Source organism: Natrix helvetica (assembly GCF_964273705.1).
Source record: "Natrix helvetica genome assembly, chromosome: 1".
NCBI lineage: Eukaryota > Metazoa > Chordata > Lepidosauria > Squamata > Natricidae > Natrix > Natrix helvetica.
The window spans coordinates 9508185-9574282 of record NC_138548.1 but is presented as its reverse complement, the minus strand read 5'-3'; the positions used below and the strand labels follow the sequence as shown (position 1 = coordinate 9574282).

Sequence of the window (66098 nt, the reverse complement as noted above, 5' to 3'; positions counted from 1 at the left end):
CTTAGAAACCCACGCGTGGACGGGGTCGGTCTCGCTTAGTTTCCCCCCTTCTACTCCACACACACACCCGCCAGTCTTTGCACCAGTGCGTAAACGAGGTCGATCCCGGATGTCCTCCCCCCCCACTCTTTCCACCGATGGGGTCGATCATGGATACCCTCCCCCCCCTATGCCCCGACGCGTGGACAGGGTCGATCCCGGATATATTCCCTCCCCCCCGGCCGGTCTTTGCATCAGCGGACGGGGTCGATCCCAGGCATCCCCTCCCCCACTCTTTCCACCGACGGGATCCATCCCGGATATCATATCGCTGCCGCCCCCGCCCTCCACGGGCGCACCCACGCGTAGACGGGGTCGCTCATAGACATCCCCTCCACTCTTTGCAACGGTGCGTGGAGGGGGTCGACCACGGATATCTTCCCCCCTACCTCCCGTTTGCACCAGTGCGTGGACGGGGTTGATCCCAGATATCCCCTCCTCCACTATCATGGATGTCACCCCATCCCCTTAGAAACCCACGCGTGGACGGGGTTGGTCCCAGGTAATTTCCCCCCTTCTGCCCCCCGGCCAGCCTTTGCATCAATGCGTGGACGGGGTCGATCGTAGTTACCCTCCCCCACTCCACAAATGCGTGGACGAGGTCGGTCCAGGGTTTCCCCTCCCCCAATCTTTGCACCGATGCGTGGACGGGGTCGATCACGGGTATCTGCCCCCCCTTCTGCCCTTCCCCCACTCCTTGCACCGATGCGTGGACGGGGTCGATCCCGCAAATCCCTCCCCCACTCTTTCCAATGCGTGGACGAGGTCGGTCTCAGGGAATTCCCCCCCCCTTCTGCCCCCACCCAACTTTTGCATCAGTGCGTGGACGGGGTCGATCGTAGTTACCCTCCCCCACATCACCGATGCGTGGACGGGGTCGATCCCGGATATCCCCTCCCCCACCCTTTCCACCGACGGGATCGATCCCGGATATATCACTCCCCCCCCCAACGCCGTACACGGACGCACCGATGCGTAGAGGGGGTCGGTCATGAATATACCCTCCCCCACTCTGCACCGACGCGTGGACGGAGGTCTGTCCCAGATAGTTCCCCCCCCCATTCTGCCTCCCTCCTCCCCAGACTTTGCACCGATGCGTGGACGAGGTCGGTCCAGGATATCCCCTCCCCCCCACACTCCTTGCACCGATGCGTGGACGGGGTCGATCCCGCAAATCCCTCCCCCACTCTTTCCAATGCGTGGACGAGGTCGGTCCAAGGTTTCCCCTCCCTCAGTCTTTGCACCAATGCGTGGACGGGATCGATCACAGATATTCCCCCCCTCCCCCACTCTGCCCTCCCCCCCGCTCTTTGTACCGATGCGTAGACGGGGTCGATCACGGATATCCCCCCACTCTGCCCCTCCCCCACCCCTTGCACCGATGCGTGGACGGGGTTGATCCCGGATCTTCCTTTCCTTCCCCGGGCAATGGTGCCAACTCGGTGGGTGAGGGGGAAGCGATGGCTTGGAGGTGGCTGCACGAACCCCCCCTTCCCCCCAACCTCTTTTTCAATCAAACTTCTGGGTGCGGCTGGCAGCTTGCAAGGGGGGGGGCAATCGGGTTGTGCAATTTGGGTTTTTGAATGGCAGGGAGATGGGAAAAGGAAGGGAGAACAGGTCTCCGAGCCTGCTGGGTGACGTCGAGCCTTATGTCACTGGGGGTGGTGGCAGTGACGTCATGGATGCCACCTTGATCCCCCCCCCCCCAAGCAAGCAGGCAGGGAAAATGTAAGACATACAATTGAGTGCAGCTCAATTGTATACATTGTAAAGCATGGATAAGCGGGCTGCAAATAAGGAGAGGTGGTCCTACGACCACAGTGGAGCCCAACATTTATGTCGTTAAGCGAGGCATTTGTTAAGTGAGTTTTGCCCCATTTTGCAACCACAATTGTTAAGTGAATCAGTGCAGTTGGTAAATTAGGAAACGCAGTTGTTAAGTGAGTCTGGCTTTCCCCATGGACTTTGCTTGCCAGGAGGTCGCGAAAGGGGGATTGCGTGACGCAGCAACTGTCGTAAATAGGAACCGGTTGCCCAGCTTCTGGATTTCGATCACGTGACTACGGGGAGGCCACAACAGTCGTGTGAAAAAGGGTCCTTAATCACTTTTTCCGCTTTTGCCGTGGTTACTTTGAACGGTCACTAAATGCGATCGGCTTTTCCAAACGTCTGACAAGCAATGGGGAAGCCAGATTCACTTAACAACCGTGTTACTAATTAACAACTGCAGTGTTTCACTTAACAACGGTATCACTTGGCAACAGAAAGTTTGGGCTCAGTTGAGGTTGTAAGTCGAGGACTACCTGTAATACATGCAAAAACATGGTTTTTATTATTGTTGTGAGCTGCCCAGTGTGATTGAGAGCTGGGCAGAACAGACGTTTAAGGCTAGAAATATAGGCAGGTAGTCCTCGACTTATGACCACAATTGAAACCGTTTATATTACTATTACTATATATCTTTTAACTCTCTGCCATCACTCTGCTAAACGACGACTTCCCCCAACACTGAAGGGGTATATTACTATTATATTTCCCATCTTCCTTAGTATCTATCTCCTTATCTCATGGCTATAACATTGTTGCTTGTATCTTATGATTTATATTGTTTTATTTAGTATCCTAGTATGATTTCTGTTGATTCCTTATTTAGTATCCTATGACTATCAGTGTTGTATCTGATGAGAGCTTATGCACCCACACTTGGCCAATAAAGAATTCTATTCTGTTCTATTCTATTCATTCTTTATTCCCTATTCTATTCTGTAATTCTATTCTATTCTATTCATTCTTTATTCTATCCCTTTATTCTCTATTCCATTCCTTCCCTTATCCTTTATCCTCTCCTCTCCTATCCCTTATCCTTTATCCTTTATTCTTCTATCCTATCCTATCCTATTTGTTCTATCCTATTCCTTATTCCTTATCCCATCCTATTTATTCTATCCTATTCCTTATCCCTTATCCCATCCGATTTATTCTATCCTATTCCTTATCCCTTATCCCATCCTATTTATTCTATCCTATTCCTTATCCCTTATCCCATCCCATCCTATTTATTCTATCCTATTCCTTATCCCTTATCCCATCCTATCCTATTTATTCTATCCTATTCCTTATCCCTTATCCCATCCCATCCTATTTATTCTATCCTATTCCTTATCCCTTATCCCAGCCTATCCTATTTATTCTATCCTATTCCTTATCCCTTATCCCATCCCATCCTATTTATTCTATCCTATTCCTTATCCCTTATCCCAGCCTATCCTATTTATTCTATCCTATTCCTTATCCCTTATCCCATCCTATCCTATTTATTCTATCCTATTCCTTATCCCTTATCCCATCCTATCCTATTTATTCTATCCTATTCCTTATCCCTTATCCCATCCTATCTATTCTATCCTGTTCCTTATCCCTTATCCTAGCCTATTCTAATTCCGCATTCCGTTCCCTGTTCCATCTTCTGTTCTGTTCTCTATCCTATCCTATCCCTATTCCATTCTATTCTTAATCCCTGGGAAAGATCCAATAGTCAAAAATATCCAGTCTAGACAGATGGAAATACAGTACAGATAATCGATTTACCACCACAATTGAGCCCAAAATTTCTGTTGCCAAGAGAGACATTTGTTAAGTGAGTTTTGCACCATTTTATGACCTTCCTTGCTATGCTTGTTAAGTGAATCACGGGGGAAGGGTTATGTTAGCTAACACAGCTGCGAGGGCGAATCTGGTTTCCCCACTGACTTTGCTTTGTCAGGAGGTCGCAAGAGGGGATCGCATGACCCCATGATGCTGTGACCGTCGTAAGTATGAGTCAGTCATCAAGGGTCTGAATGTTGATCACGTGACCCTGGGAAGGCCGCAAGGGTTGTAAGTGTGAAAAATGGTCGTTTTATGGGTGCCGTTGCAACTTTGAATGGTCATTAAATGAACTCTTGTAAATCCTCTTTGTTGCTCTTCTCTGCCCTCAATACAATACAATCGCAGAGTTGGAAGGGACCTTGGAGGTCTTCTAGTCCAACCCTCTGCCTAGGCAGGAAACCCTATACCGTTTCAGACAAATGGCTCTCCAACATCTTCTTAAAGGCTTCCAGTGTTGGGGCATTCAGAACTTCTGGAGGCAACTTCTGTTCCACTGATTAATTGTTCTCACTGTCAGGAAGTTTCTCCTCAGTTCTAAGTTGCTTCTCTCCTTGATTAGTTTCCACCCATTGCTTCTTGTTCTACCCTCAGATGCCCTGGAGAATAGCCTGACTCCCTCTTCTTTGTGGCAACCCCTGAGATATTGGAAGACTGCTATCATGTCTCCCCTGGTCCTTCTTCTCATTAAACTAGACATACCCAGTTTCTGCAACCGTTCTTCATATGTTTTAGTCTCCAGTCCCCTCATCATCTTTGTTGCTCTTCTCTGCACTCTTTCTAGAGTCTCCACATCTTTTCTACATCGTGGCGAGCAAAACTGAATGCCGTATTCCACGTGTGGCCTCACCAAGGCCTGATAACACTTCGCGTGATCTTGATTCTATCTTGATTCTATCAGAAATCTGGGAGTTGAAGTCCACACATCTTAAAACAGTTTCCAAAGTTGAAAGTCTGTAAAGATTCTCAGTCATTCAGGCCATGGTTGTTCCCAAAGGTGCTTTTTTCAGGACATTTTTTCTTTTGAAGACGTTTCACTTCTCATCCAAGACACTTCTTCAGCCTTGACCATGACCTGGATAACTGAGAATCTCTACAGACTTTTAGCCATACAATTTGGGATGGACACCCTTGGAATGGTGTGGGAGTAGGAATGGATTTCCAGAGGAAAAAATTTCCAGAACCAGGACCACTGCTCAGGTGACCCTGAAGATACAGATAAAATACTTCAATGACCCTCTAAAACAGTGTTTCTCAACCTTGGCGACTTTTAAGTCCTGTGGACTTCAACTCCCAGAATCCCCCAGCCGGCAGCTGGCTGGGGAATTCTGGGAGTTGAAGTCCACAGGACTTAAAGTTGCCAAGGTTGAGAAACACTGCTCTTAAAGGATGCAAATGACCAGCTGTCTGCCAGGAATATAAATCCTTCCATCCTCCACCATCCTGTCGGAGCTGAAGAAGCTTCTTGGATGAGAAGCGAAACGTCTTCAAGACCAGTTGCCTCCTGAAAAGAAAAAAAGCAACTTTGGGATTTCCAAAGTTGAGAAACGCCGCAGTCATCTATTCCAGCAGCTTCCTGTCCCACTTTCCCAAGGGAAGATGGCAGGGAGGACATCCTTTTGTGGGGAAGGAAGAGAGCGTAGCCTAGCAGAAAAAGTGTAAAGACATTTTTGCTCATGGGAAGGAGGGTGAGAGGGGGACAGACGTCACCTCACAACAGGAAGTGCTGAGAATAAGGGACAAAAAAACCTCTTTGCAGGAAATTGGCCAACCCACCGGAACTGTCTGGAAGAGATTTTTTTTCCCCTTGTAGCAAAGCTAGGGCAAATCTAGACAGCATCCTAAAAAGCAGAGATATCATCACCCTGCCAACAAAAGTGTGTATAGTTAAGGCTCTGGTTTTCCCAGTTGCAATGGATGGCTGTGAAGGTTGGACCACAAGGAAGGCTGAGCGCCAAAGAATGGAGGCCTTTGGACTCTGGTGCTGGAGAAGACTCCTGCACTGAGTCCCTTGGACTGCAAGGCCATCCAACCGGTCAGTCCTAGAGGAGGTCAACCCTGACTGCTCTTTAGAAGGTCCTAAACCCTGAAGAGGAAACTCAAATACCTTGGCCACCTAATGAGAAGGAAGGACTCCCTGGAGAAGAGCCTCATGCTGGGAAAGATGGAGGGCAAAAGAAGAAGGGGACGACAGAGAAGGAGGGGGATGGATGGAGTCACCGAAGCAGTCGGCGTTAGCTTAAATGGACTCCAGAGGATGGTAGAGGACAGGAAGGCCTGGAGGAACATTGTCCATGGGGGTCGCGATGGGTCAGACACAGCTTCACAACTAACAACAACAAAAGCAAAGCGAAATTGAAGTCACGGAAATGGGATTCCCGTCTTCCCCATATTGTGTGGATCTGGCTTGTGGTGTGAACGCCAGGGTGACTCACAGAGGCTGCGAGTGCGGCTTCGCGCACCGACAGCATCACACCTTTGCTCAGCTATTAACGTATCATTAACCCAGATTTCCGTGTATCGCATGAATTCAGCCTGGCTGATTTAATTTGCTTCATCACCCTACACAAACACACAAAACGGTATGTGCGTCTGTGCGGGCGACCGGATCGCTACCCTGCGTGACAAAAAACCGGAGAGTCGGCCCAGTGCCAGCCTATATACAATACAATGCAATACAATAGCAGAGTTGGAAGGGACCTTGGAGGTCTTCTAGTCCAACCCCCTGCCTAGGCAGGAAACCCTATACCGTTTCAGACAAATGGCTCTCCAACATCTTCTTAAAGACTTCCAGTGTTGGGGCATTCACAACTTCTGGAGGCAAGCCTAAAGTCGGCTACTGGTTAAAGACCAGGTTTATAAGGCCTAAAGTTATAGATTATAGCTTTATTGGTTAGCCTATTGGCCAATGATGGTGAACCTTTTCGGCACCGAGTGCCCAAATTGGAACGTGTGTGTGCTGGAGCACCAGAAACCCTAAGATCAGCTGGCTGGGACACGCATGCCTTTTGTTTGGTCATTTTGGGGGGCTGTTTTTAGGCCGTTTTTCGGGGCGTTTATGATCCGGAAAACGGCCTGTTTTGGGGGTTGTTTTTGGTCCAGAAAAACAGCCTGAAAATGGCCCGAAAGCAGCTACGTGCGTGCCGAAACCCAGAAGAGCAGCTGACGAAGGCACGCGTGCTCACAAAGAGGGCTCCGTGTGCTACTTCTGGCACGCGTGAGATAGGTTTGCCATCATGGCTCTAGGCCATTTCAAAGCACAAGGCCTAAAGCGAATGCATGGTTTTAACACCCCAGCAAAATTTCAAACAACTTTGTTGTCTTAATTCTTTTGCTTTTCAGCCAAGAAGCACATTCTCCCGCCCACCCACCCCCACACCCCCGGCTCAAGAGATTGAGGAAGGGGCTAGACTTTTAGGAATGAGGTAATTGGGCACAAACAAGAGATATCATGTCTGGCTCAACTTGTTAAACCAGTTTGGGCCTCTGACTGGAGTTCAAATCTTTGATCGGTTTGGCTTCCTTTTCACGCTTTGCAGATGCAAAAGAGAGGAAGGCGAATTCCTTTTCCTGTTGGGTCTCTGGTATACTGCTTCGGGATATGGAGGTTTCCTTTGGCATGCTGTTTGTTTTTGGCCGATTAGCTCCAGGATGGTATCTCTCATCATCCAGTGTTTTTCAGCTTTGCCAACTCTTTTTAAGACCGGTGGACTTCAGCTCCCAGAATTCCTCAAGCCCGCCTGCATTGGAAATCGTCTTAAGGTGGCTAAAGTGAGAAAACGCTCATCTAATTTGTCATTCTGTTTTTATCCAGCGTATAATGCCGGTGCCACTGTTATTGCTGCACTAATTAATATTAATAACTAATTCATATTAATAACAGGAGAGCCGTGGTGGCGCAGTGGTCAGGATGCAGTATTGCAGGCTGGCTCTTCCCACTGCCAGGAGTTCGATCCTGACTGGCTCAAGGTTGACTCAAGCTTCCATCCTTCTGAGGTCAGTAAAATGAGGACCCCAGATAGTTGGGGGGTCATAGGCTGACCCTGTAAACTGCTTAGAGAGTGCTGTAAAAGCACTGGGAAGTGGTATATAAGTCTAAGAGCTAAGGAGGGAGGAAGGAAGGACGGACCATGGTGGTGAAAATGCAACATTGCATGGTGACTCTGCTCACTGCCAGGAGTTTGATCCTGATCAGCTCAAGGTTGATTCAGCCTTCCATCTTTCCAAGGTCGGTAAAATGAGGACCCCAGATAGTTGGTGGCAAGAGGCTGACTCTGTAAGCTGCTGAGAGAGGGCTGTAAAAGCACTGTGAAACGGTATATAAGTCTAAGTGCTATTGCTATTAATAAATAATTTGCCCACTCACTCACCCATCCACCCTCCCTCCTCCCTTCCATCCATCCATCCATCCCTGTACCCATAAATCCATGTATCCATTCCCTTCCCTTCCATCCCTATAACTACAACATCTGTCTGTCTTTATCTCTATCTCTGCCACTCCTCCCTCCCTTCCTTCCTTCCTTCCTATCCATGTACCCATGAACCAATGCATCCATCCATTCACCCTCCCTCCCTCCTTCCTTCCTTCCTCCCTCCCTCCTCCTTCCTTCCTTCCTTCCTTCCTTCCTTCCTTCCTTCCTTCCTCCCTCCTTCCTTCCTATCCATCTATGTACCCATGAACCCATGCATCCATCCATCCATTCTCCCTCGTTCCCTCCCTCCCTCTTTCCTTCCTTCCTTCTTTCTATTTTCCCTCTCTCCCTTTCCATGTACCCATGCATCCATTCACCATCCCTTCCTTCCTTCCTTCTTTCCTTCTTTCCTTCTTTCCCTCCCTCCAATCTGTGCATGCACCCAAAATATCCAGTGCATTTCCTTGAAGTATCTGGACTACAAAAATCTGAGCACATCTGGCGACAACAAATTTGTGTACTTTGACGCCCCTGCATGCCAGGTGGTGATCCCGAGGATGCTGCGTGCAGCCGAGATTTGATACCTGCAAATGCAATCAATTCCTGCCTTATCCTGCCTCATCCGTTCTAGGAAAACCCCTCACTCTCCTCCCCACCTCCCCACCCCCACCCCCCGGCTCTTTCTCCAGCAGCCAGAAGGACTTTTCCGGGGTAATGAGGACAAGGCGGGGGTGAACTCGAACACGGAATCCCCTTCTCCCCCCCCCCCTCGAATTTCAGAGACCGAAGCCCAGCCTGGAAAAGGGTTTGATGCTTAGGGACTTCTAATGAAGCCCCTTCAGAGGTCTGTCTTCTTCCTTGCTAAAGAAAAGAAGGGGAAAAAAAACACGAAGGGAGCTGCCAAAAATATAGCCAATTTAATGAAGGGCCTTGGTAAATTATTCAGAGGTTTTTTTTCTCTCTCTCTCTCCTGGAGGCAGGTTGGGGAAAGAGAAAAAAAGAGCTTTGCTTTGCATAAAAGTGGGAAATCGTTCTTTCTTGCCCACGGGGAAGATAATAAAGCTTGTTGGGGGGTCTCTTGGCTCTCCCACCCCCACCCCATGGAGATTTCTGGGGAGAAAAATGGCCTACAAATTGAATGCCTCAGCAGGGAAGCTTTTGCCGCTGGCAAATTCCAGGGGACTGTCCAGACTGGGAATTAAAAAGAGAGAGGGGGGAGGGAATCCCAAAAGGAAACCCTTTTTAGGATTGCAACAAGCTGCATCCACGTTCAAAGAGACCTGGGAGGGGGGGGGAAGGTGTCCCCCCCTAAGGGCAGGGTGAAGATATTCCACCTGAGCTTCCCCTTGTCTTCAAAGGTCCATCCCTCCTTCCGTTTTTCAAGGTGCGTTAAGCACAAATGAGACATCGCCCAACCAGCGATGGGCGTAGAGACGCCCAACCCTGGGGTGGGATTGAAAAATGTTAGCAAACGGTTCTCTGCCCAGATGCTGGGTGGGCGTGGCCATGGTGGGGGTGCACCACGGTGGCAGGAGGGGGGCCTCTAGAGTTCGGAAACAGGCCTGTTTTGGGGCTTACGGGAGGCCCATTTATTGCCCTCCCCAGTCTCCGGAGGCTTTCCCCGAACCACCAGGAGGGTGACAACAGCCCCGTTTTGGGATTTCTAGTACTTCTGGTATGCCCATATTATGCCCTCCCCAGGTGCCGGAGGCTTTTCCCGAGTCTCCGGGAGGGCGAAAACGGCCTTCCCGTACTTTGGAGGCCCTCCGGAGGCTGGAAACGGGCCGATTTTCGGACTTCCGGTAGGCCTGCTTTTTTTGCCCTCCCCAGGCTCCAGAGGCTTTTCCCAAGCCTCCAGGAGGGCAGAAACGGGCTCCCCATACTTTGGAGGCCCTCCGGAGTCTGGAAACGGGCCCATTTCAGCAGGCCTGTTTTTTGCTCTCCCTAGGCTCCAGAGGCTTTCCCGGAGCCTCCAGGAGGGTGAAAACTGCCTCTCCCAGGCTCCAGAGGCCGGGAACAGGACTTCCGGTAGGCCCAGTTTTCCTCCTCCCCAGGCTCTGGAAGCTTTTCCTGAGCCTCCAAGGAGGATGAAAACGGCCCTCCCGTACTTTGGAAGCCCTCCGGAGGCTGGAAACGGGCCCATTTTTGGGCTTCCGGTACTTCTGATAGGCTTGTTTTTTGCTCTCCCCAGGCCCCAAAGGCTTTCCGCGAGCCTCCAGGAGGGTGAAAACTGCCCCTCCCGGGCTCCAGAGGCTGGAAACAGGCCCGTTTTCAGACTTCTGGTAATTCCAGTAGGCCCAGTTTCCGCTCTCCCCAGGCTCTGGAAGCTTTTCCTGAGCCTCCAGGAGGATGAAAACGGCCTCCCCGGGCTCTCTGGAGGGCCGGAAATGGGCCCATTTTCGGACTTCCGGGAGGCCCATTTTTCACCTGTACTTTCCTGACATAACAAACGGGCCGCATGGAGACTCCTGGGAGGGGAGCCGCCATCTTGACTTTTCTGCTCAGAGGATTCACAGTTACGTTTCTCACCTAGCTCAAGCCGAGGAGACTGAACCTTCTGCATTGACCCAGAATGCAATGGGGGGGGGCTATAGGGAGTCCTCGACTTACGAACCACAATTTGCGTTGCAAAGCGAGACCATCGCCAAGTGGGTTTTGCCCCATTTTACAGTGGTTAAGTGAATTGCTGCAGTTGCTAAGCTAGTAACCCAGTTGTTAAGTGAATCTGAACTCCCGATCGACTTTGCTCATGGGAAGGTCGCAAAGGGGATCACAAGACCGGGGATATTGCAGCCGTCATAATTATGAGTCAGTGGCCAAGCATCTGAATTTTGATCACGTGGCCATGGGGGTTTTACAACAGTGGTGTGAAAAACAGTCCTAAGTCACTTTTTTCACCTTTGTAACTTTGAACGGTCACTAAAGAAAGTGTAAGTGAAGGATTAGCTGTATTTATTTCATGTGTACAAGAAATACATCGGTTTCAATGTCTGCTGCCCCCTGGTGGACAATGACAATACAATCCTAGGCATAGCCAACACAATAACAACAATCAATAAACAATAACAGCCCAATAATAATAATAAAGCTCCCAAACCCCAATATTCCCCCAAAATACTGATTTGAGGAAAGAAAATCCAAATTAGATATTCCTTTATATTCAAATAACACATCTTTTCAATAACCATCTTAGTACTAAACGTTTTCCCTCTTTTAAAGGTGAACAGATTCTAATCTCTCCATTCTTCATTAATAATTTCTGGGGAAAATATTCCTTTATTCTAATAAAGAGAATCCTCAGTTTACAGCCATTTACTTAATCGTCATCGTCTTTTAAAGACCCCCGTAATCCCTTGCGGGATGGAGTTTTGGGCAACTGAATGGAGTTTACTGTTTACTAGCCGGATGCCCTTCCTGTCGCCAATGTGGAGATTGTTTCAGCAGATATATTCTCATAGTGCCCAGAGAGAGAAATATCTGCTTCTACCTAGCGGGGACATGATAGCAGTATGCCAGGATTTGAAAGGTTGCCACAAAGAGGAGGGAGTCAAATTATTTTCCAAAGCCCCAGAGGCAAGATAAGAAACAATGGATGGAAACTAATTAAGGAGAGAAGCCTCCAAAAATTGTAAATGCTCCAACACTGGAAGTTTTGAAGAAGAGATTGGATAACCGCTTGTCTGAAATGGTATAGGGTTGCCTGCCTAAGCATGGGGTTAGACTAGAAGACCTCTGGGGTGCCTTCCAACTCTGTTATTCTAACACAGGATCGTTCCTTTAGAAGCAACCTAGAATTAAGGAGAAATTTCCAAACAGTGAGGACAATTAACCAGTGGAACAGCTTGCCTCCAGAGGTTGTTGGTGCCTCCATCACTGGAGAGGTCTAAGAAGAAACAGTCACTTGTCTTAAATGATATTGAGATGTTGAGACTCTGGATGAAAAGAAGGACTAGGGGAGACATGATAGCAGTCTTCTAATATATCAGCGGCTGCCACAAAGAAGAGGGAGCCAAGCTATTCTCCAGAGCACCTGAAGGCAGGAGAAGCAGCAATGGCTGGAAACTAATCAAGGATTAGTGCAGAGTGCAGAGAAGAGCAACAAAGAGGATTAGGGGACTGGAGACTAAAACATATGAAGAACGGTTGCAGGAACTGGGTATGTTTAGCTTAAGAGAAAGAAGGACTAGGGGAGACATGATAGCAGTCTTCCAATATCTCAGAGGTTGCCACAAAGAAGAGGGAGTCAAACTATTCTCCAGGGCACCTGAGGGTAGAACAAGAAGCAATGGGTGGAAACTAATCAAGGAGAGAAGCAACTTAGAACTGAGGAGAAATTTCCTGACAGTGAGAACAATTAATCAGTGGAACAGAAGTTGCCTCCAGAAGTTGTGAATGCCCCAACACTGGAAGTCTTTAAGAAGATGTTGGATAGCCATTTGTCTGAAATGGTATAGGGTTTCCTGCCTAAGCAGGGGGTTGGACTAGAAGACCTCCCAGGTCCCTTCCAACTCTATTATTCTATTCTATTCTGCTCTGTTCTGTTCTATTCTATATAGGGGCTCCTGCTTGGGCACGGGATTGGACAAGAAGACCTCCAAGGTCCCTTCCAGCTCTATTCTGATTGAAATTGATCTGCTTGGCTTCAAAACCCAGACCTGGCCTAAAAGAGATACAGAAGAATAAAAGCAAGATTTTCTGGCGAAGAGATTCTTGTGAGAGGAGCGGAGGGAGAGAAGGATGCAACATCACAAATCATTTCTACCAACACACACACACATACACCCTTCTCCCTGCCATCCCTCCTTTCTACATTTCCGGCTTTATCACTTGACTCCGACTAATTAAACCCCATAAGTCTTGTGCTGGCGGCCGGGAATTGCCCCCCCCTCCCTCTGCCCCTCTTCCATTTTTCTCCATTCCTTTCACCGCCTCCAAAGTATTTGCATTACAGGCTGATTAAGTTGTAATTATCGCCGTTTAACGCCTCGGATGCGAGACTCATCCCTCACGCCTGCCTGTCACCAAGAGCTGAGAGGCCTCCCTCGGCATCTCCCGCTATTTTCTCTCCCAGGGGCCAGAGTTGAGCTGACCCCGCGGGGATTAATTTTGTTCACCACCGTGCTGAAAAGCTGGAGAAAAAAGCCAACGCTCGTCTCTTAGGCCGCGGCTCCCAGTTCCTGAGACTGGGGTGCCTTATGAGAACGACCTTACGATTGGGAAAGCAGGAGAAGGGGACTCCAACTGTACACAGATTAACCGAGTTGGAAGGGGATTTTGCAGGTCTTATAGTCCAGGGGTCACCAACCTTTCGGACCATAGAGTGTCCTCCTAGTGCGGCATCCTTTTTCCTTTGCCAACCAGAAGTCCAGTTCCCCCACCATAGAGTCTCCTAGAGCAGCATCCTTTTTCCTCTACCTGTCCTAACCGAAGGCCCTATCAATTGTGGAGCCAACTGGCAACAGGGAGCCGCAGCAGAGGGAGGAAAGAGCCACATGCGGCTCCAGAGCCACAGATTGCTGACCCCAGCCCTATACCATTTCAGAAAGGTGAATAGAATCCTTAGTTCTAGGTTGCTTCTCTCCTTGATTAGTTTCAAGGGTGGGCAGAACCTACCGCCACCGCCACTAGCGGTTAGGCTCTACCGGGTCGAACCCGCTGCAACCCACCTCTGCCGCAACGGTTGTCAATGTGAAGAACAGTCATAAGCCACCTTTTTCAGTGCCGTCGTAACTTTTGAGCAGTCCCTAACCAAATGGTTGTAAGACAAGGACTACCTGTAGAAGGGAGATACGGGTAGCCCTCAACCTACAACCTTCCATTTAGTGACCGTTCGAACTGAAAAAAAGTGAATTATGAGCATTTTTCACACTTAATGACCCTTGCAGCATCCCCACGACCACCTGATCTTAATTCAGGCGGTTCATATGACGGTTGCAGCATCTCAGGGGGGGGGTCACGCGATCCCCTTTTGGGACCTTCTGACCAGCAAAGTCAACGGGGGAGCCCGATTCGCTGAACAACCGTGTTACTCACTTAACAACTGCAGCGACTCCCTTAAAAACCGTAGCAAGAAAAGCCGTAAAATTCAGCCGGTGAGCTTGTGGGAATGAAGAGAAAAGCTTGTAAAAATGGATCAAAAAACCTCACTTAACACCTGTCTCGGTTAGCAACAGAAAGTTGGAGATGAATCGTGACAGTAGATCGAGGACTCCCTGCGTATCCAAGGAGTGGCGATCAAACCCCTCAAGAGGCCTGGAATGGAAGAGCACGCTTCCAGACAGAGGTCTGGCTCAGCTCCCAGACGCAAACCATGAGTAGCCCTCAGATCATACGTCTGGTTCCCGGGCTCTCCTCTTTCCTGCCCGCTGGCATTTTGAAAGCTCTGTGTGGAGGTCCAGAGGGCAGGCTGCCTGCCGTCAGAGACTGGTGGCCCTATCCATCGCCTTAATAAAATAAAAATCAAATAAATGGTGGCTTGTCAGCCTGCCAGGAGCAACTGGGAGGAATTTTATGGGGGAATCTGAGGAAGAAGAAAAAATAAAACTGCACGAAATGGGTTACGGAGCTGCCTAGCGTTGTGGTTTTTTCACTTTCCACACAGCCCCTCTGTGGGTTGTGAAAATAAATGTCAGGTTGGCTCTGTGCCGCTTCCTAAGACACGAGTGTGTGGAAATTTGGGAAGGGGGCGGGGCGGTGACTGTGATAGAAGAGTCCCAGGTTTTAGGACAAATAGGGTGAAAATGAAAAACGGAGTGCGATGGCCCAGCCGGCTTTAGGATGGTTGTCTTCAAAGACCAATCAATAGTGGTTAGGCGATCCAACGGCTTCACTGGAACTCGCAGATTTAAATGGTGATAAAGGAGGAGACTCTATGGTGGGGGAACTGGACTTCTGGTTGGCAAAGGAAAAAGGACGCCGCACTAGGAGAAGATTCTATGGTGGGGGAACTGGAGTTCTGGTTGGCAAAGGAAAAAGGATGCCGCACTAGGAGAAGACTCTATGGTGGGGGAACTGGACTTCTGGTTGGCAAAGGAAAAAGGACGCCGCACTAGGAGAAGATTCTATGGTGGGGGAACTGGACTTCTGGTTGGCAAAGGAAAAAGGACGCCGCACTAGGAGAAGACTCTATGGTGGGGGAACTGGACTTCTGGTTGGCAAAGGAAAAAGGACGCCGCACTAGGAGAAGATTCTATGGTGGGGGAACTGGAGTTCTGGTTGGCAAAGGAAAAAGGAGGCCGCACTAGGAGAAGACTCTATGGTGGGGGAACTGGAGTTCTGGTTGGCAAAGGAAAAAGGAGGCCGCACTAGGAGAAGACTCTATGGTGGGGGAACTGGAGTTCTGGTTGGCAAAGGAAAAAGGATGCCGCACTAGGAGAAGACTCTATGGTGGGGGAACTGGAGTTCTGGTTGGCAAAGGACTCCCTATTGCACGGTGCCTTAAGGTTAGCAACTGTACATGGGTGGACTTCAACTCCCAGAATTCCCCAGTCAACCTGCCTTAAGATGTGTGGACTTCAACTCCCAGGATTCTCCAGCCAGTTTGCTTAGGGTTTCATGCCTTCAATTGGAGTGGGGAATTATGGCCCTTTAATGGCTAGGGAATTCTGGGAGTTGAAGTCCACAGTTCACAAAGGGGCCATCGTGGCCATAAATAAAAAAAGGGTGAATCTGGAAGGGGATCACTGGCCTTCTGATGATACAAGAGGATCAACTGCAGGAAAGTCTGTAGAGTTATTGAGGTGCTGGGAAGTTGTAGCCGCTGATAACAGAATAACAGAGTTGGAAGGGGCCTTGTGGGTCATCTAGTCCAACCCCCTACTCAAGCAGGAGACCCTATACCATGTCTGACAAATGGCAGTCCAGTCTCTTCTTGAAAGCCTCCAGCGATGAAGTGACTGCTATCATGTCACCTTGGTCCTTCTCTTCACTAGATTAGCCATGCCTGGTTCCTGTAACCATTCTTCATATGTTTTAGCCTCCGGCCCCCTAATGGTCATCTGACATCCGTATAGTTTTAACAGAAGAACAGAGTTGGAAGGGACCTTGGAGGTCTTCTAGTCCAACCCCCTGCTCAAGCAGGAAGCCTCATATCAACCATCCCTTTTAACTCCAGCTTCTCCTCCTCCTCCGAGAACTTGTGAAGTGTATTGCACTTATGGCAAATGTGGTCGCCCCTCATCACCAATGTTTCTCCCAGCTTTCCCACAATGCCTCAGGGCAGTGTTTCTCAACCTTGGCGACTTTAAGTCCTGTGGACTTCAACTCCCAGAATCCCCCAGCCAGCACAGCTGGCTGGGGAATTCTAGGAGTTGAAGTCCACAGGACTTAAAGTCGCCAAGGTTGAGAAAAACTGCTTCAGAGAAACCCCGGTCCCATGGCATTATGGGAAGACCCCAATGGCTGCCCAAAATCTCCCACTGGTCAGTGAGACCCATAAGGTCACCGCCTCCTGATCCTCCCTCCCGTTCATGATGGCACCAGGTTGCCTGCGGAGAATTACAGGTAGTCCTTGACTTACAACCATTTGTTCAGTGACCGTTTGAAGTTACAATGCGGACTTACGACCGTCACATGGCGTTCCCATGGGTGCATGATCAAAATTTGGGCGCTTGGCAACCGACATGGTTGCAGTATCCCAGGGTCACATGACCATCCCAGGTGGCTTCTGGCAAGCAAAGTCATTGAGGGAAGACTGATTCGCTTAACAACCACAAGATTCACTTAACAACTGCGGATTCACTTAACAACCGCCCTGCTGAGCACTGGAAATCCTGGCACCGACTGTGGTCATAAAGTCTCTCTGTAAGATTGATCACAACAGCACTTTAAGGACGGCTGGGGGGTAGGTTGGGATGCAGGTTTGAATTGCAGCTGGTGGCAAATTGTATGCACTTTTAAGACTTTTAAGAACAGCTGTGTAAAATCTTGTTATGTTTTTCTCCCTAAAAGCACAGTAAAAATACATATACAGGCAGTCCTCGACGTATGACCACAACTGAGCGCAAAATTTCAAAAGACTGTTGTTAAGTGAGTTTTGCCCCATTTTACGACCTTTCCTGCCACAGTTGTTAAGTGAATCATCACAGTTCTGAAGTTAATAACTGTTGTGGCCTGCCAGTGACCAGAGGAGAGGGCACCAGATTCGGACAGTGAGGAGGTTGGGGAGGAAGATGGGCCAGTCCTGGAGTCTGGGGAAGGCTCTGTTGAGGGATCTGTGTCAGAGGTAGAGACGGGGCCACGGCCGTCTGACAGTTATCAGCTGCCTTCGGAGTTGGAGATCAGTGAGGCAGATGAGCAGCTGGAGCCTGTTCCCAGTGTGGGCATGCGCAGAGTTGCCAGATGAAGGGAACAGCTAAAGAACAGGGGTTGACTTGGGAGTAAGGCCACAGGTGGATGATGAATGGCCCCTCCCAGAGGAAATAAAAGAGGAGCGACAGGGGAGTGGAGTTTGCAGGAGACAATTAGTTCATCCCTGCATTCTTTCCAAGTATTGCGGAGGCGTCTGAACGATATGGGCCTGGCCACTCTCCAATTATTGCTGGAGAGGAATTCACTATAAATTAAATAAAAGGGGCTTATTCGGAGGAGGACCTGGCTTCGTGCTGCTGGGGAAGCCTAGGTCAGAACAGTAACACAGCTGTTAAATTCTTCTTTCCTCTGGATCGCTTGTGAGGCTTGTGGAGCAGAAAGGGGGGGGGATGCAATACTTTTTTGAGTGGCAGGCTTCCCTCCCGGCAGGGAAGAGACCAAATCCCACAGTGGTGCTTCAGACAGATTGTTGTGTGTTCAACCCTTTTCTCGGCTTCCTCTTCGGCTTTTTAAGATGCAGATCCATCGACAGGAGCGTGAGAATTGTGTCTTATCAAAGGGGGGGGGGAAATAAAACCTTTCCTTTGCTTCTCAGCATCAATGCTCAGGACTGAGAAGGGAGTTTCCCGGAGGGATTGAGATCAACACTTTTTGAAGCTTGTTCATCCCCCAGAAGGCGGACTGGCTCTGCTTTGATGGGACAAGGGTGGTTACCAGCATGTCCGAATGGGCCCTCTTTTGCTATTGCCTTATTCCTCTTGTGAATAGAAGAGAAGAGAATGCAGAATAGAATAGAATATAGAAAATAATTACAATAGAATAGAATAATAGAGTAGAATAGAGTGGAGTGAAGTGGAGTGGAATAAATAGAATAGAACAGAACATGGAATGGAATGGAATAGAACAGAAGAAGGAATGGAATGGAATAGAATAGAATAAAATAGAATAGAATAAGGAATAAAGAATAAAGAATGGAGTGGAATAGAATAGAATAGTGAATAAAGAATGGATTATTTATTATTTATTTATTCACATTTCTAAACCGCCCCCTCTCCCAAAAAGGGACTCAGAATAGAATAGAATAAGGAATAAAGAATGGAATGGAATAGAATAGAATAAGGAATAAAGAATGGAATGGAATGTAATAGAACAGAATAGATTAGAATAGAATAAGGAATAAAGAATGGAATGGAATAGAATAGAATAGAATGGAATGGAATAAAGAATGGAATAGAATAAAATAAGGAATAAAGAATTGAATCAATGGTGGAAACTAATCAAGGACAGAAGCAACCTAGAACTAAGGAGAAATTTCCTGACAGAAGAATTAATCAGTGGAACTGCTTGCCTCCAGAAGTTGTGAATGCCCCAACACTGGAAGTTTTTAAGAAGAGATTGGACAATCATTTGTCTGAAGTGGTGTAGAGTTTCCTGCCTAACCAGGGGGTTGGACTAGAAGACCTCCAAGGTCCCTTCCAACTCTGTTATTCTTAGGCATGAAAGCTGGCTGGGTTACTTTGAGCCAGTTACTCTTTCTCAGCCCACCCCAAAGGATTGTTTATTGTTGTTGTGGGGGAGGAGGAGGGTATGGTGGATATGCTCACTTCCTTGAGTTATTCATACAAACAATAAAAAGTGGGATAGAAATAAAATAAAAATTAATCAGTGGAGCAGCTTGCCTTCGGATATTGTGGGTATTCCATCACTGGACGTTTTTAAGAAGAGACTAGACGGTCATCTGTCTGAAATAGTATAGGGCAGGGAGGGCTAGCCTTTTTGGTGCTGAGTGCCCAAAGCGCGTGTGAGTGCAACCCAAAATGCAATGCGAGCGCCCCCCACGCATGCGCTCCATCCCCGTGCATGCGCTCCGCCCCCCACGCATGTGCGCATTCCCTCCCATGCATGCTCGCCATCTCCCCACACCCATTTTTGGCTTCCAGGTTGGTGCAGGCAGCTTTCCAGGCCCAAAAGTGGCCGCGGACATACACCCCCCCCCCCACACACACACCATGTGTGTGCCCCGCATCCCATTTTGGCTTCTAGGTTGCTGCAAGCGGCCTTCCAGATCCAAAATGGGGCACACGCGCGAACCCCCAAAATGCAATGCGTGCATCCTTCGCATGCGCCCCAACCCCCACACCTGCACGGCAGCGACCTGAAGACCAGCTGGCTGATGGGAGGCACGCACTCATGCGCAGTGGGCTGGGCTGATGGCTGGCGTGCCCCCAGAGAGGGCTGTGCGTGCCACCTGTGCCCTGCGTGCCACCTGTGCCCCGCATGCCAGAGGTTCGCCATCACGGGTATAGGGTCTGCTGCTTGAGCAGGGGGTTGGACTAGAAGACCTCCAAGGTCCCTTCCATCTCTAGCCTGATTCTGAAAAAGGTAAGGTGACCAACTTTTTTACAATGAAAAGGAGGACAAAACACGTTCTATTATCCAAAATGCTAAGTTGACCAACTTTTTTACAATGAAAAGGAGGACAAATAAATTGGAAAAAATATATCGTAAATAAAAAATATTTTATTCATTGCAACAATAATACACTAAAATATGATATATGCATAATAAAAACATTTGCAACATTTTATATTGTAATTATGCTTACATGCCTGTTAATTATTATTTAAATGAGTACTTTTCTATTGAATTAATATTTTTTGTCAATGTATCATTTTCTAACAATATATTGGAAATATCTGAACAAGAAATATCCTTCATATTGAATTTTACGGCAAGTGCTGCAGCTAGAGTATCAACATTCAATCTCGATTTCTCACTTGTCGAAAAATCATTGGCAATTGAAAAAAACTCTTTCAACTGCTGCATTAGTTCCAGGGCAGCACAACGTAAATTGAACAAGTATAAAGAAATGTTCACATGGAATATGTTCATTTTTGAAATGGCTGAAAATATCCACCCATCTTTTATCAATTTCAACATGTTGATTTTCCCATTGTATTAAATTTTCAGAATTTAAATATACATTCAGTCTTCTAATTTCTTCAAAGAGACAATTGTCGTCTATTTTAATGTCTAGCATTTCTTTAGATAAAAATTCAACACAAGATTCAATATCTGTCCAATATACTTGCGATGAAGTAAAAAAAACACCATTAAAAACTGTTTAATAAAATACGTTACATAATGTGCAACAGATTAGCCTTCAAATATCAAAAAGGAGGACATGTAGGAGGACACTTTTCGAGGGAGGACAGAACTTACAAAAGGAGGACTGTCCTCCCTAAAGGAGGACGGTTGGTCACCTTAGAAAAAGGCCACATTTGAGACACACTGCGGAAGACCAAAGGACCAATGACTCGGAGGGGGTGGGCTCTCTTCTTCTGGGGAATTGATTGAACCAGAGCCTGGGTTTTTCAAAATCTTTCTGCCACAGAGCAGGATGTTGGGAAATGGTGTATCTGGTGCATTCTTCGGAAAAGCTGAAACAAACCCTGGTTTATTAAGGGCTGCTTTTGCAGAAGAACCACAGCGCCCTCTGCTGAGAAGAAAAAGCAATGGAGGGGGGGGGAGCCAAGAGAGGGAATTGAGAACGTGGTGGTGGTGGGGATTGCTAAAGAAATGGGGGTCTTTGGGGGTGGTGTGAACCTATTGGGAAGACCATCTCTTTGCTTTACTTCCTACCTGGGCTATGCAAAATACAATTCAATACAATAGCACAGTTGGAAGGGACCTTGGAGGTCTTCTAGTCCAACCCCCTGCCTAGGCAGGAAACCCTATACTGTTTCAGACAAATGGCTATCCAACATCTTCATCAAGACTTCCAGTGTTGGAGCCTTCACAACTTCTGGAGGCAAGCTGTTCCACTGATCAATTGTTCTGACTGTCAGGAAATTTCTCCCCAGTTCTAAGTTGCTTCTCTCCTTGATTAGTTTCCACCCATTGCTTCTTGTTCTACCCTCAGGTGCCTTGGAGAATAGCTTGACTCCCTCTTCTTTGTGGCAACCCCTGAGATATTGGAACAATGCTATCATGTCTCCCCTAGTCCTTCTTTCTATTAAACTAGACATACCCAGTTCCTGCAACCGTTCTTCATGTTTTAGTCTCCAGTCCCCTAATCATCTTTGTTGCTCTTCTCTGCACTCTTTCTAGAGTCTCCACATCTTTTCTACATCGTGGCGACCAAAACTGAATGCAGTATTCCAAGTGTGGCCTTACCAAGGCATTATAAAGTGGTATTAACCCTTCACGTGATCTTGATTCTATCCCTCTGTTGATGCAGCCTAGAACTGTGTTGGCTTTTTTGGCAGCTGCTGCACACGGATGGCTCCTATTTAAATGGTTGTCCACTAGGACTCCAAGATCCCTCTCACAGTTAATACAAATAGGAACAGGAATGTGATAGGAACAGGAAGGGGGGGGGAAGATGTGGTTTTAAGGAAAGAAAAATACTTTTTTGCAGCCAAATGATACTGATCTGTCCCCATTCATGCATAAATAGCTCAAATAAAGATAGTGCTTTAAACAATCATGCCCCCTCTGGATTGATTGACTGATTCTGTACCATCAGGTTGGTGGCGATTCTTAGCGACAGAGGTGATCAATTCCCAAACTGGTCTTCCACCCATCACTGCTGTAACGGAGTCCATCTCCCTGGATGCTGATCCTCCACTTCTTCGCTTTTCTTCCACATTTCCCAGCATTACAAACTTCTCAACAGACTGAGATATTCTTATTGATGGATAATGCGCTGTCCAGTTGGTGCTGGTTCTTAGAAGCCACCTAGGTAGACCTTCTCCAGGAAGATCCGTCCCAACATTCCTTCAGGTCTTGCTCTAAGTGACCGGATCCATCTTGAGCTGGGTTTTTGCATTACATGCCAACCAGTCACTGTCAACCCTTAGAGACCACATAGATAGATTTTCTCTACGGCAATCTGTCTCCAACCTGATCCTTCCGTTCTTACATTGGTACCCATTACGGTGGTAACAGAGTCCATCCACCTTGCTTGTTGTGGCCTGCCAGCGGCCAGCAAAGCTGATGGCAGACTCAGACAGTGAGGAGGTTGGGGAGGAACCTGGGCCAGTCCTGGAGTCTGGGGAAGGCTCTGATGAGGGCTCTGTGTCGGAGGCAGAGAGGGGGCCAGGGCCGTCTGACAGTTATCAGCTGCCTTCGGAGTCAGACATCAGTGAGGCAGAACAGCTGGAGCCTGTTCCAGTGTGCATGTGCACAGAGCTGCCAGGAGAAGGGAACAGCTAAAGAACAAGGGCCGACTTGGGAGTAAAGGCACAGGTGGACGGTGAATGTGCCCTCACATAGGGAATAAAGAGGAGCAAATGGGGAGTGGAGTTTGCAGGAGACAATTAGTTCAATTCAATTAGGGGATAGATCTATTCCTGACTTCTGGCCAAGTATCGTCTGCTACTGAGTGGCGTTTGGAAGATATCCGCCTGGCTGCTCTCCAAGCCTGATCAAGGTCTGTAGTTGTGAAATCTCTTGAGAGACTATTGGCCGGGACTTTGCTGGAGAGGAATTCCCTTTGAACTAAATAAAAGGGGTTTTATTGGGACAAGGAGTCGGCTTCATGCTTTTGGGAAACCTAGGTCAGCCATCTACCTTGCTGTGTTAGTCCTCCCTCTTCTTCTCTTTCCTTCCACCATTCCCAGCATAAGAACCCCCTCAAGAGATGTTGGTCTTCACATCAACTATTAGAAGTAAGATAATTTGAGCTTGGTCACCAGCGCCTTGAACAAGAACTTCGGGTTGACTTGTTTGAGGATCCATTTGTTCGTTTTTGTGGCTGTCCGTGGTAGTCTCAGGAGTCCCTCCAAGTTCAGAGATATCTAGAGTCTTCCTCGAATGCTTCTTCAAAGTCCAAAGTAGGCTAATTTGAGGCTGGATATTGGTGCCTCAAATGAAAAAGTTGGACTGATCAGTTTTGCTTTCTTCACTGTCCACTACAACATCAGATTTCCATTTCAAATATCTTCTCTTGTGTTACACAAATCCAGCCCGTGGGGCTTAGTTTATCCTTCAGGATGTGAGGTAGACCCTGAGCTGCTATGATAGCAGTGTTCCAATATCTCAGGAGCTGCCCCAAAGAAAAGGGAGTCAATTTATTCTCTACAGCCCCTGAAGGCGGGACAAGAAGCAATGGATGGAAACTAATCAAGCAGAGAAGCAATCTGCTCTCTACATGGGGCTCCCCTTGAGATGCACCCGAAGGCTGCAGTTGGTTGAGAATGCGGCCGCACGGACAATTGCGGGAGTCACTAGATACTCCCACGTAACACCTCTCCTGCGCGGGCTGCACTGGCTACCTGTGGCTTTTCGGGTGTGTTTCATGGTATTGGTTATCATCTTTAAAGCGCTCCATGGCACAGGACCTAGGTATTTGCGGGATCGTATCCTGCCCCATACATCCCTTCGGCCGATCCGCTCTCACAGGGAGGGACTCCTCCAGGTGCCGTCCACTAGGCAGTGCCAGCAGGCGACGCCCAGGAGTAGGGCCTTCTCTGTGATGGGCCCGACCCTCTGGAATGACCTCCCCCCTGATATCAGAACCACCACCGATCTCCACTCCTTCCGTAAGAAGCTTAAAACCCACCTGTTCAATTTAGCCGGCCTGGCCTAATCCCAGTTTAATCCCTCAAGTCTGCATTTTTAAATTTTTAGGGGTTAGTTTTAGGTTGATTTTTAACTTTTATTATCTTGTACAGCTGTTAGGTTTAATTCGATTTTAAGGGTATTTAAGGGTATTTATTTTTTGTATCTGGTTTTTAATGAGATGCCTGTACACCGCCCCAAGTCCCTTCGGGGAGAGGGGGCGGTCTATAAATCTTGAAAATAAAATAGAAATAAATAAAAATAGAACTAAGGAAAAACTTCCTGACAGTGAGAACAATTATCCAGTGGAACAAAACACCCATGCCAGAAGTTGTAGGTGCTCCATCACTGGAAGCTTTTAAGAAGATATTGCTTGAGCAAGGGGTTGGACTAGAAGACCTCCAAGGTCCCCTCCAACTCTGTTATTCTGTTAGCTGAATAACCAGGGCTCAGCACCTCTGTGCATGAATTCAGCTTTGGCTACTTCTGTCTCCACTTTGGTTGGAAAATGATGAAAACTTTCAGATTTACACAGCATCCTCTGGCAGGTCCAGGTCCAGGTCCAGATCAGTGGTGGGTTGCAGGCGGTATGCCCCGGTTAACAGAATCTTCCTGGAGCACCGGATACCATTCCGGTACGGTGCTCCGGAGGGCTCACCCGCCTGCCCGAGCTCCTTACCGGTCTTTTAAGTCTTCAGTGCTTCCGCACATGCGCATGGCGCATACAATGCCTGCGCGACACTCCGCTGAGCAGCTGGAGCATCGTGGAGGCGCTAACACACGTGTGTGCTGCACGCATCCATGTGGACACCGCCGGGCCCGTTCCAACCGTACCGGAAACCATCACTGGTCCAGAATGAAGTTGCATTCCTACGATACATAAGGTCCTTCAGATGCAACCTTGGATACAGGTAATCCTCGACTTATTGATTCTCAAATTTCCATTGCTAAGCAAGATTGTTAGGTGAGTTTTGTCTTATTTTACCACTTTTTGGCCACGGTGAAGTGGATCCTCGCAGTTAAGCTAGTAAAACACAGTTAAGTGAACCTCGCTTCCACACTGACTTTGTTTGTCAGGGCGCCAAAGGGGGTTACATGACCCAGGGAATACCGTGACCGTCATAAGTGTGAGTCAGTTGCCAAGGATATGATTTTTTTAATCACATGACCATGAGGATGCTGCAATGGTTGTAAGTGTGAAAACGGACATAAATCACGTTTTTTAGTGGCGCTGGTAACTTTGAACGGTCACCAAACAAATAGTTGTAAGTCCAGGGCTACCTAAAGTCCATGATTTTCGCCTATTGTTTCCAAAGTTTTGTGAAAACCCAGAGTTTGGCTTAAATCAGGGACCCAGCCAAGGATGCGCCCTTGAATGGTACACGCGTCAAGAAAACTGGATTCACACAACCCCCTCAGGCACAAGTTAGGCCTTGTTGCAAAGGTGCATGTCAAAGCCTTGTTGGGGGGTTCTATTTAAATCTTGAATTATTTCCCCGTTTGCAGCTGCATACGTATATATCTTGGCAAATCGGACCGGGAAAAGTCAAGGAAGAGAGGGAACGTCACTCTGCACGTGCACAGAGGCACTATTTAAAAATACAAATAAAACAAAACGCTTGGGCTCCTCTAGCCCTTTCCACTCGATACCCCCAAGTCCTCCACCGGCCCATAATGCCGCGCGCCCTCATACTCGCCCCGCGCAGGCGCATCCCCTACTCTACCCAAGCGCTCAGTCCGTAAAGATATCCCCCCCCCCTCCAATCTCTTATCTAACAACCAACCTTGCTTTAAATAAATAAATAAATAAACCTAAGTAGAAAAAAAAGGGCGGGTCCCACATAATAATTAAAAAACCCTCTCTGCCTCCTCACACGCCAGCAAAACCTCTCGGGCTTCTTCCCACCCCTACAAAACCTCTCGGATTGGTCGTCGCGCGGCCAGCGGGGCCAATCTTTTCTTCGCTCAGCGGCGGCGGCCCGCCCATCCCCGCCTCCCGCCTGAGGGGGTTCGCTCGCCCATTGGCCGAGCCACGTCGCGTCTCTCTCGCTCCCGCGCGGCCAATCAGGCCCTCCCGGTGTTTTCTGTCAGTCACTGTGTGGTGGTTGGAAGGGAGAGGCGGGGTGGGTAAAGGGGGGGGGGAGAGCCGTTACGCACTCGCCCGCCCTCGCGCGCGCCCGCCTTCCTATTGGGCGCGGCCGCCGTCCGTCCCCGCTGGTGCCCGCAGGAAGGTTCGGTTGACCGCGTGTTGTGAGGCGAGCTGGGAAGTTGGGTTGGCGTCGCGGGGCTGGGTCGCCGTCGCTGAGGGGGCGGCGGAGCAAAAGCAACAGCCGCCGTTGCGGCCGGGCGGCCGGGAGCGCGAAGCCGCCGCCGCCGCTGCCACCACCTGAGCAGGCCGAGCCTCCCTTCCCTTCCTCATCCATCGCCCCTTCTTCCTCCTCGTCCGCCGCCGCCTCTTGTGGCGGCGGCTGCGGCGGCTCCGCCCGTGCCGGTGGCAGCAGCAGCAGCAGCCATGACGCTGGAGTCCATGATGGCCTGTTGCCTCAGCGACGAGGTGAAAGAGTCGAAGCGCATCAACGCCGAGATCGAGAAGCAGCTGCGGAGGGACAAGCGCGACGCCCGCCGGGAGCTCAAGCTGCTCCTGCTCGGTCAGTCCGGTGGCGGGGAAGGGAGAGGCCGGGCGGGAGGGCCTGTCTCCCGGGGAGGAAAGGCGGAGGCGACGCTGCCTCGGCTGGGGAGGGGAGGCCCCATCCTTGCCCCCCCACCCCAGGCTCTCCGGAAAGGCCGGCTCCCCCCTCGGCTCTTCGGCCGGGCTTATTTCTGCTGCGCATTTCCCTGCCTCGAGCGACGCCCGGCCGGAGGGTCTTCCTCCCGGGGGCCTGCGGTGCCCGGTGCTCCTCCGTGGCGTCGGGGGGCGGCTTTTTGCTTTCCTCCGGGTGGGTCCCTCGGAGGGCTACGTCTGAACGTCTCCCCTGTGAATGGACACGTGTGTCGGTATGCACGGCTGGGTGACTTAAATGCGCCTGCAAGGGAAATAGGTGTGGGGTATGTTTGCAATCGTATGTATGGTCAGGTATGTGTGTGATATATACAGTTATGTGTATGCATGTATGTCTGTGACATGTGCACACAATTGTATGTATACATGTGTGCATGTCTGTAATATATATACACACAATTGTAAGTATTCCTGTGTGTAAGTGATCTATACAAACACAAGTATATATGTTTGCAATCATGTATATACAGGTGTGAGATATATATATATATACATACATACATACATACATACATACATACATACATACATATATATATATATATACACATACATACATACATACATACAGGTATGCATGTGTTATATACATGCCTTATATGTGCACACAATTATTTGTATACATGTGTATGTGACATACACACACAATTGTATGTATACATATTTACATGCCTGATATGTGCACACAATTATATGTACACTTGTGTGTATGATATACAAACAAGTATATATGTTTGCAATCATGTATATACAGGTGTGTTGTGTGTGATTATACAACTATGTATATGTATGCTTGTGGTATATGTATACATGTCTGATAGGTGCAAACAATTGTTTTTATATATGTGTATATGATATATACAATTGTATATGTGCAATCATGTATAGATATGTACAATCATGTATATGTGTGTGCAAATAGGTATATGACTTGTATACGTAATTTTATATATACACTTATATGTGTATTAAATATGCAATTGTTTATACATAGTTATAGATTAGTGTGATATGTGCAGTATTGTGTACATACAAAGACACGCATCTGCCATTGTTTGCATGTATCTCTGTGTGCCTTCTTCATTACTCTACTTACTATTTCCTTTCTGGTAGGTGTTTGTCTTCCTCACTTTCTCTGGGTCCTGCTGGTTTCAGGTGGCTTTTCTGCTTTTCTTATTGGTGTTTATGAGATGGATGCTTCTTTTTCTGTAGACCTGCCTGCCTTTCTCTTTGCTTCTATCAAATCCACCCTGCCCACCTCCCTACTCAGAGTATCTCAAGGGCCCTTTCCCATTCTCTGCTTTTTCATCCTCACAAGAAAGAGAGCTAGGACAGTCCTCAGAAGGGGTTCAAGGCTTCTTTGCTGTCCAGGTAGACAGTCCAGGTGCTCCTTTTCTTAAGGGGAACTTTTACATCCCTATTATATAGGGAGGGGAGGGTTTCTTTTAGGCAACATCCTTCATCGTCTTTGTGGGTCTTTAATATTCACAGCAGCCCTCTGAGGTAGGGTCAAAAAAAGAAAGGGAGAATTTCATTTCCTCCCCAAAACTTCCCCAGACATTTCTTGAAATGGAAATCTGTGCAAGGGCCTTTTTCTCTTCTTCCTGCATTTGTCATTCCTCCATCCTCTGAATCCCATGTGATATTAGGGTGGGATTTATTTGGCTTCTATTTCCATCTCTCCCTCGTTTCCTGACAGATCAGCTCAACATATTCTGAGCATATATCATTGCTGGGCCTGTCTGATCATCAATTGTGTGATGTTTTACTGAAGCGACTGTAATTGGCAGTGGGAATAGTTTTCTAGGATTTGTGTGCATTAAAATGTTGATTTTTATATCCTCATTTGCACTCATTTTCAGTCTTTAACTTTCACTCCCTGTCATCCAATTTCTTCTTATATTATTTGTGAGGCTTTACATCCTATTTCAACCACCCTTATTTCTGTCACTTTCCCAAGTGTTTTCTCTATTCCAATTCTGTGGTGAGTCAGTTTTAAAAAATAATAATATTATTGTCAGTTTGTTTTGCACTTTGCCTTGCCTGGCTGTTATTGGGTATACATACTCCAAAATATTGGAGTTTAGAAAAGAAGATTGAGAGGAGAGGGGAGGAGGTTACATTGATTAACATCAAACTCTTACAGGAAACTCTGCTTGTTCATTTGCACTCTGAGCAGGAGTTTTAGAATTTAAGGAACTGCAGTCAGTTTTGTAAAAAACAATTTTTTTTTTGCTGGAGTTTATTACCCATTAATTTGAGATTCATATTCCGCTATCCTCACACCTCTTAGAAATAATCCATGTATACACTTTTCTGGCCTTGTTCATTCTGTCTCTTCTTTCATAGAAGGGATGGTAAAAAGTTCAAACATGCATAATTTGATAAGGCACAGAGAACCGGTTGATAGGATTATATGCAGGTTGAGGATGGCATGTCTCAAGCAGGACCTTTAAGAAACAGGAAATAAGTTTTGAAGTAGCCATGGCAATAATTATTAGATGCATGGTTAAAGTAATGGGAATTGGCTAATCCCGGTGGGAGAGGAACCGGGTATCAAGAAGAGCAGGTACAATCAGAATCTTGATGGAGGCAGCTATAATTTCACTGAGGGACATTGTCTGATGTGGATGTGCTGGGATCCATATTCCCCAGCCAATAACCCTCTTGTTAGGGACTCTTCCTGACTACTAGCCAACTTCCTTTTATATAAGTGTTGCATTCCCCTTCTCTCTAGTAAAAAAAATAGCCCTTCCTATGTCAGACATAGAATATAAGATATCCGTCCTGTTGCCCATCCTCCTTTAGCCTTGTTTGCAACCCTTTAGATTTCTTCCGTGTTGTTTTTCTATAATTTATATCCTGCTTCCTAGCTAAGCGGATCTCACAGCGCCTTTTCTTTGCCCCCCCTCCCCCTGTTCCCAAGTCACCCCCTCCATAATTGTCTCCATCTGTAAGTGTGGAATGTTTGCCTTACTCTCAAAAGCATGACTATAAAGCCTCTGTCCTCTTCTCCTCTCCACCCTCTCTGGTGACTTTTCTCTTCCTTTGGTACGGTGTCTGCCAGTGCTGTTTAGATGCATTACTTCCTCATAGCAACCTTATTTTCAGTCTTCCATGCTTTCAAAGGAATTTGCTCTCCTTTCTTTTCTCTTGAGCTATTCCTTCTCCTCTATGTCATTTTTGACAGCTTTCATCACTGATGTTTGCAGTGATGCAGTGAGTCCTCCCATACAGCTTTATGCAGTCTTTCTTTTGCTTCTCTTCTACCTGCCTACCTTGTGTCCCAAATGAAACATACCCAGGTGAGGAAAATATTTATGAATTTTAAAGCCTTAGCAACATTTTTAAAGATTTGGTTTTAAACTTTAACTTTCAATCCTAAATAAGGCTGGAAATAGGTCTGAGGAGGGTTATGTTCTTGTTTTGGGGGCTTCTGCCTTGGAGGTTTGGTTTTTAAGTCTTTTAAGGCCTGCATTGGGCAGCAGGTGACTTGCTTAATTGTAAGCTTCAGACTTTGCATTCTGGATTCACAAAATGGTGAATTTTCTTTCAGTTGCACTATTAATCCATTTCTTAGTTCACATAACCTTTTGGGGGAAATAAATCTCTGTCACTTCAGATCTTATAGGACCAAGATGTTGGTGGTGTTAGTAGAACGTTTTTTTAAAAAAGTGAAGCACTGATTTGTAAATCTCTGGTGTTCCTAAGAGTCTTGGACTCAGATTTAACTCAGGCTGGTTTCCTGTTTTGAATTAGGGATGCAGTCCATCCCTCTCAGAATTAATTTTCAACTACACTGAAGTTCTGTTTATACAGCCCAGAGTTAAAGGGCAAAAACCTATCAGTAGATTCAATATTTTACACTTTTTCAAAATCTAATGAATATTTTTCCATGATAATTTTTCCTTATGAAAAGAGAAATTTTGAAATGCGGATCTTTGTTGCATCTTTGTTGTTATTATAGTTGTGGAACAGGAAATTTCCAGATATAATAACTATGTCTTTTTATATTAGTGTTTCTCAACCTTGGTGAATGGACTTCAGTTCCCAGAATTCCCTAGCCAGCTTCAGAGAGTTAGAAGTCCATAGCCTTCAACTTGCCAAGATTTAGAAACACTGTTTTATATCATTAACAATCAGTCTTCCCCATAATTAAGCTTTGCCTTCTCATGTTTTGGTTCCACACTGTGTTTCTTGCTAGACTTTAGCCCTCATCCAAATGATTGTGGTGTTTCTGTTACCTCTAGTAATAACTATTAAAACAAATCTTTTGCAATTAGTTATTGATGTGTAGCATGATATTAGTATTACTGTGTATTTTAAATGGGTGGATTCAGAGGAAACATTCATTAAAAAAATACCAATGATGACATTACTTTTGAAATATACCTACTTTGATAAGTATCTGATTCTGTGTTTGTGAGACAGTTTAAGTTACAGCCATAGTTATTCGTGTGCTGACTTCAACTCCTGGTTTTATGTCAAAGAGCATAAAAAGTGGAATATGAAATAGCAGGCAGTGAATAACTCTTCTCCATCTCCGGAAGACACAAGAATTTCAGCCTCCCTGGCAAGGGCACGTTATTAAAAATTTGGTCTCATATAATCAAGGCAGTTGGCTACAAAACAAATTTGCAGAGCAGTATTTTTTGAAATAGTTTATTAGATTATGGAAGAGGGCTAATTGAAAGCAAGTGAGCAAAAGGTTAATTGAATACACTGTTGTCTCCATAATGTAGACCTTTTATTCTATGATATTTGTTTGTATTCCTTAAAATTACATGACCATTGATGAATGGTTACTGTTAGGCATTTTTCTAAAATGTTGAAAGAAATCCGACATCTTTGTACTTTGTTACTATTGCCAGCCAGAATGATCATGGAAATCCCCTCAGATCTTGTCTCACGAGTGTACACAATTTCTTGCACCCATATTATGTTAGATTATTTTGTGTTCTTTGGCACTGTTGTTTTGCCCCTTATCCTTATGATTGCATTTGTTAGTAACCCTTAAGTGACAAGGTTGCTATCTTTGCTCAGTTGGGATAGAAAACATTGTGCTGTTTTGTCAGGAAATAATGACCATCTTTTAAAACACATTCTTTTTTTAGCTAATAGTGTGCTAGAAATATTATGATCTGACAATTGAAATGGATATAGGATTGAATCCTTGTAAATAAATTCACAGCAATTACTGACCTTAAGAAGTGTTTACTTGACTAGTCTGAGATAGTGACATGGGCTATTAGATTCTTAGCAAGTGAGCTAAGAGAATGCTTAGAACTATCCAGGCCAAATCTCCAAACTTGGCAACTTTAAGACTTGTGGACTTCAACTCCTAGAATTCCCTAGCCAGCATGGCCGGCTGAGGAATTCTGAGAGTTGAAGCCCAAAAGTCTTAAATTTTCCAAGTTTGGAGACCCCTGAATTAGAGCACTGGTGTGTTATGCTGCTCTGTATGGAATTTCTAAGGTTAACTGAGTGGAAGTTTTTCTTGTCAGAATGGTATTTCTCAAGTTTAATTTTTTTTAAGGTTTTATTTAGGTGACCTTCAGAAATACATTATCATGCACAGTTCTGAAGATAAGGCAAAACCTTTTTTTATTCATTTGCAGTATTTTACATAAAATAAAGGATGGCTAGGCAATGTAGCCCTTGTAAGACTTCTAGGGGATGGCTACACAAATTACCTTACAAATGGCTGAAGAGTTGCACAGTTTTCGTTTTCTTGTCTAAAATCTCACACATCACAACTTTGTAGTGTTGTGGAATCTTGGGAATGAAATTGCTACAGTCTTGGCAAGGTTGGGGCAATTTTAAAATTTTTGGACACCTACAAATTAATTGTAGGGGCTCCAATAGAAATAATTTACATTTTTTAAAAAAAAATCATTTTTGTATATAACACGTGTTACTATTTCTGATTATTTAAAGCATAATTACTTTTAACTATTGAGAATTGTTCAGATATACTACTACACTATTGGTTTTTGTTTACTGAATATAGGAAGTCAAGTAGCAGCTTATTATGATTATGAAGAACATTTAGAACTCCAATTGTTGGTCACTTTTATTAAATGTGCCCACATTTTATGCTTATGAGGAAAACTCTCAGCAGTGCCAATCTGTCACTGAGCAGTAGCATCATCTGGAGGAAGTTATGATGTGCATGGATTCCCTCCCAGTCCACTGGAGAATCCTTAAAATGTCATCATTTTAAAAAAGTTTTCCCCCTAAGTCGTCCAGACTTGTCAATGTTGATGTGTGTGCGTGAGAAGGAAAAGAAAGGCCTTTCTAATTGAGCTGTCCTTCATTTGCCAAAGCAAAAATCGGCTCCTTATTCTGTGAGCATTTTTTTTTAATGCAGCATAAGCTGCTAATTTTTACCACTCACTTTTGCCCTGCCAAAAAAAGTGTGAGTGCTCATATAAAGTACTGCTGGTGTGTTTCCTTTAGAAGCGTTATCTTCTATTTGCATAGGAAGAAAATTGGTGAAGTCATGTAAACATATCCCAAAGTTGTTGGCTTTAGTTTCTAGAGAGGAAGCAGGTTGGCAAGAGACAACCTGGTGTGGATCTTGTCCAGTCCCTGAATCACTGCAATCAGTTGCTGGCTGCTGTTTTGGTTGGGTGAGGCAGGAAGAATTACTCTATTAATCACACAGGGATTAAAAACTAGAGGTTCCTAGTATTTATACCAGATCTAGATAATCCACAAACCTCACATTTCCTGCCATTCAGAGGCCCAATGCTGGCCTCTGTGACTCCTCTATGTACCTGAGGAAAACTCTAAAAGACTGTGCATTCACAGGCCTTGTTTGTTATCAGTTACTTTGGACATATTTGTCCTGTCATAATGTAATTGAAATTTAGTAGTAGGAATTCTAGGTTTCTTGCCAGTTTAAAACTACCCTGGAGAGAACAGCCTTCGTACAGTCTGGTGGCAACTAGCAGTTATTCAAAATTATTCTATCTTACACAAGGATGCATAATTGTGAGGAGAAAGAGATATAAGAAAGAAGATACTGCCTCCTAAAATTTTAATATGGGATCGTGGGTTTTGAAAATATTTTCCAGAGCCACATACATACATACATACATATGGATTTATTGGCCCTTCAAAGTCTTGCCATTCCAGTAACGTTTGTGAACGTATTTATTAGCCAATCCAGGAGCTTTTCAATCAATCAGAGTAGAGCTGGAAGGGACCTTTGAGGTCTTCTAGTCCAACCCTCTGCTCAAGCAGGAAACCTGTACCATTTCAGACAAATGACTGTCCAGTTTCTTCTTAAAAGCCTCCAATGATGGATGAAGGGAATGAGATGGAATAGAAATATCTTTCTACATGAAAGGACACAGCTGCTTTCAAAGGGTTTCATTCAAATAACACAGAAACATATAATTTAATATTTTCTCAGTTTGCGTCGCTGCTGGACCACTAGAAAAGGGTTCTATTTTAAATAGGCCGTAATAGTCAACTCGAATTTGTATGGGATTGAAGGTTTGGGGAAGCACTGCTAAATTGGAAGAGCTAACGTTTGGTCAGGAAAGAGAAAAATCTTGAAAGAGTGGCCAGCAATGCAGAGCTTAAATAATGTCAAGGAGTGTAAGCTGGATGTTGAAGGAGTGTTTTAAATATTCAGAGTACTATTGAGAAGCAACATATAAATATCTAAAATAAAGGGAGAGCATATCATCTTCATTTAAATTACCGTACTCACTGTAGCATCTGAAAAATACATACCATACATCAGGGGTGTCCAAACTTGGGAACTTTAAGACTTGTGGACTTCAACTCCCAGAATTCCCCAGCCAGCTATGCTGGCTGGGGAATTCTGGGAGTTGAAGTCCACAAGTCTTAAAGTTCCCATGTTTGGACACCCCTGCCATACATACTCACACAATTCTTATAAGGGTAAACTATGGTTTGGAATTTCATCCCAAACCCCTACTTTTTGAATGAGAAAAAGAAAAAAAATCACATTGCCAAAAACGCCTTTGAGTAAAGAATTAGACCTACAAATCAACAGAATGTTGCAACCCCTCCTTTCTCACAACAAACAGTTAAAAGACTGACCAAAGGAGGCGAATTTTCAGGGTCTTAATAGGGAGACATGTCACCTGACTGCATCTGGGAATAAGGTGCGACTAGGAGGGAGCCAAACTATGCCAGAGTGACAAGAACGTATCAGGTGATGTTGATTTTTTTTGCAAATAGTCAGAGAAAAATAAAATATTCCAAAGGAGATTATTTTAGGCAAAAAGCTTAGAAGAGCCTCTTCATTTTTCTAGATGGCTAATTTCTGAGGTGTACAACAGCTTTTCGGAACAAAACTTTGAGATGAAATTAAAATTTGGGGTTGCGCAATTAGCCAGTATATCAGCTTCTGCATGCTGGCTTTTCTTTTTGATAGATACTGTAACAATGTTGGATAACAGTATTGTAATAATAACAATACTGCAACAATAACAATACTGTAACAGCATTGGATCATGTTAGAACAGGGGTGTCAAAGCAATTTCATTGAGGGCTGCATCTGGTTTGTGTTTGACCTTGGGGGGGCGTGGAGTGTGGCCAGCTCGACATCACTCGTGTTGGGGACACCTGTAGTGGCCTGGGCGGGGCTGAGGGGAAATCTTCCTGCATCCCTCTGCCAGTAAAAATGGAGCTCAGGAGGGCTGCATGCGGCAGAGGGCTGCAGGAGGCCATTGCAGCCAAAAATGGAGCTTGGGAGGGTTGCGCATGGTCCTCCCAAGTTCTGTTTTCTCTGGTAGGAGCACTGCGGGCTGGTCCTTCACTGTTTCTAGGATGGCCCAGGGGGCTAGATCTAAGCACCCCCTGGGCTGGATCCAGCCTTTGAGCCTTGAGTTTGATGCCCCTGTGCTAGAAGATGCAATAAGCATGTTTCTTAAAAGCTTCCAACACAGCATGTTTTAAATGTTCCACTGTATTAAAATTAAAATATGGTTTCCATCTTTGTGAAGAGTCAGCCAGGAAGAGTGGATTTTTGACAGTCAGATGGTTTGGGAGAAAGTTGTTTGAACTGAGCAACTGAGAAATTTGAATAGTTACCATATTACTAGATGGATACCTGTGCTTTGCTATGAAACTATGTGATCAGGCTTGGTTAATATAAAGCAATTGGCAGTTGGAACAGAGTTCTTTGCAGGTGGGGAGGGGGAGTAGAATGTCTAAACTCCCAACTCGCAGGCTGGATGAGTCATGCGCTGGTCACACCCACTCCCGGTTTAGCGGAGGGGTAAGCATCAGGGCATGTTAATATAAGGCACCTGGCAGTTGGAACAGAGTTCTTTTCAGGTCGAGAGGGGGAGTAGAACATCTAACTTCTTAGCATCAGAGTGTGTTAATATAATACTGTATAAAAAATACTAATGATCGGATGGTCATTTCGAAAAACCCTTTCTTAGCGAGCACCTAGAAGCCAAGAGAAACCTAGTACGTGCCACATTTCAAGTTTGTAGGATTTACGGTTCTGGAAATTTGCCGATGAGTGAGTGGTATCGATGGTATTTGGCTCTTATGTATGTATGTATGTATGTATGTATGTATGTATGTATGTATGTATGTATGTATGTGTGTTACAACCCCTGGTATGCCTAAATATGGGAGGAAGGTCACTACTCCCTCTTTCTGTCCTTCGGCTTATCACAGAAGACTATGCAGGCAGAAAACCATATTTTTATTTTTAATGTTGCCTTTTTATATTTGTGTTGTATTTGTACTGATAAATAAATAAAGGGAGACTAGTATAGATCTATTTCGAGCTAATTAGCTCTCATCAGCTAGCCATACCCTTACTGGGATTTGAACCTGGGATTTGAACCTGGGATATTTATCAGTACAAATACAAAACACACACACACACACACACACACACACACACACACACACACACATATATATATATATATATATGAGAGCTTGTAATTTACCCAACTTTATAAATGCGATCAGGAACCAAGCAAGATAAATGCCATTTCTAGGCTCCAGAACTAGTTTCCATGGCAATGCTTGATCTCGCCGATCCCACTGTGCCTCAGCGCATGTACAGAATGCTTTTCTCCTATCACAGAAGTAATACAAAATCTGTTCCTGTCTCCATGCTAAGCTTAGGTATGTTGTTCGTCTTTTTCATTCTGACTTTTTTCTTTCAGCGAAGACCATGCATAACAGAGCAGCTTTTCACTACAGGTTGGGGCGATTTGAAGTTTTTTAGTCGTTCCGCGGAAGGGTCGATGTGAGGCTCTTTTACCGCTAGGATTGCAACATAGAATTAACCTTCCTTCTGTTTCGAAAAGAAATGCCAGCTTCTATTATAAGCATACCATTTTATTTTACAAGGTTTTTTGTAGGCTGCTTTATCCCCGTGCTGCTCGGCTGGCTCTTAAAAACAAATTGTATCATAAAAATTCATGCCAGAAAATAAAGCAAGAGAAAATAAAACTTCCATTTAAAGTTGCTGTGTTTTAAAACCTATTTTATCCTATCCCGTCTTTTTCCAGGCACAGGAGAGAGTGGGAAAAGCACCTTCATTAAACAGATGCGGATAATCCATGGCTCGGGCTACTCTGAAGAGGATAAAAAAGGTTTCACCAAACTGGTGTACCAGAATATCTTCACTGCCATGCAGTCAATGATCAGGGCTATGGAGACCTTAAAGATCCTGTACAAATATGAGCAAAATAAGGTGAGGCTCATCGCTGTAGAGCAGTCTGCATTTCTCTGTCCTTTTCCCCCCTCCTCATTTAACTTTTTTTATTTGTTTATCAAAGTATAAAATACAAAGAAAAAAGAGCACGACAAAGTAAGAAGAGAGGGAGGGAAAAAGAAGGGATATAGTGTAATGGGAGAAAAAGAAAAAAAAAGAAAAAGGTACCGACTCCCGATTCTCTTCAGCACAATAGAAGGTAACAACATCACAACCACAACTTTTTGCTGCGGGTATTTTATGAGTATTCCTATAACAATAAGCCTGTCCAGTTTACAAAAACAACAGTCTGCGTTTCTTTGTCCTGTCCACTTTGCAGAGGTGGGCTGCGCAGGATTTATAAGTCATAAGGTTTCATAATTCAGAGGCCTCAAAGAGCAGTGCAAACTAGATTCAGAATTTGGCTTTTGTAAGAATCAAAGTGTGGGTAGTCCTCGATTTAACGACCACAATTAAGCCCAAAACGTATACATGAAACATTTGTTCAGTGACACTGCCCCATTTTATGACTTTTCTTGCCACAGCTGTTAAGCGAATCACTGCAGTTGTTAATTTAGTAACACGGTTAAGTGAATCTGGCTTCCTCATTGATTTTCCTTGTCAGAAGGTTGCAAAAGGGGATCATGTCACCCCGGGACACCGCCTTTAATATGAACCAGTTGCCAAGCTTTTGAATTTTGATCACGTGACTGTAGGGATACTGCAATGGTCGTTAAGTATGAAAAATGGTCATAAGTCACTTTTTTTACTGCCGTTGTAACTTTGAACGGTCACTAAATGAATGGTTGAAAGTCGAGGACTACTTGTATAATTGTCCCTGGGTAGTGAGACAGAAACATTTTAAAATCTCCTTTATCCCAGTTTATTGGGTGCCATATTATTGGAGGGTGCATGCCCGACGGGTCTAAACCAGGGCTGTTCAATCTTGGCAACTTTAAGACCTGTGGACTTCAATTCTCCAAATTCTTAGTTAGCTATGCTGGCTGAGGAATTCTGGAAATTGAAGTCCATGGGTCTTACAGTTGCCTAGCTTGGATACCCCTGGTCTAGAGGAAAAGGTGTTTTTTATAGGCGGAAATGCTCTGAGAATCAATACAATACAATAGTAGAGTTGGAAGGGACCTTGGAGGTCTTCTAGTCCAACCCCCTGCCTAGGCAGGAAACCCTATACCATTTCAGACAGATGGCTATCCAACATCTTCTTAAAGACTTCCAGTGTTGGGGCATTCACAACTTCTGGAGGCAACTTCTGTTCCACTGATTAATTGTTCTCACTGTCAGGAAGTTTCTCCTCAGTTCTAAGTTGCTTCTCTCCTTGATTAGTTTCCACCCATTGCTCCTTGTTCTACCCTCAGGTGCCTTGGAGAACAGTTTGACTCCCTCTTCTTTGTGGCAACCTCTGAGATATTGGAAGACTGCTATCATGTCTCCCCTAGTCCTTCTTTCTCTTAAGCTAAACATACCCAGTTCCTGCAACCGTTCTTCATATGTTTTAGTCTCCAGTCTAAAATCTAAAATCATCTGCGAATTGACCACCAGCTGAATTTTGCACTGGATCCTCCTCTTGTTGTTGTTGTTGTTGTTAACATGCAGCTCCAGTAGTAGGATAGGAAAAGGAAATGAATAAATAAAAGTCCCAAAGGTGCTTTCTCAAGAGCAACTGGGCTTTCTGGTTTTTCTTTGAAGACGTTTCACTTCTCATCCAAGAAGCTTCTTCAGTTCTGAAACACTGAAGTTCTGAGAACAGAATTGAAGAAGCTTCTTGGATGAGAAGCGAAACGCCTTCAAAGAAAAACCAGAAAGTCCAGTTGCCTATTGGGAAAAAAAACACACCTTTGGGACAACCGTGGGCTGGGTGATTGAGAATCTCCATAGAGTAAATGAAAGTCAATTCCTGCTGAAAGGGCTGGGATAAGATCCGAGTAAGCCATTAACACCAGATTTGTTCTATCCTCTCATCCTGAATGAAGGCCAATGCACTACTGATCCGAGAAGTGGATGTAGAAAAGGTTTCATCCTTTGAACAACCCTATATAAGTGCAATTAAGACATTGTGGAATGACCCAGGAATCCAAGAATGTTATGACCGGCGGCGAGAATACCAGCTCTCTGACTCCGCTAAATAGTAAGCCAACTTACTGTCACTTTTTTTTATGTCTTTCCTTCCTGAAAACTTAAAAGGAAGAGGAACTTCGGGAAGTTCCTCTTGTTGAGTAGCCTGAACTTTCTTCTGTGTACTTTTAATCCATTGGTTTGGTTCTTCCCTCTGGAACTACAGACACCCATTCCTAGTATGTAACAAGCTCCTACATTATTACAGTATTACGTATTTGAAGAGTCAGGGTGGCTCAGTGGCTAAGACACTGAGCTTGTCGATCAGAAAGGTCGGCAGTTCAGCGGTTCGAATCCTAATGGAGTGAGCTCCCATTACTTGTCCCGGCTTCTGCCAGCCTAGCAGTTCGAAAGCACGTAAAAATGCAAGTAGAAAAATAGTGACCACCTTTGGTGGGAAGGTAACAGCGTTCCGTGCGCCTTCAGTGTTTAGTCATGGCGGCCACATGACCATGGAGGCGTCTTTGGACAGCGCTAGCTCTTCGGCTTAGAAATAGTAATGAGCACCGCTCCCTAGAGTTGGGAACGACTAGCACATATGTGCTAGGGGAACCTTTACCTTTATCTTAAGTCTTTGACAATGTTATATCTGCTTTCAGTTGTGCCTTCTGCAGGCTAGGCATACCTGAATCATTCTGCATAGGGCTTGGTTTCCAGTCTCCTTTCCCTCTTGCTAGCTGTCCTCTGAATCTGTTCTAAATGTGTCCCTGCTCCTTTTGAATGGCGGTGCTCAGAATGAGAGAAATAGGGCAATATAGAATAGATTGTTGCTTCCCGTGTCTTGGGCATAGAATGCGTTCCCAGGATAATATTTGCCTTTTGAGCTCCTTGATCTTAGATTGGAGTTAAAGTGGTAAGGAAAAGTTGGTGTTGAGGCAACGTTGGTGGAGAGGAAGAAAATATTTGGATTTAAGATTTTGCAGTCTTAATCTGCTTGATATTGATAGTCACATTGAAGGAGCTACGTACCATACCTCTGGTGATGGTCCTTCCCTCTTGATCTTACGTTGTGACCCGAGTAAGGCCATAGTTTTGCTGTTTGTATTGATCAAGGTTTCTTTTGAAATCTGAGAAGCTTTAAGATCTCATGTTCATTTCTGCATTGGTGTTTTCATGTTGTGCCTCTGAGTAGCATCCAAGTTAGATTCCTTGGTCCATGCATCAAGTTGTGTAGATGGGAAGCCTAATTGTATGGAATTCTTAATATCTCTGGACTGGAGACATTTGGCAAAAAGAAAAATATGAAATGTACCACCGAACTCTTTCTGCACACCTAAAGAATAGCCACTGGAGGGAGGAAAGCTTTCTTATCATATAGAATTGCAACTCTCAGTTCTTTTTCAACAACTTCCACCCAATCTAGGGAACATTCATCCAGGTTAGTAACAGGAATAGGGGTGTTAAATCACCTCTGTCTCTTCAGAAGGAAGCAGCTGATACTGTAATTCAGGTCTCCAAAGCTTTAAGACATGTGAACTTCAATTCCCAGGATGCCCCAGTCATGTTGGCTGAGAAATCCTTTGCCTTGTTTTTCTGTCTTTAGGTGAATTGTAACCAGGAGAACGCCTATCTTTGTAGGTGATGGGAAGTTAGATAAAAGGTTTAGGAGTATTTGTGCCTTGCTACAAGCAGAGGGTATAAATTCTATATTCTTGGATGTGGGATATTGTTGGAAACCAGCCTTTAAAGTTTGAGGAACTGAGCAGCCTGTCTGTATCGGAGCTCTTTTATTATTCTCCGTTATAATCTTCTCTCTTCAAAGGCATTTAATGTGGCTGCCAAACTTAAGCCTCTTTAATCTTTCCCTCATGCATGCTTTTTGCAGCTACCTTACCGATGTGGATCGTATTGCCACCCCAGGGTACCTCCCAACCCAACAAGACGTCCTGCGGGTCAGAGTCCCAACAACTGGGATCATAGAATACCCCTTTGATCTCGAGAACATTATATTCAGGTAACTTTCTTTCATGGACATCTGATATTTACAGGGTGCTTTATATAAAAGCATAATACGATGACATGTGTCTATGGAGTTTGGGGAAACAAATGCCTTTCTCTTGCCATGTTTCTCTGTGTCTTGTTGATAAATGAAGCCTTCCCAAGAGATTGTCACTTTAATGTGGTGGAAGAGCGGTCTAGCTTTTATGACCCTGATCACAATGTCATCAGGAATATCCTTCATGACATTATCTCATGGGAGCCAGCTTGGTCTAGTGGTCAAGGCATTGGCCCAGAAACCAGGACAGGAAACTCCTCAAGAATAATTAAGGAAAGGACTTAATACAGGCCTATTAGAAGGAAGATGGAGAAACTATACAGAAACCTTTAGTGAGTAACAGGATTATAAAACCACATAAACATTTATAGAGAAATTAAATTTGACATCACCGGAAAGTGAGATATGACAGGCAGTAAAGTAAGATAATACAGGCACAACTGTAATGCCCATTTAAATGTTGGGAGAAGAGCGTAAGGACAAACAAATGTATTGTTAAATATGTTATCCAAAAATATGGAACAAAATGGAGTGACCATAGAGTTTGGGATATATATATATATATATGTTTTCGTAGATTTTCACGGGTGTAGGTATGCTGGTTTTGTTGTATTCGGGTCAACCTTACACGGGAAAAGACCCGAATACAACAAAACCAGAATATCTATCTATCTATCTATCTATCTATCTATCTATCTATCTATCTATCTATCTATCTATCTATCTATCTATCATCTATCTATCTATCATCTATCATCTATCTTACCTATCTGTCTATCTTATCTATCTTGTCTGTCTATCTATCTATCTATCTATCTATCTATCTATCTATCTATCTATCTATCTTATCTATCTTATCTATCATCTATCTATCTATATCTATCTATCTATCTATCTATCTATCTATCTATCTATCTATCTATCTATCATCTATCTTATCTATCTTATCTATCTGTCTATCTTATCTATCTTATCTATCTATCTATCTATCTATCTATCTATCTATCTATCTATCTATCTATCTATCTATCTATCTATCTATCATCTCACAGAAAGAGGGAGAAATGCCAAATGAGCCAAGACCAGCTTTCTAACAAAAGATACACAGCACAGGATGGCTTATTTTGTTTATTGATTATATGATTGCTTAATGTATGCTAGAATGTAGAAGATATTAAGGCTAATTGTGAATCAAAGCACTTGGTTGTTGTAGTACCATTAGGGCGGGATATCCAACTTTGACAGCTTTAGGACCTGTGGACTTCAACTCCCAGAATTCCCAGCTAGCTGGCTAGCTAAGTTGCCAAGGTTGGACACCCCTGCTTTAAGGGAACTAGAAGCTGCTGAATTTTGAGTACTTCAGAAGAGGAAAGGCAGAGATTCATGTAAATTACAGTGAGTTCTAAGAATGGCAGGATTAGAAAAGTGGGACTCAACCATTATTGTGGCAGCGTTGCTTAAGATACGCAGGTTACACTCGCAGAAAGTAAAGAAGAGCTAGAAAACCTAATTATAAACAATGGGAAGTGACTAATCTGAGTTCATGTTAAATATTAAAAAAGATAAAACCAACTTGAATTTGCTGTGGCAGAAAGGAAGGAAGATCGGGGGATGTATTTGTTTTCTTGGGCTCAGGAATAGATAAGCATGGTAGAGCTTGCTGGAGGCATAAATAGATCTACCTTAGGAGGGAAAGCAATGACAAACAGAGATAAGATTAGGAAGGATTTCTATGACAACAACGATCATAACAATAAAGCAGCAGTTTTCCCAATGGTAATATAGGGCTATTAAACCTAGAGCTTTAAAAAAGAACGAGGGAAAGGAAAAAAAAGGCACTTTTAAATTATGGATTTTGGTTTGATTTCCCTTATAGATGGTTACTGGGTTTAGTGCTTGTATTTTGAATAACAAGAATTAGTCATTCAGTCCTGGGCCTGCCTTTTGTCTGCCTGCCTGCCTGTCTCTTATATTTGTTAAACCCCTCGGTCAAAAAACCCTGGGCAATGGACTACAGAGTAATAAGAAACCAAATCTTTTTAACCAATAAAATAATCAGTTAAAGGTAAAAACAAAAGCATACAGGTATAGAGGAAGTGCCTTATGCTGGTCAGCTGGAGCTAAAAAAAAACTTCATTGAAAAAAGGAAGGTTTTCATTCATAATCCTCCTAAAGAGAAACGGAAGTGCCTTCTCAACCTCTTTTTGGGAGATGTGTTCAAATCAGTGGATTCCTGATGCTTGTTTGGACCACTGTTTTGTAAAGGTTTTGGGAAACGGTTTGCCAAGACCTCCTTTCTGATGCGAAAGAGAGATCACCTGGGTCAAAGTTACCCAGCTTGACTTTATGCATGGAGACCGGGAGGGGAGGGGAGAGAAATGGGACGGGAAGAGGAGACTAGAACTCATCGATTCCTGGTTTCTAGTTCAGTGTTTTTAACCCACTACACCAAACTGATGTTCTTTGAGCCTCTAGAGCAGTGTCATCGTGTGCTGAAAGTGTGTGCGTGCTCACGTACACACACCCATGTGACTCATGCGCCCCCCCTGTGCAGCAGCCCCCCATGCATGTGTGCACGACCCCGTCCCCCGTGTTCCCCCATGCTCATGTAACCCCCCCCCTTGGCCTGTTTTGGGTCTAGCAGGCTTCCCTGCAGCCTCCTGGGACCAAAAACGGGGTGTGGGGGAGGGAGTACTGCACCCCCCCTGCACGCTCCCTCCTGCCCCCTCCCACATGCGTGTGTGACCCATCCACTCCCCGTGCATGCATGCCTGTCTCCCGCATACACGTCTCCCCACACACATGCATGGTAGAGACCCAAAAACCAGCTAGCTGGCGGGAGGCCCGTGCACATGTGCTGTGGACCTGAGCTGGGGCGACGGCTCACATGCCCGCAGAGAGGGCTCCGTGTGTCAGAGGTTCTCTATCACGGCTCTAGGATAAAGTATTCAACAACATGAGGACCTTATCCAAGTTCCATGATCCTTGCAAGGATGAGAGGCTCCTTGCAGTCTTTTCTGACATGCTCAGAGTGAATGAATGGCAATAATAGCGGCGAAGGCATCGGGCTAGAAACCAGGAGTCTAGTCCCACCTTAGGCACGAAAGCCAGCTGTGCCAGTCACCAGGAGATTGCAAGTTCTAGTCCTGGTTTAGGCATGAAAAGTTGGCTGAGTGGTAATTTGGGCCAATCGCCAAGAGATGGTAAATCTTAGTCCCAATTTAGGCATGAAAACTGGCTGGGTGACTTTGGGACATTCACCAGGTTGTGAGTTCTAGTCCTACCTTCGGCAATAAAGCCAGCTGGGTAACCTTGGTCCAGGTTACTTTCTCACCTCACAGGGTTGTTGCTGTGGGGAAAAACAGGAGGAGGAAGGAGTATTGTGTGCATTCCCCTCTTGAATTATTTTTTTGAAAACAATGAAGCCAGGATGTATGTAAATAGATAAACAAACCAAAGATGCACATGCTTTAGACATGTTACATGAGCACAAGGGATAGTTTAGGGGAAAAGGGTGGAAGAGGAGGAGTCCGAAACTCCCTTCTGCTCCTGAGTCTGGAAAACTGCAACCCATCAAGGTAGGGAGGAGACGTTCACTCCCCTGGGGTTAGGTCTGATCACTGAAAGTCACTTCTTTAAAACCAGTGAAACCATTGAGATGTGGCTGCCCAGCCTCTTCTTAAAACCTTCAACGATGACCAACTCACAAGCCCTGTAGGCAGATGGTTCTACCATTGTCGAGACCTTACCAGAACATTTTTTCCTGATATTTTCTGGGTCGTCGTAACTTACACCTATTATTTCTGGTTGTTGTCATGAAAAAGAGTTCCTGTCCATTTTTCCTGTTGCTTCCCTTTGTGTACTCAGAACACACGGACTGGGCATCCTCAGGATATCTTCATAGAGCAGATCCTCAAGGCCCCATATCATTCTTGATGCTCTCCTAGGGGTGTATGGCCAGCATACACCCCTAGGAGACCAGGGGAGACATGGCAGCAGTCTTCCAATATTTGAGGGGTTGCCACAGAGAGGAGGTGGTCAAGCTATTTTCCAAGGCACCTGAAGGCCAGACAAGGAATAATGGATGGAAACTGACCAAGGAGAGATTCAGCCTGGAAATAAGGATAAATTTTCTGACAGTGAGAACAATCAACCAGTGGAACAGAAGTTGCCTTCGGAAGTTGTGGGAGCTTTCAAGAAGAGAATGGTCTGCCATCTGTCAGAAATGGTATAGTGCCATGGTGGCGAACCTATGACATGCCTGCTGGAAGTGGCGCGCAGAACCATCTCTACGGGCACGTGAGCTGTTGCTCGTTGCTCTTCCAGTTTCCAGCGTGCTGGCCAGCTGCTCTTCACATGTACGGGATTGCCAGAACAACTGCCTGTTGCATATGCGCACACTGGGAAGATAATCTGGTTTCTGGTGTACGCATGTGTGCTGGCCACTTGGTCTTCCTGTTTCTGGCGTGCATGCGCATGAGAAGACCAGCTGGCTGTTGCGCTGGAACCCGGAAGAGCAACGGGTGACGGCTCGTGTGCCCAAAGACCAAGAGAGGGGATCCTGGTGGTTGCTTCCTAGGGGAGCAGAGCTGTCGGCCAGGACTTGGTGCTGAAAAGGTTTGCCAACACTGGTAGAGTGTCTCCTGCTTGAGCACGGGGTTGGACTAAATGACCTACAAGGTCCCTTTCAACTCTGTTATTCTACTCTAATGACCTCAGATTAGTCACCTACATCAAGGATGTCCAGCCTTGGCAACTTTGTGACTTGTGGACTTCCACTCCCAGAATTCCTTAGCCTGCCCTGTTGAAGTCCACAAGTTGCAAAGTTGCCAAGGTTGAAAATCTCTGATATACAGCAGCACCTCAAGCTTGTTGTCACTAAGGCAGAGTGGAGGGCTTCCTGACTCTTCGGTACAATGATATTGGGGAAGAGCTTTTGGGTAAAAGCTGGACACATAGAGATCAGTTGCCCATTCTCTCATCTAGTGGCAGCCTAATAGCACGTTAGACTAGAAGCCTTCAGGAAAAAGATGGATTGTAGCAGGGAATCTAAAGGAAATAACACCACTACACAGATTATCATTCTCACACCAGGCTTGCTGGTCTCCAACAATTCTGCTGTTGCAAACATATTGGATAGTCCATTTTTTGGGGGGGGGCGGCGGATGACTTGGGGATTGGGAACATTGACCGATCAATGAGCATTCACTGTTGTTTCTCTCTCTCCCCCCCCTCTTCCCCCCCCCCTCGGTCTGTCTCTTCAGAATGGTGGATGTTGGTGGGCAAAGGTCAGAAAGGAGGAAGTGGATACACTGCTTTGAAAATGTAACTTCCATCATGTTCTTAGTAGCTCTTAGTGAATACGACCAAGTCCTGGTGGAATCTGATAATGAGGTGAGCAAAATGACTGGTGGGCCAGCCTTGGCGTGCGGTGTTTGTATATTGAATGTGAAGGATGTGCGTTTTTTTGTTTTATTTTGTATAGTTTTCTTACGTACGATGTGCACTGAAGATACAAGTTTAATTTCCTTGTACGAGGTGCAGTGACAATAAAGTAAACGTAACTCTTTGCTCTGCTGTTGATGGCGGAGCTCCCGGAAAGGTGCCCTGTCAAATACTTTTAAAGAGATGATTTGGGACATACTAGTGAAGGTGCCTTTTTCAACGTTTTGTCACCTTTCATCTTGGAGCACGAGAGTCAGCAAAATGACTTTAGAAAAGTATGCAGGTAGTCCTCGGCTGACAAGCCTTCATTTAGTGACCGTTCAAAGTTACAATGCCACTGAAAAAAGTGACATGGCCGTTTTTCACACTTAACGACTGTTGCGGCATCCTCATGGTCACGGGATGAAAATTCGAATGCTTGTCAACTGGCAAGTATTTATGATGGTTGCAGCGTCCCGGGGGGGGGGGGGTCAGGTGATCCCCCGTTACAACCTTCTGGCAAGTAAAAGTCAACAGGGAAGCCAGATTCACTTAACAACCGTGTTACTAAGTTGACTACTGCAATAACTTAACTGAAGCAGTTTAGACGGGAAAAGGAAAGGTCTAAAATAGGGGGAAAACTCACTTAACAGCTATCTTGCTTATCAAGAGAAATTTTGGACTCCATTGTGGTCATAGGTCAAGGACTACTTGTAGCTTACTGCAGGACTCCCCATGAGCTGTTTACAACCTGTTGTAACCTGTTGTAACCTTACAACCTGTTGTAACCTTACAACCTGGGTTGCGGAAATGGCAGGCAAGCGTGTACACGTGCATCCCCCACTTGTGTGAGCGGCAGGCGAGTGTACATGCACACGCACTCCATTGGTGTGAGGGGTGGGTTTGCACGGAAATATTCCCTCCATTGCCTGTCTGCAAAGCTGGAAATATTGGGGAACTGTTGGTTTACTCGGTCAGTTGCTGACCCTGCAGCCGCTTTCCTCTGATCGTTTATTATGTACATTTATTTATACACTAGCTGATAACTTGGCATTGTCTGGGTATTTATTTATAGGGGGAAATATCGGGACCAAATGTAATTTCTAATGTTGGATTTTCCCCCTTACCAGAGGGAGCCCCCTTGTAGAGTACCGTGAAGCTGTTACCATGGCAACTCCACTGTGCTGTACAGTAGAAGCCATTTTATGACAGTCCAGTAGAAGCCACTTGAAGGCACAACAGGCTGTATCATAACAGAACACACACACTGAGGGATGTTAGGGTGTGTCTTACCCCCACAGTATTTGTTTCTAGAGATTAAGTCATCAGTCATCAGGTTTGGTTGAAATTGCTCGAGGCGTTCCAGAGTTATGCTGGAACATACACACCCAATAGGTTTGTCTAAAGCAGTGTTTCTCAAACTTGGCGACTTTAAGTCCTGTGGACTTCAACTCCCAGAATCCCCCAGCCAGCATAGCTGGCTGGGGAATTCTGGGAGTTGAAGTCCACAGGACTTAAAGTCGCCAAGTTTGAGAAACACTGGTCTAAAGTCATCTGCAGGGAGGAATAACGGTTGGGCAGAGGAGCTTTTCACAGGCAGCCCTGTCCCTCGAGCAGCTTCGTTTCTCCATCCAGTCCCTCAGAATAGCAGCCTTATCTCAGCAACCACCAAGCAGGAGGAAGCACCTGTCCTCCTTCCCATGTGGTATTTCTTGGCTCAAGATTTTTATTTATCTTATTTATTATAAATGGAGGTCTTATAGAAGGGCTGCCTTAGAGGAAGGACTGAGGTGTTCCTTCAATTCTCTTAGCCAAGAATGACCCATAAAATATGGGTGGGGATCCAAGATTGTTACTTGGCATTTGAAGTGATCGTTAGTGCCCGCAAGGTTCTTTGCTGGGTGTTGGGCCTTGAGGGCCTGGTGGATGCTGAGGTTGTATCACCCCCCCCGAATAAATAGAAAATCAACAAACATTTGCCTTTTTTGTCCCCAAACCTTACAGTCTGTTCTCCCCTCACATGAAAGCAACTAGGAGACAGGTCTGGGTACTCTTCTCCTCCTCCTCCTCCTCCTTTATATATATTTGGGGTACACCAGTGCCTTGACAAAACATCGAATCATTCCCTTGGCTCAGCTGATAAGGGAGGAGAGCTTGTGGCTTAGAGGTTATTATAACTGCCTAACATGTAAAATAGAAAAAGTTCAAATCCCAGTATGGGTATGGCTAGCTGATGAGAGCTAAGTAGCTTGAAATAGATCTATACTAGTCTCCCTTCATTTATTTATCAGCAAAAAAAAAAAAAATGTGTGTCTGTGTATATAAGATATGTGGACTTCAACTCCCAGAATTCCTCAGCCCACGTGCATATATCTTAAAGGTTTCTGAGGTTGAGAGACACTGAATTAAGGTATTGTTGAAAATGGTTGTGGCAAAGCGTTTATGAGACAACAGGGGACAGATGTACAGGTGGCCCTTGACTTACAACAGTTCATTTAGTGACTGTTCGAAGTAACGGCACTGTAAAAAGGACTTATGACCGTTTTTCATACTTACAACAGTTGCAGTCATGTGATCAAAATTCAGAAACTTGGCAACTGACTCACATATATGATGGTTGCATGTCCCGGGGGTCATGTGATCACCTTTTACGACCTTCTGACGAGCGAAATCAAAGGAGAAGCCAGATTCCACAGCTGAGTTACTATCTTAACAACTTCAAAATTCACTTAACTGTTTTTCTGAGCAACAGAAATGTTGGGCTCAAATGCGGTTATAAGTCAAGGACGATCAGTACAAGGCTTGTCCAAAACGATGTAATCTTTGTTTACCTGTTTATTTATTATGGGTCTAAAAAAACCACAAATCTGCTTTTCCTTATAGAACCGCATGGAGGAGAGCAAAGCCCTTTTCCGGACCATAATCACCTATCCCTGGTTCCAGAATTCCTCCGTCATCCTCTTTCTCAATAAGAAAGATCTCTTGGAAGACAAGATCATGTACTCTCACCTTGTGGATTACTTTCCAGAGTTTGATGGTAAGCAGTTGACTTTTCAGGAATTAAAATGGGGGGGGGGTCATCCCTGCTAACTTGTGAGGCCACGTCCAGTAGGAGCACCCCCTTCTGTTTGAGGGCAGCTTCAGCAAAGTGTAGGAGGCACCTCTGCTTCAAACGTTTACATCGGCCTGCTACTTTGTAGAGGTGGATCCAAGAGGTGATTGCGGTAGAAATTGACTTTTCCTGAGCATTCCCTCTTGAGTCCCCTGCGGGGGGCAGCAAAGTCCCAGGAAATGTGGTTGATTCTCTCTCTCTCTCTCTCTCTCTCTCTATCTCTATCTCTATCTCTATCTCTATCTCTATCTCTATCTCTATCTCTATCTATCTATCTATCTATCTATCTATCTATCTATATCTATCTGTCATCTATCTATATCTATCATCTATCTATCATCTATCTATATCTATCTATCTCTATCTATCATCTATCTATCTATATCTATCTATCTATCTCTATATCTATCATCTATCTATCTATCATCTATCTATCATCTATCTATATCTATCTATCATCTATCTATATCTATCATCTCTCTCTCTCTCTCTCTCTCTCTCTCTATCTATCTATCTATCTATATCTATATATATCATCTCTATCTATCATCTATCTATCTATCATCTATCTATCTATCTTCTATCTATATTTATCTATCTCTATCTATATCTATCTATCTATCTATCTATCTATCTATCTATCTATCATCTATCCATCATCTATCTATCTATCATCTATCTATCTATCTATCTATCATCTATCTATCATCTATATCTATCTATCTATATCATCTATCTATCATCTATCTATCATCTATATCTATCTTCTATATCTATCTATCTATCTATCTATCTATCTATCTATCTATCTATCTATATCATCTATCTATCTATCTATTTATCTATCATCTATCTATATCTATCTATCTATCTATCTATCTATCTATCTATCTATCTATCTATATCATCTATCTATCATCTATCTATCATCTATCTCTATCTATCTATCTATCTATCTATCTATCTATCTATCTATCTATCATCTATCTATCCATCCATCCATCCATCCATCCATCTATCTCTATCTATCTATCTATCGTTGCAAGAAAAGTATGTGAACCCCTTGGGATTACGTGGAGTTTTGCATGAATTGGGGCATAAAATGTGCTCTGAACTTCATCTAAGTCACAACAATAGAAAAACACAGTCTGTTGAAAATAATACCACACAAACATTAGATGTTGCCATGGTTTAATTGAACATAACATGTAAACATTCACAGTGCAGGGAGGAAAAAGTATGTGAACCGTTGGACTTAATAACTGGTTGACCCTCCTTTGGCAGCAATAACTTCAACCAAACGTTTTGTGTAGTTGCAGATCAGACCTGCACAACGATCTGGAGTAATTTTGGACCGCTCCTCTTCACAAAACTGTTTCAGTGTAGCAATATTCTTGGGATGTCTGGTGTGAATCACTCTCTTAAGGTCATGCCACAGCATTTCAATCGGGTTGAGGTCAGGACTCTGACTGGGCCACTCCAGAAGGCGTATTCTGTGCTGTTGAAGCCATTTTTTTGTGGAATTACTTGTATGCTTTGGGTCATTGTCCTGTTGCATCACCCATCCTCTGCGGAGCTTCAGTTGACAGACAAATGGTCGTATGTTTTCCTGCAAAATGTCTTGATAAACTCTGGAATTCATTTTCCCATCAATGACAACAATCCATCCAGGCCTTGAGGCAGCAAAGCAGCCCCAAACCATGATGCTCCCTCCACCATGTTTTACAGTGGGGATGAGGTTTTGATGTTGGTGTGCTGTGCCTTTTTTTCTCCACACATAGTGTTGTGTGTTTTTCCCAAACAACTCATTTTTGGTTTCAGCTGTCCACAGTATGTTTTGCCAGTAGTGCTGTGGAACATCCAGGTGTTCTTTTTGCAAACTTCAAACGTGCTGCAATATTATTTTTTTTGGACAGCAATGGCTTCCTCCGTGGTGTCCTCCCATGTACTCCATTCTTGTTTAATGTTTTCCTTATTTTGGATGTGTCAACAAAAATGTTAGCATGTGCCAGAGATTTCTGTAGGTCTTTAGCTGACACTCTAGGATTCTTCTTTACCTCCTGAAGCATTCTGCGCTGTGCTCTTGCAGACATTTTTACAGGACGACCACGCCTAGGGAGAGTAGCAACAGCGCTAAACTTTCTCCATTTGTAGACAGTCTGTCTTACCGTGGACACATGAACATCAAGGCTTTTGGAGGTACTTTTGTAACCCTTTCCAGCTTCATGCAAGTCAACAATTCTTGATCGTAGGTCTTCTGAGAGCTCTTTTCTGCGAGGCATGGTTCACATCAGACAGTGCTTCTTGAAACCAGTAAACCCAAAACAGGTGTGTGTTTTTAAAGGGCAGGACAGCTGTCAGCAACACATCCAATATCATCACACTGATTGGAGTCAAGGTTGGCTCACTCCTGGCTCCAATTAGCTCTTGGAGAAGTCATTAGGCTAGGGGCTCACATACTTTCTCCTCCCTGCACTGTGAATGTTTACATGTTATGTTCAATTAAACCCTGGCAACATCTAATGTTTGTGTAGTAGTATTTTCAGCGGACTGTTTTTCTATTGTTGTGACTTAGATGAAGTTCAGAGCACATTTTATGCCCAATTCATGCAAAACTCTACGTAATCCCAAGGGGTTCACATACTTTTTCTTGCAACTGTATCTATCATCTATATTTTGATGCAGCCTTCCATCTTTCCGATGTCAGTAAAATGAGGATCCAGATTGTAGAGGGTCATAGGCTGACACTGTAAACCACTTAGAGAGGACTATAAAGCACTGTGAAGCGGTATATACAGCAGTGGCCAAAATTGTGGACAAGTGTACAGTATTTTTGAGCTTTGGTGGCTAATAACGCCACTTTTTTGGGGAGTAGTACCATAAAATTATATATCAATGGAAAAATGATTTAATCAAGAATGCAATGCAATAACTTTTATGAAGCATTGGCTATTAGGAGTTATAAAGAAGAAAAGTGAAACATGTAGGAAAAACGAGACATACAAAAATTATCACCATGTCAGTTAATACTTGGTTGCGTCACCTGATTGGCTCATTGCCAAAACAAGATGACACCTGATTGGCTCTCTAAACACTCATGCTCATTGGCTACAATCAGATCAAGGAAAGCTACCTGATACCAACCTAAGCAAGTTGTGCTTCCTTTTTCTGGTTATTTGGCTATAACGTTTCATAGAATACAGATAATCGAACAAACAGTGTTGCATGACATTCGTGATTAAATTATCTTTCCATATATATATTCATACCAGGGGTTGTAACACAAATACATACCTATTTCCCTGGCTCAACTGATAAGGAACAGAGCCCGTGGCTTAGTGGCTAAAACTCCTGCCTAAGATATATACAGCCCGGGTTCAAATCCCAGTAAGGGTATGGCTAGCTGATGAGAGCTAATTAGCTCGAAATAGATCTATACTAGTCTCCCTTTATTTATTTATCAGTACAAATAACACACACACACACACACACACACACACACACACACATATATATATTCGTAGATTTTCACGGGTGTAGGTATGCTGGTTTTGTTGTATTCGGGTCTTTTCCCGTGTAAGGTTGAGATTGTCTTTGCAACGTTTCGGCAGGATCTCACCTGCCATCTTCAAGATGGCAGGTGAGATCCTGCCGAAACGTTGCAAAGACAATCTCAACCTTACACGGGAAAAGACCCGAATACAACAAAACCAGCATATATGTGTGTGTTTGTGTTTGTGTGTGTGTATGTGTGTGTGTGTTGTATTTGTACTGATAAATAAAGGGAGACTAGTATAGATCTATTTCGAGCTAATTAGCTCTCATCAGCTAGCCATACCTTTACTGGGATTTGAACCTGGGCTGTATTATATCTAAGGCAGGAGACTTATATATATATATATATATATATATGCCAAACAAAAGTATATATACTGCCAAACAAAATGGTGTTATTAGATATCAAACCTGAAAAATACATTTCCCCCAAAAGGTTTCCACAATTTTGGCCACTACTGTAAGTTTTAAGTCAGGGGCGCAAAACTCAATTTCATTGAGGGCTGCAACAGCTGTGGTTGACTTGGGGAGGGATGGGTGGGCGTGGCCAGCTTGACACCACTCCCCAAACTGCTGACACGTTTCCCCTTCGCATTGGGTAGACGGCCGAAGCAACGGGGGCCATCCCCTTACATTTTGCAGGACAGCCCTGCGGGCTGGCCCCGACCACATCGCGGCCCTTGAGTTTGACACCCCTGCTCTAAGTGGTATTGCTATTGCTATTTTTGAACCTTTCCTCCCAACTCTGGAAGCTAGCATTTAAGATGGACAGGCAGGAAGCAATTCGACCTCTAACGAGAGGCTAAAACTTTGACAAATGGCGAGGTTAGCCTGTTTGTCAGAGATTCTTCTGCGTTGTTGAAAGTGCCCCATCCATTTCCAGTAAAGGAGAGGAGATTTGCTTGTCTCCCTAGAGAAGGGCTGGGGAATTAATTTCCTGAAGAGGCTACAGGAGAAACGGGGGCAGTTGTGGAAGGCCGAACCAATATAGCTGTGAAGGTGCATAGACACGCATGCGAAGACATGCGTAATTATAAAAAAAAATAGTTGCCTTCCAAATAAAACCAATGCAGTTGTTCTTGACTTACAACCGTTCATTTAGTGACCATTCAAAGTTACAACGGCACTGAAAAAAGTGACTTACAATGGATGGTTGCAGCATCCCCTGTCAGGTGATCAAAATTCAGACGCTTGGCTATTGATTCATCTTTAGGATGGTTGCAGTGCCCCCGGAGTCATGTGATCGTCTTTTGCGTCTTTTTGACAAGCAAAATCTACGGGGAAGCCAGATTCACTTAGCAACCTTGTTACTCACTCAGCCGCTGCAGTGATTCACTTAACAGCTGTGGCAAGAAGGGTCATAAAATGGGGCGAAATGCAACAAATGTCTCTCAGCAACAGAAATTTCGGGCTCAGTTGTGGTCGTAAGTTGAGGACTACCTGTACTGCGTGGCGTACACTTATTTATATTTGATTTCTAATTTCCGATCGACCTGACATAGGCCAGTCAAATGCCCATGTCTATCTTAGAGGACGCAATGATATTTGGGAAGAGTGAGAGTGAGCTCCATCCTTCTGAGGTCAAGAATTGGAGAATACAGGTAGTCCTCAACTTATGACCGCAATTGAGCCCAAAATTTATGCTGCTGAGTGAGAAATTTGTTGAGTGAGTTTGCTCCATTTTACCACTTTCCTTGCCACATTTGTTAAGTGACTCACTGCAGTTCTTAAATTAGTGACACGGTTGTTAAGTGAGCCTGATTTCCCCATTGATTTTTGCTGGTCAGAAGGTTGCAAAAGGGGATCACGTGACCCTGGGACTCTGCCACCGTCATAAACGTGAGTCAACCAAGCATCTGAACGTAAATCATGTGACCCTGGGGAGGAAGCAACAGTCGTAAGTGTGAAAAATGGGAATAAGTTACTTTTTTTCAGTATCATTGTGATTTTGATCGCTAAATAAACTGTTCTAAGTCAAGGACTTACCTGTAGCCTGCTCTTGATCAGAGCAGTTTCTCTTTCCAGCCAGATCAGCGGTTACCAACTGGTGGTCCGTGAGAAAATTTTGGTGGTCCGCAGAAAAATTATTTGCATTTTTTATACTGCACTAAATCAGGGCTCCTCAAACTACAACCGATGGGACGGATACGTGCAATGAACGCTTGTGTTGCTGCAGAGAGTCTCTCCCTTCAGGGTCTTTTTATGTGGGTCGGAGGGGGGCAGAAATTCCGACTTGGGGTCTGCTTCAGCCTCCGGGTGGGGGGCTTTGGGTGAAGGCTGGAAGGAAGAACCACTGGTGGCAGAGCCGGAGGGCCTCGTTCCAGGGGGACTGCACCATGGCCTGGAACTGGCTGACCATGTCAGCCCGCTGAGCCTCCAGGCTCCGGTATCTGGCCTTGCACTCCCGCAGGTCTTCCCTCTGCTTGGAAAGCCTATGCTCCTAGTCCTCAGTGAGGTGCTTCTGCTGAGCCTCCTTCTCGGTCAGATCCAAATTGAACTGAGCTGTTTTGCCGACTCTTTCTCTGCTTAGCTCCAGCAACTGCTTCCTGTTGGGGTCCTAAGGAGCCCGGTCGGGCAGGCGAGGAGTAGCTGGGAGGGGAGGAGTGAGTAGAGGCTGGCGAAGCCCCCCTCAATGTGAGTGACATTGAGTTGGCCACGCCCACTCAGTCACATGCCCACCTGGCCACGCCCAGCCACTAGGCAGATCATATTAGTGGTCTGCGGGATTTAAAATTATGAATTGAGTGGTCCCTGAGGTCTGAAAGGTTAGTGACCTCTGAGTCAGATAGTCTTCTGGTCCTCATTATAATCCTGGTTCTCTTCCGTTCTGTCTCCAGGCCCGCAGAGAGACGCTCAAGCAGCCCGGGAATTTATCCTCAAAATGTTTGTGGATCTCAACCCCGACAGCGATAAAATTATCTACTCTCACTTCACCTGTGCCACAGATACGGAAAATATCCGGTTTGTCTTTGCTGCCGTCAAGGACACCATCCTGCAACTCAACTTGAAGGAATATAACCTAGTCTGACCTTGAATGAATCTAACCTCTTCTCCCACCCTCCCAATCCGCCCCCCTCCCTTTAATCTCCCTGGGAGACCTTTTGTCGTGAAGAAAAGTAAGACAAACGAATCCCACGAATTTAAACCAACAGGAAAACAATCTTGATTTTTAATGATGTCATGATTGCAAATTGTCTGATCTGTGGAGTGGCAATGGTTTTTTTTTCTTTTTCTTTTTTCCTTTTTTGTTTTGTTTTAAAGCACACCATTACCTTCGGTTTTGTGTCTGCCCCACAGAATAGCTGATTTCCCCCACTTTTTTTTTTAAATAGCTTTTATTTCACAGTTTAAAAACTGTGGGGGACATGCTCCACTCTTTTTCTCTCTCTCTGGCACCTTAATTTCCTGCTTTGTTGCCAGCATCCAGGCGGTTTCCTTTCAGACTTTGTACGTTGCATTAGTAAATTCTTTTTTTTTTCTTTTCCTGTCTGATTTGGCGATAAACGTGTCCCAGACTATCAAGCCAAAATAAGGAGCTTTATATTCGGCTGTGGGAGTATTAAGATGCAGCTAGGACCTTCAGCTTGTGCCATATAATGCCTCTGGTGTGAGTCCCTCCCTCCCTCTCCTCCCCGTACATCTTGACTGTAAAGATATGTCCCAAAATGGGTTTACCCTAGATGACATCATAAAGAGGAAAACCCAGTTTATGTTGCCACAGCGCGAAACAAGCCGTCCTTGGGTTGTCGCTTTCCTTCGTTGCTTTTTTACTCTCTTGCTTTCGTTTTCTTCCCTCCACCAATTACGAAAGCTCTGTTGACTGCGATTATGATTATTTTTTTTAAATTATTGTTCTACACGTCGTTTGCTACATGTGCTATACTTTTGTTTCTTGACTACCAACCAAGCAATAGCTATCAAGCCTGAGGGAAGTGCCTGATTGCGAGGTGTTTCTTTTTTTGGTTTTGTTTCGTTATCTTTTTTTGGTTTTGTTTTCTAATTTAGCGTTTAAGGAAAAAAAAAGAAAGAAAGAAAGGAACAAGAAAGTTAAACTTGCTTCTCACCCAACGTGAGAAAATCCCTTTGGTGGAAATCCGAAATCTGCACCAGATTTTGGGCCGGAAGGAAGATTTGAGGTTTTGACTCATTCTCTTGGATCTTTTGTCTATGTGCGTATGTGTGTGTGTGTGTGTGTGTGTGTGTGTGTGTTGCAAAATTAACCCTTTTGGGTCGGGGGAAAATCCTGACCCAGTGTTTGGGCAGGTTGGGTTGGGGTTAAGAGGGTGTCTGCATTCTGAGTCACGTTGAAGCAACCTTTTGCCTTGTTGGTCCTAAAAAGTATTGGAAAGGTCTGTTAGCTCTTGGCATGGTTGCAGCCAAATCAGAGAGGGCCTTTGAATGACGTTGCCAAGGCTGGTGTGATTGGCAGCTGATGCCATCCATCCTCCCATCTCTTCTCTCGGAAGCCAGCTCACTCTGGGGGTGCCCATTGAGCGTGCATGAAAGAAGCCCAGCAAAAGGGACCTGTGGAATAGAGGTGGTTTACAGGTGTAAGCTTTGAAGTGGACCAGGTGAGAGAGGTCCCTTTCCGGAGACCGAGTGCCAAATGTCTGCCCTGCTCAAAAGTCAGTGCCAAACCCCAAACTTTTGCCAGTCTTTTTTGGAAGGCAGATTGCCACTAGGGGACCCAACTAGGGATTCTAGTGACATTAAACGGTCTCTCTCCGCTTCCTCCGGAGAACCCGTGTAGCAGCAACACAGTATGTGTCTCGCAACTGCCAACCGTCACATTTACAGATGCCGCAAGAAACAGCCTTTTTCACGAACAGGACAACGGGCCGATCCCCGCAACGTGGGTGGGGGTGGGTGGGTGGAAAAGGATGGGAGTGTCCAATGTGCTCTTCCCCCCACACACACCTTTTTGTCATGTTGCAACGGGCAACACTAGTGGACTTCCTCGCACGAGATGTTAATGAAGGGTTTGGGAGAACGTGTTTTGCTTTGACACAACAACACTAATTTAGCATGGACATTTGCAGCATTCCAGCGGGGTGGGAGGGGGCGGGAGAGGATGTTGCCTTTGGCTTTCTGGGACCGCCCCTTTGTTGTGGAACACTACAGAAAGAAGCCGGGGCGCAGGGAGAGCTGCATTTTTGGGGGGGGGCGGGGCGTGGGGAGTCCCTCCCGCTTACCGTTGCATTGTATCGACGACACACCGTGAATGAGAAGTTGTTAAAATTGGGAGAAAGTAATCTACAGTTACGTCAGAGTAACTACACAAAAGGGCTTGTTGGGTTGATGGGGGGGAGGGGTGGGGAGAAATGGAGCTATTTTCCAACATCACCAACATTCCTGACTTTTTGTTAATTGTTTTGATCTAAATGTTTTTTTTGGGGGGGGGTTGTGTTTTGGGAAAGAGGGTGGGGCGAATGAATCCCCCCTCGATAGGCCGAGGAATAGCTACAGGTCGAATTTGTCTTCTCGCCCAAAGACCCAGACTTTTCTTTCTACAAGGGGGAACTCTGTTCTTGCAAAGGTGCCATGACTTTAACTCTCGAAGCCCCTCGCCGGAAGTGTTTTCTTGGATGGCGTGAGCCCCCTGCCTCTGTGGCAGGCTTTCACCGCGGCCCTTGGACCTGGAACTCGGATTGGGAGCACCTGGCCCATCTCTCTCCCTCTCTCTCTCGCATCGCCTTTCCGGGAAACAGGCCTCCATCCCCGACCGCCGTGCCTGCCAAGCGGGCCCTTCGTCCCCACGCAGGCCGCGTGGAGATGCGTGAGGGGTGGGGGTGTCCCTCTTCTTTTCTCGCGAAGCCGCACTACGTGGACCAGCCGTCGGGATGGATGTCCCACCCGGGGGTTTCTGCTCAGGAGCGTGCCAACAACTTTCCTCGCCCATTGAAGCGTTCCTCCCTTCCCCTTCCGTTGGGCTGATGGGAACTTGGTTGAAGTTCCAAGACGATCCCGAAAGAAAGACGCCAAGGGTTCTTGAAGTCGGGCCTCCCGCGCGGCAGAGGCAGCCAAAGTGAAGGCAGGAGAGAGCAGCCTGACCATGTTCTGTTCACAGTGCACTTTATATGAAAAAAAAAAAAATAAAGGAAGAAAAAAAAAAAGTAGAATCCTACTGAAGACGCACTAACCTGCTCGCACACTTCGTCGGACTGTAGGCGGAAAGAGGATTGCCAAAACGCACCATTCCATTTCCTTCGGGCCGGAGAGGATGACTTTTTGACGGTGGGCCCACCCGACCGGCAGCTGCCTCCCTCCCCCCTTCAACGGTCTCCCCTTGGGATCGAATTCTCCACCTGCTTTTTGCCTTTGATCATGTGTTCCCTCCCTCCAAACACATTTTATGGCTACTTTGGGGGAGTGGGGGGAGGAAGAGTGTGCTGGCCGTAGGATCGCGCTTGACCGGAAAGGAAGGCCGAGTTCACCATCCGAGGTTTCAAGTCTGTAATTCAGTACTCTGTGTGTGCGTGTGCGTACGTTGTATACTTTTTTTTTTTTAATTTTAAAGAAGGAAAAAAAAAAAGCATTACATGGTTTTGTGCCAATGCCCATTTTTTTCTTTAGTACCAGAGACTCTTTTACAAGTACCAGTGTGGTGAAAAAAAAAAATATTTGGTTATACTAGTATATTATAATAAGAGAACCTGATTTAAAAAAATAAAGAATAACATTTAAACATCCTATTTAAAAAAAAAGAAAACGTATATATATGTATAATATAAATGCATATATATATATATATATGCTGTTTTTAAAAACCTTTTTTTGTTATTTTGAACTTGCATGTGGTGTTAACATGTGGGGGTGGGGTGGGCAAAGGAGGGGATTTGGAATTTTGTGGCCTGGGATTGGTATTTTCCCCCCATGTTCCTGTCTCTCTCCCCCCCACTCCCCCGACGGTGAGGAGGCAGAGACTGGGTTTCTCGGAACACTTGAATTCGTTCATCTGCTGGGTGCTGACCCTCCTTATTTTCGAAGTACCTGATGGAAAAATTGATTTTTCATAGCTTTCTCCTGAATAAATTGTTTGAAATTGGAATAAAATTCATTCCTTACAAAAAAAAAAAAAACCCACAACCCATCCTCTGTCGTCTTTGTTCTCTTGTGTGCTTCTTTAAAAAAAATATACTGAAGAATTATAAGTACTCCTTAACTTACAAAGTTCACTTAGTGTGGGAGTCATCAACCTTAAACACTCAGAGCCTCCGGACAGTCCCTGAATCCTTCGGAGCGCTCAAAACAACCCTCTGAGCAAACCGGAAGTCCGCTTTGCTCGGAGGATCGTTTTGAGCGCTCCGAAGGCTTCAGGGACCGTCCAGAGGCTTCCCTGACTCCTCCGGAGGGCGGGGGAGGCTGTTTTCGCCCTCCCCAGGCTCCTATAAAGGCTCTGGAGCCCGGGGAGGGCAAAAAAAGCATGTAAAAATGGGGGGGGAAGTGCCTGTAGTGCGCGCATGCGCACTGGGGATCGCGCATTGCATTATGGGTGCGGCACGCCCGCACACGACCCCCCTGCGCTCCCCCCACTTATGGCACGTGAGCCAAAAAAGGTTCGCCATCGCTGCCATAGAGTCGTCTCCTAGCATGGCTTCCTTTTTCCTCTACCTGTCCTAACTGAAAGCCCTATCAATTGTGGAGCCGACTGGCGACAGGGAGCCGCAACAGGGATAAAAGAGCCACATGCGGCTCCAGAGCCACAGATTGCTGAGCCCTGGCTTAGTGACATTCTGAAATTACAACAGCGCTGGAAAAAGTGACTTCTGACCATTTTTCATGCTTAACGACGGTACAGCATCCCCATGGTCACATGAATAAAATTTAGATACTTGACTCCTATTTATGATGGCTGCATTGTCCCGGGTTATGTGCTGTTCTTTTGCAACCCATCTGACAAAGTCAATGGGAAGTAGACACACTTAACACAACCGTGTCACTCACGTAACCACTGCAATTTCTTAATAGCTGTGGCAAAAAAGTTACAAAATGAGGCAAAGCTGACAACTGCTTTGCTTAGCATCATAAATTTTGGGCTCAATGGTGGCCGCAAGTCGAGGACTACCTGTAAACTGGATGTAAATTAAATTGGAAAACAGCTTATTGACCCCAGTATATAGTTGCTCTGGATAGCAAAGTGGCCGGCATACAAAATCAATTAATAAATTGGTATGATTGAGAGATGTTTGGCTGGAGCAGCGGTCACCATCTGTGGTCCGTGGACCACTGGTGGTCTGCGAGAAAATGGTGGTCGGCAGAAAAATTATTTGCATTTTTTATATTGCACTAAATCAGGGGTCCTCAAACTCCGCCCCTGGGCTGGATACATGCAATGAACGTTTGTGTTGCTGCAAAGAGTCTCCCCCTTTGGGATCTTTTTGTGCGGGGAAGGGGGAGCAGACATTCCGAGTTGGGGTCTGCTTCAGCCTCCTGGTGGGGGGCTTTGGGCGAAGGCTGGAGGGAAGCACCGATGGTGGCAAAGAGCCAGAGGGCCTCGTTCCAGTGGGACTGCACCATGGCCTGGAACTGGCTGACCATCTCAGCCCGCTGAGCCTCCAGGCGCTGTTACCTGGCCTTGCACTCCCGCAGGTCTTCCCTCTGCTTGGAAAGCCTATGCTCCTAGTCCTCAGTGAGGTGCTTCTGCTGAGCCTCCTTCTCGGCCAGATCCAATTTGAACTGAGCTGTTTTGCCAACTCTTTCTCAGGGGGGCTGCTTAGCTCCAGCAACTGCTTCCTGTTAGGGCTCTTAAGGAGTGGAGTGGAGGCCACTGAGGCGCCCCTTGACGTAAGTGACATTGAGTTGGCCACACCCACCTAGTCACATGACCACCTAGCCACGCCCACCCACCTGGCCATTAGGCAGATCATATTAGTGGTCCACAGGATTTAAAATTATGAATTTAGTAGTCCCTGAGGTCTGAAAGGTTGGTGAACCTTGGGCTGGAGGAAAAGCATGATCTCTTATTTGAGCATGGAGGACCGGGCTGCTCCAGGGCTATACAAACCCACAGAATATTTGGTTGGCTTTTATCCCAGGAGGCCGTATGATGCTGAAAATGTTCCCATTCCTGCTTTTGAAAGTTGGTACTTGGGTTTCCCTAATATTGATAGAACACAAAAAGTTTAAGGAAGATGGGCTTAAACCATAAAGCAAGATTAATCCACTACGGGTAGTCCTCGATTTGCAACAGTTCACTTAGTGACTGTTCAAAGTTTACAATGGCGCTGAAAAAACCAGACTAGTGACTTTTTCACACAACTGGTACTCTCTCCATAGTCACGTGATCCAAATTTGGATGCTTGGCAACCGATTCCCATGTAGGGCAGTTACAGTGCCCCCACCTTCCACCTCCGGATCCCGGGATCCCCCTTTTTTGTGGCTACCTTACAAGCAAAGTCAACGGGGAAACCAGATTCACTTTAACAATCCTGTTAGTAACTTAACCGCTGCAGGGATCCACTTAAGAACGGTGGCACGAAAGGTCCTAAAATGGAACAAAATTCGATTAGGAAATGTTTCACTTAGCAACAAAACATTGGGGCTTTATTGTAGGTCGTTATGTTGAGGACTTACTCATATTCTGTGTAACCGGCACGGTTCAAAATGAGCCTACAACCAGTTACAATACAATACAATAGTAAGAGTTGGAAGGGACCTTGGAGGTCTTCTAGTCCAACCTAGTTACATTGGTTTAGCAGCGTTTTGGTGTAGACACATCGGGCTTCAACTCACACTGGCCTTTTGGTGTCTCTAGGCCAGGGGTGGCGAACACGCGGCTCGAGAGCCGCATGCAGCTCGCGGCCAAAATAAATGAGGCTCTTTGCCTCTTACCATTATTTAGTTTACTGTGGCTCGGATCGCGCGCTAAACCCGGAAGTACGGTCGACGCGACGCTTGCCACCAGCTCTCCACCAGTACTTCCGGGTGTAGCTCAACAGCGCCCTCTGCTGCGCCCAAAAAATAATGCTTCAAAGTCTAGCACAGTTGCTGCAGGATTCCGGTGAGGTTCTAATGATTGCTCAAATTAATAATAATGGTTGCATATTGAAGCTCTGGGTTCAGGAGCAGCAGAGTTTTAAATAGGAGAAAACATTTAATTGAATTTCCATGGTTAGTATATTTCCCAAAATTCTACGAGTGTTTTTTTCACAGCCTGTAATTGTAATAGATATCAAAGATAATCCAAACTCATATATATATTATAATACATATATTAGGTTAAAGGAAGATAATATTAGGACCAGGCTTTACCCATGTATAGGTTGTACTCGATTTACAATCACAATCTCGTCACTGAGCAAAGCAGTCATTAAGCGAGATATGTGACTGCTTTGTTTAATGACTGCAAGTGTGGCATTCCTGGTTGTGGTCATCAAGTAATCTTGTAGGTTGTTAGGTGGACAGAGATTCCACTTATTTATGGATTTAAAAGTTATACAGCAGCTCTAATGGGTTTATAAAAATTTATAACAAAAAACACCTGACTGAGCATGTTATATTATGTGTTTAATATATTATTGTTAAAATTATATGCTTTTGTGTGAGTGTTTGTCTGTTTTGGCAGGTCACTGCGTGGTGTGGCTCTCTGACTCTCACAGTTTAAAATTTTGGCTCTTTTTGTCGAACTTGTTCGCCACCCCTGCTCTAGGCCAATGTTTCTCAACCTTGGCGACTTTAAGTCCTGTGGACTTCAATTCCCAGAATCCCCCAGCTGGAGGATTCTGGGAGTTGAAGTCCACAGGACTTAAAGTCGCCAAGGTTGAGAAACACTGGCCTAGGCCTAACGGAAACGTTGATTTGGACAGGAAATTGGAATGAAATTCATCAATAAGCCACCATTCTGAGCAAGATAAAGGCAAAATAGTTGAAGAACTTGACAGGAAGCTATAGTAGTGGCCAAAATTGTGGAACCTTTTTGGGAAAAGTATATGGTATTTTTGAGGTTTGGTGGCTAATAATACCCCTTTTTTTGGGGGGGGAGTAGCACCATAAAATTATGTATCAATGGAAAGATAATTTAATCAAGAACGTAATGCAATAACGTTTATGAAGGATTGGCTATTAGGATAGCAATTAAAAAGAAGAAAAGTAAAACACGTAGAAAAAACGAGATGTACAAAAATTATCACCATAGAAAAAACAAGATATACAAAAATTGTCACCATAGGGGAAAAAAAAGATATACAAAAATTATCACCATGTCAGTTAATATCTAATTGGGTAATCTTTAGCATGAATTATGGCCTTACAACATCTTCCCATGGAGTGAACCAAGTCTTTTAGTTCTGCAGCTGTTATAATGTGAAGCCAAGATTGAATGATTGCTTCTATTAACTCTGTTTTGTTGCTGGCTATATTTGGCTATAAATTCGTAGACTACAGATAATTGAACAAACTTTGTTGCATTACATTCGTGATTGAATAATCTTTTCATTGATAACATAATTTTATGGTGCTACTCCTAAAAAAGTGGTGTTATTAGCAATCAAACCTCAAAAATGCACTTTTCCCAAAAGGTTTTCACAATTTTGGCCACTACTGTAGATAAGAAACTTCAAGGATGTTTTAAAACCCACCATAAAGTTGAAGCATCCAGTGAATTCGCATTCAGTGCCAGGATCTCAAGTAGAACATTTAGACCAGGGTTAGGGTTAGGGTCGTTAAGACTTCTGGACTTCAACTCCCAAAATCCCCCAGGCCAACCATGCCACCTTGGTTAAGCAGCCATCAGGTTTAGGTGTGTGTGTGGGTCCACACCGCCTGCCACCATCAACCTGGAGGCGTCTTATTTTTCCATGGAGTTGAAAGTTCTTTCAAACTTATCCGGAGCTTCTGAGAAATCTGAATGAGGCCTACTAGTTGGGGAATTCTGGGAACTGAAGTCCATAAGTCTTAAAGTTGGACACTCCTGACTTAAATAGAGGAATCTCCAACCTCTGGAGAGGCCACAATTATTCGGAGTTACTGATTCCGCTTTTGAATGGATCTTTGTGTTGTGTTTTGTTTTAAACAGCCTATCGGGAAGTTTCTTCCCTGAAAATCCCCACCGTTCTTTTATGTCCTCCACTCTGAAACAGCGATGGGTCCTATGCGATATTGTTCTGGTAATTATACAATACAATACAATAGCAGAGTTGGAAGGGACCTTGGAGGTCTTCTAGACCAACCCCCTGCCTAGGCAGGAAACCGTATACCGTTTCAGACAAATGGCTATCCAACATCTTCATAAAGACTTCCAGTGTTGGCGCATTCACAACTTCTGGAGGCAAGCAGTTCCACTGATTAATTGTTCTAACTGTCAGGAAATTTCTCCTCAGTTCTAAGTTGCTTTTCTCCTTGATTAGTTTCCACCCATTGCTTCTTGTTCTACCCTCAGGTGCCTTGGAGAATAGTTTGACTCCCTCTTCTTTGTGGCAACC

The 66098-nt window shown here is 45.1% G+C and overlaps 1 protein-coding gene across 1 annotated transcript; it reads left to right on the top strand.

The window, feature by feature from the left end:
• Positions 1-26069: 26069 nt before the first annotated feature.
• GNA11 (G protein subunit alpha 11) lies at positions 26070-60758 on the top strand. The gene is made up of 7 exons (XM_081934692.1): positions 26070-26617; positions 37275-37459; positions 39451-39605; positions 41418-41546; positions 46853-46982; positions 49896-50049; positions 56517-60758. Exons 1-7 carry the CDS (start codon positions 26482-26484, stop codon positions 56705-56707), a joined length of 1080 nt encoding a protein of 359 aa, XP_081790818.1. The 5' UTR covers positions 26070-26481; the 3' UTR covers positions 56708-60758.
• The last annotated feature ends 5340 nt before the right edge of the window (positions 60759-66098 follow it).

Coding starts and splice junctions, on each gene's coding strand:
- GNA11 (XM_081934692.1), top strand. CDS start 26,482: ATGACGCTGGAGTCCATGATGGCCTGTTGCCTCAGCGACGAGGTGAAA. Junction 46,983..49,895: donor TGGTGGAATCTGATAATGAG/GTGAGCAAAATG, acceptor TTTTCCTTATAG/AACCGCATGGAGGAGAGCAA. Junction 50,050..56,516: donor TTACTTTCCAGAGTTTGATG/GTAAGCAGTTGA, acceptor TTCTGTCTCCAG/GCCCGCAGAGAGACGCTCAA.